We start from the raw sequence: 71,133 nt of genomic DNA on the forward strand, positions 1-71,133 counted from the left end.
GCTGGAGGAACAGGAAGGAGCCCGGTGTGGCTGGAGAGGAAGGGGTGACGTATGGTGTGGTGGAAATGGTGGTGGGGAAGTAAGGAATAACACAGACCTTTGTGGACTGGTTTGGATGGTGAGTGATATCACATGACCTGCTTTAAAGTTCTCTCCGTCTCCTGGGGTGGGGGAGGGCAGGGGAGCGGGCAGGAGGGGGGCAGGAAGACAGGCTAGTGCTGTGTCCCAGAGAAGGAGCCAGGAATATCCTTCGGAGCTGGATCCACAGGGCCTGCCCATGGCCTGGGAGTGAGGGCACAAGGCAAGAGGACAGCTGGAATCCTGTCCAGGTGCGGGGGTTCCATATCTGAACAGTGATGTCGGTTATGGAGGCAGGAAAACTGGGCCTGGGGAGAAGAGGTGTTTTCGAGAAAAGCACGAGGTCTGTTTTTCCCCACGGTCGAGTGTCCAGTGAGGGTTGAGTGTCCTCTGCAGAGTTTGGGCCCCCGATGTGGGTCTCTGGTACCAGAGGCGACTGCAGAACTCCTGGTGTCATCTGGGCCAGAGCGGAGCACATCACCTCCTCTGTGGCTGGAGCCCACGAACTTCCATTCACACAGCCCAACACTCCATATTTTCTTGGCCCCCAAAGTAGCATCTTCCGTTTATCCTGTTAGCTTTCTCTTGTGGCTGTAACAAAGTATCACAAATTTGGTGGCTTAGGATAACACAAATGTATTATCTGATAGTTCTAGAGATCAGAAGTTTAAAACAGGTCAACAGGGTTGCGTTCCTTCTGGATGTTTTAGGAGAAATACGTTTCCTGCCTTTTCTGGCTTCTGGAGGCGGCCTGCATTCCTTGTCCCGGGGCCCCCAACCACGCTGACCTTGGCTTCCGTTGTCATATCTTTTCTGACACTGCCCCGCCTGCCCCCCTCTTCTAAGGTCCCCTGTGATGACACTGGGGCCCACACAGATAATCCAGAATAACCTCATCTCAAAATCCTAAACTGAGTCACATCCGTATAGCCTCTTTCGCCATGTAAGGGAACGTAGTCACAAGCTCAGGGCTCGGCACTGGACATATTTGGCGCCTTTATTCTACCACACATTTCATCTTGCTTGATCTGGCCCGCTGCCTTTGTCAAGTCCTGTATGGGGGGATAGTAGAGCTTGATGGTCAAAGGGTATGGGCTTTTCGGTCATCTTGCCAAGTTTATACCCTCTTGTGACACGGGTGTTCTCAGGCACGCTAAGTCACTTCTCTGTGCCTTGGTTTCCCCATCCATAGAATGGGGGTAATCACAGTCGTTTCTTTGTAGGGCTACGGGAAAGATTTTACGGGTTAAGATGTGAAAAGTGCTGAGAACAGCTCTTGGTATATAGCAAGTGCTGTGTAAACGTAAGCTGTTAAGTACTTGTCTGCTAGGCATTGTGGGTACAGGATGAAGGTGAACCACTCACAGGGTTTTTCTTCCAGGGCAGAAGCGTGGGAAGAGGGACACAGGACAGGGTAACCAGCAGTGTGGAGAACTGTCTCAGGCCCGTAGGAGCCCACACACATGGGCCTGTCCTCACCTCCACCTGGGTCGGTGAGGGAGAAGGCACCCAGGCTCAGGCACTTGATGCCGCCCTAGGACTTTCATGAAGACTGTAATCTGAACAACTGGCTCACGAAGCCACACCAGAGCTTCTCTAGGGCTGGAAGGGCATCAGTGGGAAGTGGGGAGTAAGTAGTTGCAGGGTTTGGACTCAAGGCCAGACCTTGGTCACGTCGACTTATGTGCCTCCATCCCACCCAGCCCCTGTCTTAGGCTCTACAGCCATTTGTGGGTTCCCATCTCAAGGGCAACATTTTGCAAAGTCACTTCCAGGAAGTAGCAGTTCCATGAGGAAAGGGTTCTATGGCCAAATAAGTTTGGGAAACTTTTTGTCTGTCTGCCTCCCAACCTTTCCTCAGAGAATCAGACAGAGGGCAAGGAAACACATACAAGGATCTGAGAGGTCCTACGATTTAAAATGAAAACCTCTCAGATGGTTTTCATTTTAGATGGTGATTCTTTGTATTTTGCTTGTCGCCTGGTGATGTCCCGCAGAACCAGCCTTTGAAGGAACACTCTGTGGGAAATGACAATTAAGGGCAGACGGTCTGGCCCTGAGTCCTGGGCCCATCTCCTTCTGCTCCCACTGTCCAGCCCATCTGACTACTGAGTGACCCGGCAGCTCAGTTCTTTCCTGCCTCTGTCCCTGGCTGCTGTGGGGCCTGCTGTCTAGATGCTCTCCCCTCACTTCCTCCTGTCGAGATCTTAGCCATCCTGCAAGAATCAATGGAACTGCTCCTGCAGGAATCCATCACGAATCCCCCAAGTTCTTTGTCTCTGTGTATCTCATGACACTTACATTATTCTGCTTCGCGTTAGAGATTCGTGGGTTTTTCTGATCTCATCGCTGAGGTTCCCTTCCTGTGTCCATTCTGTGGATCGCTATTTAGTGTCTCCTATGTGTCTCTTCTGGGAGAAGACATCACCAAATGGAACTGTCTAGAGTCGGCCTCTTTGTCGCCACCAGCGACGGGTCCAGTGCCTGGGTCCTGCTGGGCCTCCAGTGAGTCCATGGTGGGTGGGGGGGGACTTGGGTTTATTCTTTGTCCTCTCAGTTGAGGCCCTGTTTTAGTTGCCTGGTGTGGCTGTCATTACCACACCTCAGTAGCTTAAAACAACACAAATTACAATCTTTCCGTTCATAAGTCCCAAATGCTTGTCACTAGGCTAGAGTCAAGGTGTGGCCAGGGCTGTGTTCCTCTCTGGAGGCTCTGGAGGGAAAATCCATTCCCTCCCTTTCCAGCTGCTAGTGGTCATCTGCATTCCTTAGCTCGTGACCCCTTCCTCTATCTTTATGCCAGGTGCTTCTGTCATCGTCACATGTCTTTCTCTGACTCTCTGACTCTTCTATCTCTTTCTTGCACTTTTAAGGACTTTTGTGATGACATGGGGACCACTCCAAATAATCCAGGATCACCTCCCCATCTCAAGGTCACTGATTAGCAACCTTAATTCCATCAACAACCTTAATTCCCCTTTGTCATGTAAGGTGACCCAGGTATAGGTCCTAGGGATGGGGACATCTTTGGAGGGGCACCATTCTGCTGACCACAGACTCCTTCTCATTTCCTTCTTCCCTCCCACATGGCAGATTCTCAGTGAGAATGGCTATTTTTCTTGTAAATTCCATCTCCAAGAAGGTGCTCACCTGTTGCTGGGGGTTCTTCCTGCCAGGGGTTCCAGGCTCCATCTTCTATGGCTGTTTTTGTGTCTATTGTCTTTGGGTTTTAGTTCCAGCTACAAGGAGCCATGAATAGTCCCCCTCAGCTTCCTGGAGACCAAAGGTGGGAACTGGGGGTAAGCTTGACCTGGCTCCTGCACACAGGTATGACAGCCGTGAAGAAGGCCACCTGTGTACAGGCAGGAACAGACTGTGTGCCTGTGGGTGTGTTTAAGGTCGGGAGGAAGATGACTCCAATTTTAGGGGGTCTCTTGGTCTGGAGCTCAGATGAGCCCTTGGGGTGGAGAGCAGGGTTCAGATCCCCCTAGGACTAGATGACAAAGCCCAGCCTAGTGGTTACTTAAGAGCTCGGCTGTGATTAGCAGAATAATGTCCCCTTAAAATATCCACATCCTAATGCCTGGAACCTGTGAATATGTCACGTTACACGGAAAAGGGTTCTTTGTAGATGCGATTAAGGGAACTTGAGATGCGGCGATGAGGCTGGACTGTCCTTATGGAATCCTTAAAAGTGGAAAACCTTTCCTGGCTGTGTTAGAGAAAGATGATATGGAAGAAGAGAGAGCTGTGACAGGACTCGACCCACTGGTGCAGGCTTGGCAGATGGAGGAAAAAGGCCACGCACCAAGCAATGGTACAGCCTCGAGAACCTGGGAATGGCCTCAGTTGACAGTCAGCAAAGAGGGGACCTCAGTCTTAACCACAAGGAAGTGGATTCTCCAGCAAGGACCCAACGCTGCCCACACCTTGATTTTAGCCCAATGAGACCTGAGCGGGTGGGGGTATTCAGGGACGGTTTCTCTAAGGAAGTGGCGTGCAAGAGTGGGGTGTACTGTGCGAGGGGCATGGGGGCTTGGAGGACCGCATGCACAAGGCTGCTGGGTGGGGGAGGGAGGGAGGGATGGGGGAAGGCCGGGGGGAGAGAAGGTGCCAGAGGATGCACAGGCCAGATGAGCCCGGCCAGCAGGCCAGGGCCTTTTGTGCCACTGTCAGGACTTTGAGCTTTATCCACAGCTGGGTTGAAGCCATCTGAGCGTCTTCAATAGGGTGCAGGGGAGGAGACCAGGTCTGTTTTGAAAAGATCCCTCTGGCGTCTGTACTGTGAGTGGGGTACAGGGGATGGAATGGCGTGGATGTGAGGAGACGCTTGGACGACCATTGTCAAGTCCAGATGGTGGGGAGGTGACGAAGAGCTGGTGGGTTTGAGGGTAGAACTGGAGGTTAAGCAAACAGGACTAGTAACACAGAGGCCTGTGGGTAAGAGCCTGTGCAAAATGGCTCAGGCCAAATCCCGGCTCTAACACTGTCCAGCAGTGTGACTTTAGGCAGGTTTCTTAACCGCCATGTGCCTCAGTTTCCCCATCTGTAAAATGGAATAGAGACTAAGTCTAGGATGGGCCTGGGATTCTGCATTTTGAGGAAGTTCCCAAGTGGTGACAGTGCCTCTGGCCTAGGCACCTCACCCTGAGTAATAGAGGTGGGGAACCCCTGGGGTGGAGTTGGGGTGTACCTCCTAGCTCTGCCCAGCTCTGGCCCCTTTGGGTATTTGATCTGACTCTTCCACCCCCATCCTTCCCCTTATGCCCCAGCTCTAGACTCCCAGCTCCTACAGGTGTGTCCCAGCTCCTGTTGTGCTACGCAGCTGACACCAGGAGGGACATTTTGAAAGTGAAATTTACCAGGTTTTACAGGGAAAACCAAACCAACCTGAAAACAGAGAGGCCTAGAAATGGGAAGGTTTCAGGTCACTCTCTCTTTATAGATTCATGCCACTGAGGTTGGGCCACAGACTTTTGGTTGCACAGCTCATCACGCTGTGGACACCTTGCTCTGCCTCAAACCCTACAGGGGGAACCCCACCCAAAAGCCCCCCTTCCAGTCCTTGGGCTTCCCCTTCCCATTCTCCCCTGCCTCCCCTCTTCCCTCCCAGGCCATGGCCAGGGCACAGCACAGCTGTGTCTCCCCTTCCCCAGCGGTAGCAGGAGCTGATGGGCTGTCCAGGCCCTGGGCCTATGGCCAGTGGGAATTGGTAGGACCTTCAAAATTCAGGAGGTCAGACATCCTGGGGCTACCTTCTCTGCCAGGAGCTGCGGTGGGTGAAGGGCCTGTGTGAATGGGTAGTGGGGGGCAAGAGGAGGGCAGTGGGAAAGGTGGGAGAGATGGCAAAGGGAAAGCGGTGCTTGGGCCAGGGGTGAGGGCTGTGCCTGGGCCACGAGACAGCTAGTTTTTGGGGGCCACAGGCAGTGTTGCAAGGGTGAAGCTCAGGTCCCCACATGCCCTCTCTTTCTATTTATGGGCTAAGGATACCCTGGGAAGGTGGGGTTGTCTACCCCACTGGAGTGACAGCTCCTGGAGGGCGTTCTGGGGCCCATTCAGCTCTCTGGCACACAGTAGGTGCTTGTGGGGACAGAGCCAGGAGTGCAGTTTCCAGGCTCTCGGCCTCATGTGGAAAGGTGCTGGCTCGGGTAGTAAATGGCCATCAACTGTGATCGGATGGCCATCAGCTGTTACCAGTTAGCCATTAACCACTGAAATAACTGCTGTGGCAAAGCTAGCAAGTGTGGATTGCAGAGAGGCATAGATTGCAGTTAGCACGGTGGATTGCAGTTGGCAAGTGAGGTTGGTTGGCAGAAAAACGGACGGCAGGTTGCGGATCGTGTGGCTCCTGCTTCCTGTGTCTCCAACCCAGCCGCCAGTGAGAATATAGTGGTCTGACTCCCCTATCTATGGCTCCGTGGGTGTTCCTTTTTGGCCTCACCATATCCTGCGTTCTTATGTGGGGAGCGGGACCAGAGACCCTGCGTGACACCCTGCATGACAGTGCTTAACGCACTCTTATAACGGTCAAGAGTCAGCTGACCTGGACTCAGATCCTGACCCTGCCACAAGGTGTGGTCGTGGGCAGGTCTTTCACTTTTCAGTTTCCATGGGAATAGGGTCTCACAGGCTGTGGGTTCAATAACAGCTGTTGTTACTTCTACAACATGTGTGCATTGCATTGACCCCATTTCCTGGGCTTGTAAAACGATGACATCATAGGTAAAAACAAACAAACAAACAAAAAAAACATTCCTTACTGTCTCCGTCAAAGAAGGCCAGCTATAGCGGCCCGGGGGGCATCTGGGGTGGATGTTGGGAGATGGGGCTGAGCTGGGCCCGGACCTGCACCCCATCTACATCTCTGGGAATAGCTGGGAGAGCTGCGGTCCAGCACCTCCACAGGAGTATGGGGGCTATCCCTTTACCCCAGAAGCCCCACATGGGAACGGAGGACCCCAGTCCTCTACCCTTCCTTCGTGGGGCTCTGATGGGCTACAGCTGGACATCCTGACCGAGAACCCACCGCCCCTCCCGACAGCAAGAAGACAGCGCCCCCTGGTGGCAAACCTTGGACTTACACAGATTTAGTTTTAAGCTGCTGTCTCCTTCCTGAGACACTGTTAGTTAGTACACATGTTGTTTTGTATAATAGCTTTATTTATCTCTCTGTGTATACACTTATTATTATTACTATTTTCTTTTGCTGTGCCATTTGCAAGTTAGTTGCAGACGTTTTGATCCTGGACCCCTAAATATTTCAGCATGTTTCTTCTACAACAAGGGTATCTGACATAAACAAGTTATCAAATTCAGACATTCAACGTCAGTAGACCATTGACCTATAAACGGGGTGGTGATCTGGCCCCAAAGGGCTGGGGGTGGCATAAAGGAGGAGATGTGTGACTCAGGGGTACGTGATACACAATACCAGGGATTCCCTCTTTTTCTCTGCACCTTCCACCCTCCATTGACGTAGGGTGTGGTGTCAGAAGGTGAAGGGTAAGCAGCCAAGCACCCCTCGTCTGTCCCCCAGGCCTTGGGGAGTCCATAGCTATCAATGAGATGAGCAGGCAGGTCAGGAGGGGAAAACCCAGACCAGGGACCCAGAATTTTCCCCACACTCAGCAGAACCAATAGGGCCGAACATTTACACCCTCAGCCCACCCCACTAGTAGGCTTCCGAGCTCACTTGGTGAGATGCTGTGGGTCAGGGAGAACCTTGGATTGTCCCGGCAGGCCTCTGCCCCTGGAGAGGCCCCCAGGAGACCCCTGATTTACTTGAGAACAATGAGCTCCTTCGGGGGGAGGGGGCGGGGTATATGTGGGTGAAGACAATGCCATGTGACTGGTGGTGTGCAGCTGTCAGGCTATACTTATTATCTCAGATTTATTCAGTGACACTTCAGATGTGCAAAAAAGATAAAAAGAAGAACGTAATCCACACTCCAAATATCTCCCTTTCAGCTACACTGGCCTCCTGGCTGCTCCCTGACCATAGCAGAAAATTTTATTAATTGTTACTGTTCCCTTGAGTGCAGAGAAGAGTAGAGAAGCCCCTTGGGTCAGCCAGGCCTCTCCCCTCGGGCAGTAAATGGGTTCTGCTTTCCCCTGCCAAACCAAGACCCTCCCCGTTCATCCCACAAGTGGCCACCATCTCAGAGGCTGCGATATAGAAGTGGGACACTGCTGCCTCCTTCCGTCTCTCCTCCCCTCCCTCCCACCCTCCCTTCCCTGGGGCCCCCAGTCATAGGTCTGCCCAGAAACCTGCTTCATGCTCACCTTTCATGGACCAGGAAGGACAAACACTCCTTCCTGAGGTTCTCAGCAGAGCCTTTCCTCTCTTGAACCCTCCGTAACAGACAGGCTTAACTTTCCCAGAGCCCTGGAAACATATGGGTGAGCTGTTAAAAATGCACATTCCTGAAGAAAGTGAGTCTTGACCCTGCTTCACACCATGTACCAAACTGAAACCCAGCAAACAAGTTTAGCACGAATTGGTATTACGGGCCTGTGCCAGAGGCCAAGTAGGAGGCAACTGAATTAATCCACGGGAGAGAGGATGGGGCTGGGACCAGGCACAGGAGCTGGAAATACTGGTCCAGAGAGGCTGGGAGAACTTGCTGATGGGTTGCATGTGAGCGGGACAGGGGTCTCCAAAGTTTTTGCCTGAGTTATGGGGGGCTGGGGCGGGTTCGAGGGAGATGTGAACTCAGGAGTTTTGTCCTGATTTCTCTTCTGTAAAATGAGGCTTGTTCTCAGACCTGGTCTTGGCGGTGAGTGGGGACCCGGCCTCCTGGGACCTGAGGGGCTGGAGGGAGGATGGGTGTCTGGGACCCACCCACCCTCACCAATTTGTCCCACTCTCCAGGGTCGAGCCCCCAGGGATGCCAGTCCTGGAGACCCTGGCTGCTACTATGACAAGGCTGCTGGGAAGTGCTATCACCGCTGCCCCCCAGGTGAGTCAGGGGCTGGGGGTGGGGACAAGGGGGGATTGGGCAGTGGGAAACACGGGAGCCAGCATCGTCATCATCACGTTGACTGTAGGTTATGAAGGCCATCCCTCTGTGACTTGTTGTTTTTAATCAGTAGCTGCCCTTTATCAAACACGTGCTATGTACCTTCAGTGCGTGTCGTCGTCTCGTCAGAGCCTCACAATTATCCTTTATTGTCCCCATTTTGCTGATGAGGCTTTTGGGATGCTGCAAGGTTAAGTCACTTGCCCAAGGTCACAGAGCTGGGAAACGGCAGAACTGGCTGAGGCAGGAGTTCAGGGTTCTGTGACCCCAGAGCCTGGGCTAGGGACACTCCTGACTGCCCCTCATTTCTGGGCCTGGACACCCTTTGCAGTGCTCATCTTCTCCAGCCCAGAATATGTGTTTGTTCCCGGGCTGCCTGGACTGTAGCTCTCTCGGGGACCAGTCTTGCCAGCCGGAGCTGGCTTCCGGGAAGTGTCACCCACCCCCTGCCCCGTGATGGGCTCTGACTAGGTTATCTGGAAGTCCTTCCGGAACAGCGGTGTGCCTTGTTCTTCCCACTTTGCAGGGATGCTCAGGCTGGAGGAGGTGAGCGACGGAAGGGGGCCACAAGGCATTGCCATCCTCGGTGGCTGTCATCCAAAGTCCAGCGGTGCGTGCAGTGGCCTTGCCTGGGTGCGGCCTGAGATAAAGCTGAACTCTGGTCTCTGACCTCCGGGAACAAAGACTGAAGGGGGAGGAAAGGTGTTAGTTAGGCCCCTGGAGGGTGTGAGGACTGGATGTGACCCGTTCATCATACCTGCCTCGTGCTTTGAGGACTGAAGGCCACGGGAAGTGGGCGGGGGTCTTCAGGACAGGGAGGGTACCCACCTATGGTCCTCTGAGGCTCCCAGCATTGCTGTCTGGAGGGTGGTGACAGGCTGTGATGCCCAGGATTACTAAGGGTATGTGGCTGGAGCAGGGCAGGAGCCCCAGTCGGTCTGTTCTTAGAACTGTGGCCTCTGCTTCACTCTGCGGGCTGAGCGAGGCCATGATCGGGCGACCAAAGGACCGAGAGAAACATTTGGGGAAAGAACTTGATATTTTCTATTCCTAAAAATGATTCATTAGTTATTCATTCAGTAGTCATTACAGGGAAAAAACTAGAACTTTGCTGGACTTTCTCGCCTTTGTTTTGGGGTTGAGTGTTGATTCTGAAGTGTCTATCAGGTGGGTCCCTGTGCTTATTTGGGACTTCAGGGCCGAACTGGCCAGCAATGCCCACCTGTGTACCTGCCTGTTCACCTGCCTGTCCTTTCACCCAGTCACTGACTCATCTGCCCTGCCCTCCTCCCAGCTCCTCAGGCCCCCCTCCTCCCCCTCCCATTCCCTTTCCGGTTCTTTCAGTCCTCCATCCCCCATCCATCTATCCATGTGTCTCTGTGGCTCAGGCTGCCACAGCAAAATACCTCAGACTGGGCAGCTTCAACAACAGACATTTATTTTCTCACAGTTCTGGAGGCTGCAAGCCCAAGATCAAGGTGCTGCCAGGGTTGGTTTCTGGTGAGAAATCTCTTTCTGGCTTTCAGACAGGCACCTTCTCATGGGAGAGAGAGAGAGGGAGGGAGGGAGGGAGGGGTGGTGGGAGGGAGAGAGAGAGAGAGAGAGAGAGAGAGAGATTTCTTTTCCTCTTCTTATAAGGCCGCCAACCCTGTCAGATCAGGGCTCCACTCTTATGACCTCATTTAACCTTAATTACTTCCTGAAAGCCCTGTCTCCAAACACAGTCACATTGAGTTAAGACTTCAAACATGAATTTGTGGGGGACACAGTTTAGTCCACAGCACCTTTCCCCCACCCAACCCTCTCCCATCTGTCTCCCCATCCATCCCCACCCATCTACGCACCACTCTGCAATCCCCCTTTCCGTCTATACTTCCACCCATCCATCCAACAATTTTTTATTCCTCCTTCTAATAGTGAGGTCACTTGTCACCTTTCCAGCTTTTCCTTCCTTGGTCTTTCTGCAGGACCGGCTGTGCTTGGTGTCCTCTGAACCTACTGTGTGCTTTCAAATCTCTGGGCCTCTGTACATGCCTGTTGGCACCTGGGACGCCCTCCGCCACCATCCCCGCCTGCTGCAGTCCTAACACTCCTTCCTCCATAAAGCCTTCCCACACCCGCCCAGTGCTATGCGGCTGGTGGCACACTGTTTCTCTCCAGGCCAAGTGCAGTCAGGGCTCCGGAGTGCAGTGGCCCTCATGTGACTTTCCATAAGAACCACAGTCCCAGCTGCAGGGAGAAAGACAGACACTTCCTTCCTCATCCCCCAGCCCCCTGGATCCCAGCTTGGTGGGGTCTTGAGAGACAGACTTCCTGGTGGCAGCCTCCCCTGCTTAGATGCTATGACTGGGAAGAGGGAACCCCCTTCCCCCCATGTGCCTTCCCCAAGGCCCGGTGACTAGGGGTGGCTGAGCACCTCATGCTGCTGTGGTGGGCGGGGCATTTTGGTGGAGTTTTATTGACCTTGTGCTTCTGGGCAGGCAAGAAAGGAAAAACGAAAAACCCACAAAAACCCCTTCCTCGGTTTGTTGGGGAAATTTCTGACATTTTGCCCGCCCTCTATCATCAGTGCTCAGCTGTGTGGCAGGGTTCACACGGGGGCGGGTTGGTAGAGGAAGGAAACGGGAAGACCTTTGAGACTGAGTTTAGATGTCTTGAATCCCTCCTCTCACCCAGGCCGGTAGGGCCCTTTCTAGCGTAGGGCCCTTTCTAGCATCGTTGACAGCTGATCCTCGGTCCTCTGCTTACACACCCTCAGTGACAGGAAGCTCGCTCACTGCTTCGTCACAATTACCAATGATGGAGCATTCTTCCTGTCAGCCACGGTGCTGAGCGCTTTACCTACACATCAGCTGCCTGAACCCAGATGGCAAACCCAGAGAGGAAACTTGAACATGCCAGGGTTCAGGGTTTGTCCATGGTCACGTGCTAGTAAGTGGCTCAGGGTGGGGGCGGGGGGATTTGAACGTGGCCGTCTAACTTGAAACCCCAGACGCTTCAGTCTTATTTGTATTGACCCCCAAGGCATTGCCTTTGGGCGGCCACAGAGCATATCAGACAAGAGCCCATGCGGGGACTACAAACCCCTCATTATTCTGCACCCTACTTCTTGGATACCCTCTCTCACTCCCCATAGGAAGGGGTCTCCCTGCAGATGTGTAAGGCCTACCCAGACCTGGTGTCAGGCGGAGACCATGGTTGGTTTGGGGTCTGGTGGGAGTGTCCCATGTAGTCCCAGGAACTGAGGGTTTCTCCAAGGGCTGTGAGCAGGAGGGAGGAAGAGGAGGCGGCCTTCCCTGCCCACCTGCCCTTGGCCAAGTTTGACTCCCTCCTCAGGCTGTGGTTCTCCTTCAGGCAACAGGAGGGACACTTGACAGACATCTTTCAGCCCCAATTCCAAAGCCGAAAAGAAAGCCTCTGACGGCTCAAATAAGTCCCAATGTCCACCTCTGCTCTGGTTCCCCAAGGCTAGGACTGTCCTGGACTACTGCTGGGGAAGGGGGTGGAATAATTCATCAAGAAGGGCAGCCTGTGGGCTGGGAAGCCCTTCAGCAAATGTGTCGGCTGCAACAGGCTGTTAGAACCTGGGGCGGTGCTGCTGGGAGCCGTGGGGACATATTCCTGGGGGGCCTAACCTAGTTGGAGCATTCAGGGGGTGTTTTCTTGAGCTGTTGGCATCTAAAGGAGTTCTAAGGATGAACAGGAGTGTCCCAGGCCAAGGTGGCGCGGGGGTTTGCTCTGGTTAGAATATGCCAAGGCCGGGGACAGGGCATGAAGGGGAGCAGGGAAGGGGAGGCTGGAGGGCTTGGGGCTCAGGCTCCGTGAGGGGAGTTTCTGGGCCAAAGCAGCTGTGGCCTGCCTGCCCCGATGCGGAGCCAGAGGTAAGAGGCAGTGACAGGAATGTTACGACAAATTTGAGAACATCTGGAGTGGGTAAGGCGCTGATCAGAGACTGGGAGTAGAGTATGGCTGGAGGCAGGGCAGGGCAGAGGGACACTTGGGAACCAGTTGTAAGAGCCCCACCACAACTTGGAAACCTTTCTTAAGGTTTGTGATTAAGAAAGTGATACTCAGGGAGCGAGATCTCTGTGGAAAATGGGAAAAGAAGAAAAGAGAAAAACACTCATAATTCTTCTGCTTCCTCTGCCCCAGCCCCCGTGGCCTCTCTGTTCTTTGCACAAGTCATGCTTCATCCCCCCTCGTGGCCTTTGCACTCGCAGCGCCCTCTGCCTGGAATGCTCTCCCCCAGGCCTCTGGGCAGCTGCCACCGCCTTCAGTCCCCTGGGACTCAGTGAGGCCATCAGCCCACACTCCCTAGAGCTCTCTCTCCATTCCGGGTGGACTTTCCTACTCGTAGCTGCTTTATTTTCTTCAGTTTGTACCCACATTGGGAACCAACTTACTAATTTCTTTCCTATTTTTATTTTTATTGGGGAATATTGGGGAACAGTGTGTTTTTCCAGGACCCATCAGCTCCACGTCAAGTCGTTGTTTCAATCTAGTTGTGGAGGACGCAGCTCACTGGCACATGTGGGAATTGAACCGGCGACCTTGGTGTGATGAGCTCCTCGCTCTAACCACTGATCCAACCGGCTGCCCGCTAATTTCTTTCTTGACTTGCTTGTCTCTCTTCCCCAGGCTAGTGTAAGCTCGATGGGAGTAGTTCTGGCATAAAGGTGGTGCTCAGTAACTGAGTTAAGTGAAAAAACAATCCCGCAACCAAATTAGTCACACTGAGCCCTTGAATGTATTTTCTGAAGAAGAGGGTTTCTGAAGTCCAGCCCAGGGCAGCCCCTGGCACTGAGAGGCAATTTTAAAGGGCCCAGAAAGGGGATCTGGATGGCGTCCGATGATCAGGAAAGTTCCATAAGGCTGACTTGGCTGGATGCGAAGGGCTCCCAGCGGGTACACATGGAGATGGAGGAGCATTTTAGTCTGGGCAAAGAACATGTGTATTAGTTTCCTAGGGTTGCCATTAACAAAGTACCACAAACTGAATGTCTTAAGCTACAGAAATTAATCGTCTCTTAGTTACAGAGGCTAGAAGTCCAAGACCAATGCGCTGGCAGGGACATGCTCCCTCTGAAGGCTCTAGGGAAGGTTCTGGCCTCTCTCCTACCTTCTGGTAGTTCCTTGGCTTGTGGCCGCCTGACTGCAATCTTCATGGGGCCATATCCCTGTATGCATGTCGGTCTCTGTGTCCAAATTTCCCCTTTTTTATAAAGACACCAGTCATATTGGATAAGGGCCCACCCTAATGACCTCATTTTAACTTGTACCTCTGTAAGGACCCTATCTCCAAATAAAATCACATTCTGACATACTAGGAGTTAAGACTTCAGCATATATTTTTGAGGGTGACATAATTCAACCCATAACAACATTCCAGGATACATGAGAGGTACCAGAGGAAAGACCAATGTGCCCAGGTTGACTGAAGCATAGAGTGTATGCAATGAGTGATACACAACAATACCAGACCAGGAGTCTGGAGACAAAGTGCGGCCTGGCAGTGCCAGGCTGAGGACTCTATTGATTAGGTTGGCAGAACATGTATTGATCAAATATGTGCCAGGCCCAGTGATAGGGTGAGCAGAAATGGAAAGATCCATCCTGGAAGAGCTGACATTCACGGGGAGAATTCAGACACTCAGACGATTTATCCCACAAATAATTGTGCAATTACAACAGGAGAGTGAGGTACAAGGTCTCTGACGGTTTATGACAGTGGTCCTGATCAAGTTGCTGAGGAAGTGATGTCTCCACTAGGGTGTGAAGACTGAGTGGGAGATTACTGGGGGAAAAGGGAAAGGAGCATTCCTGGCAGAGGCCCAGCTTGTGCAAAGGCCCTGGGGGCAGAAGGGAGCATGGCCCTTTGGGGAACAGGGAGCCCTCGTATGGTTAGGGATCAGAGAGCAAGGGGGATACGGGTGGGCAGAACCTCATTAGCCATGGTAAGGACCTAGGCCTCTATCAGTCACAAGAAGCCTTTGAAAGTTTTAGGCAAGGAGTAATGGCATCAGATGTATCCCTCTAAGACCACTGGGGAGCTATTGAAGTGTTCTGAACTAGAGGGTATCAGCCATCAAGCTAATATTTTTGAGAGGAACTTGCATGTGATTTTAGAGCAGGGGCTCACGGGCTCCCCAGGGTCCAAGGGTAGATTTCATGGGGGCGGTGTGCCTGAATGAGTGCACTTAGTTTCATCAGCCTCTAACTAAAATTGCCTTTATGAATTCCTTCCATTACGAATTAAGGCAAAAAAAGCACAGTAGTAATAGTAGTCCTTGCAGTTTCTCCATCGGTAGAAATCAGATAGTCTCATATTATATTACAGTTATATCACAATTGCTGCAGGTATTGTGAAACATTCTATCCTCATCACGACTTTTAAAGTATGGTAGTTATTAGATCGTGTTGAATGAGTTTACAAAAATCACACATATTACTGTTAAATTATTTTGTTTAATGCTTTAATATCTGTGTTCCAACATAACTGGGTTCCTTTGTAATCCTATGTATTTTATTTCATACTCTTTTTTTTATGTCTTTGCTCTGTACCTTTTATTTTATTTTATTTATTTTGATTTTTAATTTATTTTATTTTTTTTTAAATTTATTGGGGTGACAATTGTTAGTAAAATTACGTAGATTTCAGGTGTACAATTCTGCATTACATCATCTATAAATCCCATTGTGTGTTCACCACCCAGAGTCAGTTCTCCTTCCATCACCATATATTTGATCCCCTTTACCCTCATCTACCACCCTCCTCCCCCCTTACCCTCTGGTAACCACTAAACTATTGTCTGTGTTTATGAGTTTTGTTTCTCATTTGTTTGTCTTGTTTTCTTGTTGTTTTTGGTTTATATACCACATATCAGTGAAATCATATGGTTCTCTGCTTTTTCTGTCTGACTTATTTCGCTTAGCATCATACTCTCAAGATCCATCCATGTTGTCACAAATGTTCCTATATCATCTTTTCTTATCGCCGAATAGTATTCCATTGTGTATCTAGACCACAACTTATTTCATACTCTTAAAAACATGATTCTGAGCAGTAGTACCCACAGATTTCCCCCAGATGACTAAGGGGCACAAGAAATGTTGAGAATCCTTGGTCTAGATTCTTTTGGCTGTAACTCACAGAAGCCTAACTCACTTAGACCCAAACAAGACAAAAGAGAAATAATTGGCTCGATGACAGAGAATCCATGGCACCATCCATTCAGGTTTGAATGATGTCATCAGGAATCCATTTCTCTGCGTCTGTGGCCTCTGAGTTGCCTCCTTCTCAGGTGGGCCCTGCCCAAACAACAGCAGCCGTGATCCGGCAGCTCTGGGCTTAAACTGCCCTTTCAACCTGAAATCCAACATAAAAAGAGGGGCTCTTTCCTGGTAGCTTTTGTGAAACTCTCAGAGATGAGGCTCCTTGGCAGGCATGGGTCATGTGCCCATGAACCAATCACAGTGATGAGGAAGATGTACTCTGATTGGCCTGCCTGGGTCACATGCTCGTCCAGGAAGCAGGCTGTGAGAAGCATCCCAGCTAGAATATCAGACAGAGAGGCCATGCATCTCCCATCCCTGTGCACTGGGAGTCAGGGACTGCTGGGTGATTTGTGTGCCTCTCAGTCAGGCTGGATTAGGCTCCTCATGGTCTATGGACTATGGCTCAACAGTTCCTACCTGCCAGGAATGATAACAACCAGTGCTCAGCCAGTGCTTGCTGTGTGCCAAGGACTTTACACGTGTTTATCTTCACAATCCCTTTAATCCTTTCAACAAGCCTAGGAAGTGCATCCTATAATTAACTGAATAGTGCCCAGGAGGTCATTGTGACTTGCCCAAAACCACGCAGTTGGCATGTGGCAGCCCTGGAATCCCAGGCCCAGCTCTTCTCCCTGACCCATGCTGCTGCTTCTGCCTGCCTGCCAAGGTCTGTCCTCTTGGGCATCAATACCTCCAACTGTAACACAAGAGTTGCACCGCCATGTTTGGGGGTCTAGAGGTGCTGCTGGGAACGGCTTCAGAGATGAGAGGTGGAGGGTGGGGAGGTGAGGTCTTTGCTCACGTGGCCTGACCTGGAGCTTCTCTGCTTTTTTTCCCAGAGCTGTCCCTGAAGCAGCTGTGCCCGCAGGTCCCATCTGACTGCAGGAAGCAGTGTGGGCAGGACTACTACTTGGACCAGGAGTGCCGGTGCGTAGCCTGTGTGAGCTGTGAAGGTAAGAGACTTGTCCTCTGGACGGTGGGATCCTCAAGATTTGGTGACTACTCTGAATGGACCTCCTGGTGCCTCAGTTTACCCCCCGGATTTGTGAACTGTTATCAGCCATGATGTTTTGCATCTATACTTTTTGGAGAAACTTAGTTAACATGTTTCCTCAAGAGAGGGACTCACATTTATTGAGTTTAATCTTCCCAAAACCCCCAGGGGAAGGTTCAGTTCTTTTCTTATCCCTACTTTACAGTGAGGAAACTGAGGCTTAGGGAGATTAAGGGACTTTTCAAAGTTACAAAACTCTGGTAAGAGGCCCAAGTGGAGTTTGAGCTAACGGTCTGACATCAAGAGCTGGGTTTTTTCCCTGAGACCACTGTGTTTCCAGGAGAACTCTTTCAATAGTGCTTTTGTTGTTAATTTCTTATGACCGGTAATAAATGTGGTTTGTGTGCTCTCTGGTGTTCGTTTTGCTTTTGTGTGGGTTTTTGGGAAATGGGGTGGGAAAATTTGTTGAGATTTCTTGGCTTAATAAACATTCATGTTTTTTAGCACGTTCAGTGTGTTTCGAAAAAAAATGTGTATTCTGTTTGTGGCATACACAATTCTACATATACCTATTAGATCAAGTTAGTTAATTGTATTATTTAAATAATATACATTCTTACTTATTTTTGTCACCTTCACAGGGGTTGATTTCTGAGATGGATGTATTAAAAATCTAGCTCCCTTTATGCTTGTATTTTATCAGATTTTCATTGTGTTCTAGTTTTGCTTTATATATATATGTCAAAGCTATGTTATTAGGTATAATGTTCATGAATATTATGTTTTCTTGGTGAGTTGGACTTTTTATCATCATGAAATATAGTTCTTTGTTCCTTATAGTGTGTTTGCCTTAATTCCATTTTTGTTGGATATTAGTATTGCCGTTCTTTATGTCAGCATTTCGCTGGTATAGCTTTAAAATTTTAAAATCAATGACTGCATTTTATTAAGTGAAAGTTACATGTGTTCACTATCAAAAAATAAAAAAATTCAAGCAATACAGAAGTGTAAGGAAGAAAGCCAACTCTGTCCCTCCCCCATCACTGGATGACTGACATTTCTCTGTGTATCTATATATAGAGAAAAAATGGATCGTTTGTAGCCAGACTATACAACCATAGAAAGAAGGAATTTTAAGAGGATGGCATCATACTATTTATGGCATCAAAATGATTACATTGAATGTTATGCAAATGTATCAGGAAGAAGAAGCTAAAGTGAAGAAACTAAACTATCACAAGAGACAGTATTTCCTAAAAAAAAGCCAACCCTCTAAAGTTAAGAAAAGAGGTTATGAAAATCAATAAGCAGACAGGAATCAGTTAAGAAACCAATACTCTTGTGTTAAAGTCATATTCTACTTGTTAAAAATGTTGGGACAGTATAGAGTAGATTGGCTCCTTGTCATGAAAAATGAAGTAATTAAGCTTACCGGCCTCCCTGCTTTCTTCCTGATTTTCATTGCTTACATAGTTGTACTTCATCATAGTCAATGATGTTTATAGCCTTTTCTGTGACCCTAAGTCCTTGGCACGTTAGCTTTACTTTGCTCTTTACATTTATTCATTGTGCACTTTGAGTACGTTTACCACAGCTTCTCTATTCCTGAATTTCTCATTTAGATTTATTGCTTGATTTCACAGTCATGTGGATTTTTCAGGAAGGACTCACCTTTGCACATTGCTTGACTTTTTTTCATGTTGGAGAATGGTTTACTGCCTTTATACTTGAATGACAACTTGGGCAGGTATGATGTTATTCCTGGGACATGTTTTCCCTAGAATTTTGTAAGCACTGGTGCATTGTCTTCTTGTGATTAGTGTTGCTGTGGCGGCGTCTGCAATCAGCCTTCTTTTTTCCTCTTTGTAGGTGACTGCAAGAATAATTCTGTCTTTATCCTTAAGGACCAAAAATGTCGCCAGAATATGCCTTGTTCGGAAACAAGGCATATTAATTGTTGGGAAACACAATTCTTCCTGGTATCTGGTTTGTCTTTTCTATCTGCAGATCTAGTTCTTCCTTCATTCCAGGGAAATTGACATGGATTTTTCTCTCTGTTAAATACATATATTTCAATGTCAATTTTATGGACTGCCGTTATCCTTATGTTTGATTATCTTTCCTCCTTGTCTACCTGCATTAACATCTTTGTCTTTTTACTTTGCATTCACTGGTATTTTCTCAAAATCTTTTCTTTATGCCATTAACTCAGTTTTCTGTTTAATCTCCTGCTTCTTGCCTCCCAGGATCCCCAGCGCCCCCAGGACGTTGATATTTTATTGATCGGATTTCTAATGATGGTGCTGTACATCTCAGTTTTTTCTTTTGTTTTTTTTTTGTTTGTTTGTTTTTAGCTCTTTCTTCTTATCTCATCCTTTAAAAAAAAGTCATCTCTTCTTTGCGCTCTTCCTTTACTGAACTTACATTCTTAGTAAGTTCCTTTAGGGTGGTTGTTTCTATTTGTTTTAGACTGGGTTCTTAGTCTTTGTAAACTGTATAGTCCTATCTTTTTTAGATCTTTCTCTTGTTTACCTTCCCTCTTTCTTCCCTTGCTTCTTTCCTGCTATAGCATGTTTGCAGAGTTGCCTTGTATAGCTTGCCTTCTTGCTCAGGCTTAACCTTTATGCCCTGATACAGGTGTGTGTGGGGGGGTGATTTCCCCTTTATTCCTGCCCCACCGCACTGGGCTCTAGTTTGTCTTCTCAGCTCAGAGTTTCAGCTGGGGACTGAGTATTACTTTTAAAAAATTGTAGCGGGGCGACCAGTTAGCTCAGTTGGTTAAGCGTGGTGCTCTTAACAACAAGGTTGCTGGCTTGATCCCCGCATGGGCCACTGTGAGCTGCGCCCTCCACAACTAGATTGCAACAACTACTGGACTTAGAGCTGATGGGTCCTGGAAAAACGCACTTAAAATAAATAAAAGTTTTTTAAAAATTGTAGTAAAACATGCATAACATAAAATTTCTCATTTTAGCCATTTTTCAGTGTACTGTTCAGTGGCATTAAGTACATTCACATCTGGGGGCACCCATCACCATCATTCAGAGCCGCAGCTTTTGTTTCTCTTTCTCAACTGAAACTCTGTTCCCCTTAAACATGAGCTCCCCGTCCATCCAGCCCCACCCCCCAGCCTTTGGCAACCACCACTTTAGTCTCCGTGAATTTGACTGCATGATTTACCATATTTTGTGTATCCTTTCATGCCGATGGACACTTGGGTTGTCCCACCTTTACGCTTTTGTGACTAATGCTGCTGAGAACATGGTTGTACAAATGTCTGTTCAACTCCCTGCTTTCAATTCTTTTGCGTGTTTATTCAGCAGTGGAATTGCTGATCGTGTGGTAATTCTACGTGTAATTTCGTAAAGAATCTTGAGTATTCCTTGTGAAACTCATTTGAGGAGTCTGGAGGAGTCTGCGGGCCGGGGTGGAGGCAGCATGCAGCCAGACATGGGATTTTCGAGAGGATCTGCTTTCCCTTCTGTCAGATAGTCTTTATCACTGTTCCTACTGCTTAGAAAGGGGTGTATCCCACTCCTGGGGATTCTGCTCATTTCCGCCACTTGGCCCGGCTTCCCGGCAGTGGACAAGTCCAGGCAGTCTAGGCAGTCTTTTCCACCTCTGGCCAGGCCAGTGACATTATGTGCGGCTGTTATTCTGAGGGTTTTTCCTTTAGTTTTTCAGGGATGTTGACTTACTACCCTCAGAATGCTTCTCTCCAGATTTTTCAGAATTCTCAGGATTTATTCTCTCCTCAGTACAGCTTCTGGGTGCAGGTGAGAATTAGGGACTACACCAGGGTCCCTATGGCAAGGAAGAGAAAGTTGAGAGTCTCAGAGATGGTTTTAAGGGCGAGGCTTGGGAGAGGAATTTTATCACTGCTGCCCACATGTCATTGGTCAGAACCTAGTCAAATGACCTCAACACAACTGCAAGGGAGGCTGGGAAATGTAGTCTTTTTCTGAGCCTAGGTGAAAGAGGAATCAGTGAACACAGCGTTATGCTCCAGGGAGTCTTTTATAGCTGCAATTTCCGTTTTCATCTTTGAGAATAGTAATTATACTGATTCTGAAGACTTGTTCTGTTTTCTATCTGCTTCCTCAAGCGTTAGTTCTCATTGAGTTTGGGGCTCTTTTTTCCTTGGTGCTGGTTTTCCCCCATGTTTGGTGACTTCAAGTTCTGTACATTGTGTCTCATGATTGTGAAACCCAGCTCCGATGGCTGGCAAGCCGGTGGTGTGGGGTGCCAGGCAGGGTCTGCCAGTGGCTGGTCTTCTGGGTCTTAGGGTCCTTTCCTCCCAGGTTGACCAGCCCCAGAGCACTGCCCAGCTCACCTCACCCAGGAGCCTCTTTGGGGAGATGCTCGGCTTCTAGTTCTGTGGCATAAGCGGATGAGCAGTCTGGTGACGTTGACCCACCTGGATGCTCCTGCTGCACTCCCTGTCAGATTCCCTAGGGCTGGCCCCTGCCATGCCCCTCTCTGGAGAGGCACCCACTCCAGAGCCTCTCCCAGCACAATCCTCTTCGTCGTGTTTGGGGCTGTGGTCTCCTTCTTCCACCCAAGCCCATCTGCCTTCCATGTTTCAGGAAGTCTTCAGTTCTGGTTAACCAAGGAGGCCCCTTGTTGGTTTCCAGGGATGATTGCTTTAATTAATTAATTAATTACCAGTGACCTTTTTCTATTGAGATAAAACTCATCTCAATAGATGAGTGGTTTTATTATATTCACAATACACAACCACTACCACGGTCTAATTCCAGAACTTCCACTTCCCCAAAAAGAAACTCCTTACCTCCCCGAATCTTTCCTCCTCCCATCTACGAATTTCTGTCTCTATGAATTTGCCTACTTTGGGCGTTTCATATAAATGGAACCGTGCAGTATGTGGCTTTTAGTGTCCAGCTTCCTTTCCTTTGCATAATGTCTTCAAGATTCATCCATGTTGTCGCGTGTGTCAGGATGTCGTTCCTTTTTATGGCTGAATAATACTGCACTGCCTGGACAGACCACATTTTGTGTATGATGATGGACCTTTGGGTTACTTCTACTTTTTGGCTATTATGGATAATGCTGCTCTGGAACATTCATGTACAATTGCTTGTGTGGACATATGTTTTCTGGCCATTTATATATCTTCTCTGGAGAAAAATTTTCTTAAATCCTTGGCTCACTACAAAAATACTTAATAGACTTTTTAAAAAAGAACAATTTTAGATTTATAGAAAAATTAAGCAAAAATACAGAGAGTTCCCATATGCCCCCTCTCCTTCACCCGGTCCCCCTGGTTCCCCTGTTATCAGCATCTTGCATTAGTGTGGTACAGTGTTATAGGTTGATGCACTGGTATATTAACTAAAGTTCATAGTTTAAGGTTTACTCTTGGTATTGTACGTTCTATGGTTTTTGACAAATGTATAATGTCATTTACCCACTATTGCTGTATCATACAGAGTAGTTTCATTGCCCTAAAAATCCTCTGCTCTGTCCATTCATCCTCTCCCACCCTTTCCCATTGAACCTTGGCAACCGCTGACCTTCTTACTGTCTCTATAGTTTTGTCTTTTCCAGAATGTCATGTAATTGGAAACACAGTGTGTAACCGTTTCAAATTGGCTTCTTTTACTTAGAAATATTCATTCAATGTCCCTTCTTTTTTGACTATTTTAAAATTGGGACATTAATTTATGTTTAATACCATTTTAGTGATCTCCAGGGATGTGGGTTGAGAGGTGGAGGCTGCCTAAGGGACCCCACCTGCCCTCTTGTTCTCATCTAAAGAACACTCTGGAAAGAAAGGCTGAGCCTGCCGGCTGCCCTGCCCAGCTGAAAGCCACAGCAACATGCTCTCTCACGTGCTGGACTGTCCCTGGGGGAAGGGGTCCCCTGGACCCCTTCCCTCGTCCTCCTCTGTCCTCCTGACCTTCTCTATGTCCCTTAGACGACCTCGTGGAGAAGAAGCCATGTTCATGGAACTCCTCCCGTGTCTGCGAGTGCCGGGCTGGCATGTACTGTGCCACAACCGCCATCAACTCCTGTGCCCGCTGCTTCCCCCACTCCATCTGCCCCACAGGGATGATTGTCAAGTTCCCAGGTAAGTACCCCACCCTCGGCCCAGGACCAAGACTTGTGCTGATGCCGCCTCCCCCACCCTGACCTCCAGGTGACTTCCCACCTCCCACTTCCTCCTGCCTGTGGGACAGATCACATCTCCTTTCAGGATGATACACCAGGCACCCAGAACCCCCTGCTGCCCCTTTCCCTCATCTGGGTCCGGGGCTCAGAGACCCTGGTGGCCCAAGGCACAGGCCTGGCTGGAAGAGGTCTTGGGTTGGTTTGAGCCTTGGGGCAAAATTCTCTGAATCTTGATAAACAAGAAAGAAACCTCAAGTCTGTGTCCTGGGAGTTTCCCAGATTAGGTCTGGTTTCCCTGTTTCACAATCGAGGCTGTGGGGACAGAGTCCCAGAGAGCGGTTTCCAGGCTCTCGGCCTCACGTGGAAAGGTGCTGACTCGGGTAGTAGATGGTCATCAGCTGTGGCTAATTGGCCAGCAGCTGTAACCAGTTAGCCAATTAGCCACAGATATAACTGCTGTGGCTGCCTTGGTTTGTTAGTTGGTTGGCAGGCAGAGAAGTGGACTGCAGGTTGCAGGTTGTGTGGATCCTCCAGTGAGACTATAGTGGTATGACTCCCCTATCTATGGCTCCGTGGGTGTTCCTTTTTGGCCTAGCCATACCTTGCGTTCTTATGTGGGGAGCGGGACCAGAGACCCCACAGGCCGCACCGCGCGACAGAGGCCTTGGGAGTTAGTCGGAGGAGCCAAGAGATTGGGCACCAGGATCAAGCCGGAGAAACTTAGGTTTCTTTTCCAATGTGCTATGTGACCTCAGGCAAGTTCCTTATCTTCTCCGGGCTTCTAATTTTCTGACAGTACAAGGAGGGTCAGTGGCCAGAGAGGTGATCAGGGTCACAGAGTCTGTGTGGGTGGCATCGAGAGTACTTTTCAAAAGGGAGGCATGGGGAGTGGGTGGGCTTTGGACCACAGCCCAGAAGAGATGCCACAGCCACATAGGGGACACGGGAGGGAGCAAGATGGGATCAGAGGGAGCCATGTCCACTGGGGAGAAAAGTGCCAACACTGAGCCCGTGATCTCTTCACCCAATCTGGTTCTTTTCTGAAGCCCCCTCCCATTCCCTTCTCCCCCACCCTCCTTCCTTCCTCCTTTCCTTCACTCATACCCCTTCACAGCCAGCCTAACTCACGGTCCCGTAGATTTTGCCTCCAATTCTTTCTCCAGTTCCCCACCCCGCAATTCCTCCCTTATGGCAGACAGCCAGAGCCTCCCTTGCAAAAACCAAATCAGATTGTGTTGTATATGTTTCTTTTCTTCACACACACACTTGCCTGAAACATTTAGTATCTTCCCATTACGCTAACGATAAGGGCACGATCCTTTGGTAAAAGAGAACAGGTTTTCTTTTGTTTGTTTGTTTTTAAAATCTTTCTTTTTCCCCTTCTCCCGCCTCCCCCCCCCCCCCCCCCACTCTGGTTCAAGCCATTGTTTCTCTGTCTAGTTGTGTAGGACACAGCTCCCTGGCCCATGCTGGTATTATGAGCCTTGCGCTCCCCCTGGCTGAGGCAGTTGGTCACCGGTCGTCAGTCGGCCGCTTACAGCAGCTCATGGCAGCTCTCACCGGCTGCTGGCCACCAGCCGCTCCTGGCAGCCTGCAGCAGCACACAGCGGATCACACCGACCTCCAGCTGCCCGCGGCAGCACAGCTCCAGTGAGAGCCGTTGTTCACAATCTTAGCTGTAGAGGGCGCAGCGCACTGGCCCATGTGGGAATTGAACCAGCGACCTCAGTGCTCCAGTGTTAGGAGCACCGTGCTCCAACCACCTGAGCCACCAGGCCGGCCCGAGAACAGGTTTTTTAGGGGACTTTTTTTTTTTTTTTTTAAGTCTGCCGTTTCTCATTTCTGGGTTTGCTCGCTTAGTGGGCTGCAAGTCTGGGATATATGAAGCAAAGAGAAAACCCAAGGGACTCAGCACTGTGTCGTTCCTCCTGGGGTCCCCAGGCCCTTCCGGATCTGCCCTTTTCTCTCCACCTCTCAGTTGTTGTTTTATGCATAAGGTCCAGGGCTTTTAGCTGTGCCTACTAGGAGGCAGAGGGTAAAGTGCATCCTCCAGGACGGGACTTAACACGACCCTACCTACGTGATGTGACCTCTCCTTCCTCCAGCCTCAGCTTTCAGCACCAGCCCCTCACTCTCTGGGTGCCACCTGGTCTGTCTTATTTTAGTATGGACGGGCAGTGCTTTTCCCTCTATCAGGCCTTTGCACATGCTGTTCCCTCTGTCTGGGACAACCTTCCCTCCCCATTCACTTAGTTAACGCCTACTCAGCCTTGAGCTGGGTCATGCAAAACGTTTTGCTAAGGGACACGCAGCAGCTGGTCACCTGCAAGCAGGGGCAGGATAGTGGAGTGGAAAGCACTCTGGACCAGGCATCTGATAACTGGGGTTTTGTGTAGCCATCTATGGTGCATATTCCCACCCCTTTCTGGACCTCAGTCTCCCCGTCTGTCAAATGCGGAGGCGTGACTAGAAGGCCCTGGGGACCCCTTTCCAGCTCAGAAATTCTTGTATCTCTGTGAAAAGTAGCCCTGAGTTCAGTTGTTCCAACCTGGGCCGGTGAATCAGCGCAGGCCGGCGAGGCTCTCTAAGTGTTGTTCCTGTGACTGCCACACGGTGGCGCCATAGGCCTCTCTTTACTGACCCCAGACACGCGCAGCCTCAGGCGGTCCAGCTGGTTGGCCACTTGACCATTGAAGCACTTAAAATGTGTCCAGTCACAGTGAGACATGCTTCAGTATAGAGTATGCCCTGGATTTCAAATACTTAGTATAGAAAATGTAAAACATCTTGTTAATTATTTTTTATATTGATTACCTGCTGACATAATATTTTAGATCTACTGAGTTAAATACATTATTTAAATTAATCTCACGTGTTTCTTTTTACTTTTTTTAATGTGGCTACTAGGAAATTTAAAGTGACCTGTATGATTCACCTCATATTTCTATACAGTGCCGCTTTGGCTGCCAAACCCTGGCTAACTTCTAGATCCCCCCTGTGGACTCCCCCACGGGGCAACACCCAGAGCCTCCATCTCTCCAGCTATGAAAAGGAAAGTAGTAGTTTCTGCTTCAGACTCAGCTCTTCGCTAAGCTCCATGCTAAGAGCTTGCCTAGGCTCTCTCTCCTGAAATCCTCAAAGCTCCATAGGGCAGACTGGATTAGCCCCATTTTACAAGTGAGAACATTGAGGGCCAGAGACAAGTTCCTTATCTTCTCTGGGCTTCTAATTTTCTAACAGTGCAAGGAGCATCAGTGGCCAGAGAGGTGATCAGGGCCAGAGTCTGTGTGGGTGGCATCGAGAGTACTTTTCAAAAGGGAGGCATGGGGAGTGGGTGGGCTTTGGACCACAGCCCAGAAGAGATGCCACAGCCATACAGGGGACACGGGAGGGAGCAAGATGGGATCAGAGGGAGCCATGTCCACTGGGGAGAAAAGTGCCAACACTGAGCCCGTGATCTCTTCACCCAACCTGGTTCTTTTCCGAAGCCCCCTCCCACTCCCTTCTCCCCCACCCTCCTTCCTTCCTCCTTTCCCTCACTCATGCCCCTCCACAGCCAGCCCAACCCACGGTCCCGTAGATTTTGCCTCCAATTCTTTCTCCAGTTCCCCACCCCGCAATTGAGGCAGGTTGCTCCGGACCACAGAGCAGAGCCTCTCCCAGCCAGGGTTTGAACCTCACCCCCAGACCTTGTCACCCCACCACACTGCAGACACACAAGGTATGTCAGTGTTGCTCACACCTACCTCCACTGCAAACATCAGATCATATCGCACACGTGGGGGTCACTGTCGAAGTGCTGGGGCAAGGGTCCAGAAGAGGAAAAGGGATTCACTGGCATTGATTTGTTGGCATTTACTGTATGTCACACCGTGTGACAGGCACATGAGGTCCACTGACTGTTTATCCTTGTGAAGAGTGTAGTATTATAATCATTTGACTTGCCTGGCTCAGCTGGGACGTGACAGCGGTGACAGGCGAACTCAGGTCCACTTGATAGGAAGTGTTGTGTGTTTTCCTCTCCACTCTGCCTCTACCCAGTCATCTTCAGGACTCTCTGGGTTTCAAGTAACAAAGTCTGAAATATTTTTGGCTCATGTAACTGAAAAGTCTGGGGATAGCTTCAGGAATGGCTGGATCCAGGAGCTCTGCCTTTTCCTACCTCTCGTCTGTACTCCCCTATGTTTAGGTATCTGTAAGCTGTCTACCCACAGCCCCAGACTTGCTTCCTTTCCAACCCCAGTGGAAAGATAACTTCTCCTTCCTACATTTTCAACAACCAAAAACAAAACCTTGAAACTGCATCTCATAGACATGGCTTGGGTCGTGAGCCCATTCCTGAGCCAGTCCACCATGGCCAGAGGAATGGAATGGATTGATTGGTCCAGCCTGGTCCCATGGTTACTCCAGAAAGGGAAGGGGCCGGGAATCAGTCAGTCCCAGCCCCTAAACACAGATACTGAGATTGGGAAGAATAATTCTCTGGGGAAAAACCGGGCTGCTTTATCCCAAGGTGGAACGGATGCGAGGCAGACACAAACAGCCGATAGCCACTGTGTTTCCTAAGCGCCCCATCCTGGACTACGGTTTGTGGTGGTCAAAGTCAATTCCTGGAGTCTTCAGACTCGTCAGTACCAAGTCTGGAGGCATTGTGTCCCCCCTGCAGGTACAGCGGAGAGGGACACTGTCTGTGAGCTGCCTTCCCCAGGAGCCAGCCCTGACTGCAGCACCAGCCCAGAGGACTGCAAGGCCCCCGCCAGGTGACTCCCCGCCCTCTCCCATCCAGCTAACCTTCGTGTGGGGCTGTCTTACCCCCCAGGATGCCCAGGACTCAGCTGGGCTGGGGGTGAGGGTGGAGTTCAGCTGGGTTGGTGTCAGGGCTCCAGGGTGCCTCTCTGCCAAGCCCACAAGTCATTTGAGGCCCTACTGTGTGTCCAGCCTGCTCTGAGGACACAGAAGACCCAGCAGCCTAGAAAATAGCCTTTGTTCCTAGGAGCTGACAGTGGACCTGCTAGAGACTGTGGGCAGAGGATCTGGGCACCCCTTCTCTGTAGAAACGGTTATCCCTGAGCACAGACCTCCCCTGCCCCATCAGAAGAATTGTCAGTCCCCTCTCCGGCTTCTTTTCCAGTGGCACCACCCTCCAGGCCAAATCCATCCGGACCTCGGCAAGCTCCGATGCCAGGACCACACTTCTCGGAGGGGGCCCTCCCTTCACCCCGGAAAATTATTCCAAAATGACGAGGGATCCCAGCTCTCCCCCCTCCATGGGGAAGCCCAGCCTGGATCCAGGTAATTTCTTCAGAGAAGCTGTGGGCTGTTTCCCAGAGCAACGGTGTCTGATTGGTGGGTGGGCGGCCTGTGTGTGGTGGTCTGGGCCACTGAGCTGTGGTCTTCCCCAGTGGGGCAAGAAGAGGTCTGAAGGTCTCGTGTGGGGCTGAGGCCTCGAGGGCCAGAGTAGGTAATGGAAGGACTTGCTCATTTAATGCCACTTTTAAGCACCTTCTGTTTGCCAGACTCTGAGGTGGATGCTGGTGCTTCTAACAGCACAGGTGAGCCTCTGCGAGTATCGATTTGATGCCCTCCTGGTTCCCATGGTGACAGATGGTGGGGGGACCAGTTTGCTCCTGTTTATTACTGAATAGCCAGCCTTCCACTGACATCACACATTGCTTATCCAAATTGTTTTTGGATATTTGAGTTGTTTCTGCCTGCTGGCTATAATGAACAACGAAAATCAAGTCTTTGTATGAATGTATGTTTTCATGTCTCTTGTTGTTGTACTTTTTAAAATTGATTTGTAGGACTTTTTACAATTCTGGGTTTTGAGCCCTTTGTTCTATAGTTATGTCTCCATATCCTCGGCCACGCTGGGCTTGCCTTCTCCTTCTCTTATGGTGTCTTTCCATGCAGAGATGTAGAACTTAATGTGGTCAAAGTGATCCATCTTTCTTTCATGACGAATGCTTTGTAAGTCCTCCACTGAATTCTCAAAGGCACCCGATATTTATTTTCTAGGCTTACTACTGTTTTTCCTTTCATGTTGAGCTCTGCCGTCCACCCTGGCTTTTGGGTGTGGCGTGAGGCAGTGGTCACGTTAAAAGTGCCCACGAGGATATGCAGTCGAACCAGCACCACGTATCCAATGAACGTCCTTTTCCCATGGATCTGCATGCTGGCTTTGTTGTAAATCAGAGATGTGCGGCTGTGATTCTGGCTGCTATTCTAGTCCATGGGTCTTTTTGTCTATGCTGTGTAAATACCATACTATCTTAATCACTGTCGTTTTTTTCAATAAGTCTCCATGGATGGTTGAGTAACTTCTCTAACTTTGTTCTTCAAAAGCGTATTGGCTATTCTTGGTAATTTGCATTTCCACATACCTTTTAGAAGCAGCTTTTCAGATTCCAGAAAACGTCTTGTTGGGATTTTGATTGGATTGCACTGAGTCTGTAGGGCAGTTTGGAGAGAATCCACCTTGTTGCAGTGTTGAGTAGATGGCATAGCCCTACCCTTACTCAGACCTTCTTTAAATTCTCCCAGTAATGCTTTATTACCTTCTGTGTAGAGATAGTCACGTCTTTTTCTTAGATTTCTAGGTAGTTGATATTTCTGATGACGATGCAAATGGCATCTTTTTCAAAATGCCATGTTCTGACCCTTTATTGTCAGTGTGATCATGAACCGTGTGAAATTGCTGATGTTTGACAGCTGGCTGGCCTCTCAAAGTGGCAATTTCATGTAGTTCAAACCAATAGACAGACATTCGGTTGATGTTGCTGTCGTAACATTATATCCAACTATACTGTTAAATTCACTTATTCGTTTTATTAATGTACCTGCAGATTCTGTGGGATTATCTGTGCCCTCGGCGACGTCATCTGCCCAGAACAGATTGACAGCTTCCTTTCTAAACATTACCACTTTTCTTTCTGCTTCTTGCCTCATTGCGTTGCCTGGGATCCCCGTATCATGCCACATAGTTGTGAGAGTAGGACATCATTGGCTTGCTGCTCATCTCAAAGGGAAAGTGGGTACCAAAGCTTGAGGAGGGCGGTGACACAGCAGTGAGCGTGGGGAGAGGGTGCTGGCAGAGTGTTAATGGTGGATCATTGGTTGGGGGACTGGAAACCCTGGGGAGCCGGGGGGGTGGAGGGAGGAGGAGGCTCAGGGTCTCTCCTCCTGTGTGGCCTTAGACACATTTTTTGCCTCTCGGGAGCCTCACGACACCCTCTGAAGGACTGATTTGACATGTGGAGTCTGGGAGCTGGCTGTGGAGCTGGGAGGCTTCAGTGATTGGGGGGGAGGTGAGGCCTCTGCCCAGGTGGCCCGGCCTGGAGCTTCTCTGCTTCTTTTCCCAGGGCCGGCCCCGCAGCTGTGCCTGCAGGGGTCATCTGACTGCAGGAAGCAGTGTGATCAGGACTATTTCCTGGATAGGGACGGTCGCTGCAAGGCCTGTGTGAGCTGTTCAGGAGGTAAGAGCCTTGTCTTTCCTCCAGAGGTTCCTTCCAGGGAGCAGGGAGTTGGGGGTCTCACAGGAGAGGCTGAGAGTCTGGGGGTGGGGAGCCCGCGTTTGGTCTTGGACTGCTCAGCCCTTGGGAACCTGGTTTACCTCTGGTGTTTTGAGCAGTCAGCTTCTAGTGACTCCCACTCACCACTGTGGGTTTTTGACGGCAGTGACCCCTTTTCAGAGAGCTTCCATTTGCTCACTCTTTCCTGCAAGGAAACATTTGTTCATCACCTCCCTGTTCTAAACTTGTCTCATGATTTTTCATAACTATCATGTGATGCATGGATTGCTATTGTCCCCATTTTATAGAAGAAGAAACTGAGGCTCTGGGAAGTCAAGAGACTTCCAAAGGCCACAAGCCCTCGAGGCTGGCAGGGCTGGAGTTTGAACATAAGGCATCTGCCACCAGGTTGTGGGCTCTGGTCACTCCACTGTGTGCCTCTTAGAGCGCACCCTGGACAAGCACTTACTGAGTGACTGCTGTGTGCACAGTTGGATGGCATCCTGCCGGTGTTTTCCCTGCGGCCAGCTCACCGCAGCCTCATGGCACCCCCAACTGCCCCATGACTTCCATGACGGCCACACAGAGCGGGGCGGTGACCTTGGACCCAGGCTGCCATTGTTGTTAGCTGCCCAGCGCACTCACAGAAGTCACTGGGGTAACGCATGATTCTGTCTCCTTGTCCGGGGTTTCTTTCATGCAGCCACCCAGACCAGAGTCAAGGGAGGCCAGAGAGAGGAAAGAACACTCTCAATCTGTCATCCCTGGGGGCCACTGTTCCAGTTACTAAGGCCACGTAGCAAATTTTCTTAAAACTTAGTGATGAGAAACAAACCATTCATTGTGCTCATGGATTCTGTGGGTCAGAGTTCAGACAGGGCAGTGAGAGGACAACTGGTCTCTGCTCCCCGTCGTCGTCTGGGGTCTCAGCTGGAAAATACAAAGGCTGGAGGCTAGAATCATCTGAAGCTTATTCACTGATGTGTCTGGGGCTTCAGTTCCTCTCCATATTGGCCTCTGTGTGGCTTACTTTGGGCTGGAGACTGGATTATCTCAAGGCCTGGAGACTGGATTATCTCAAGGCCTGGAGACTGGATTCCAAGGATGGGGTGGGCGGTGGGGGTGTGTGATGGAGAAGCCACATCCCTTTTTATGACCTAGCCTCGGAAGTCCCGCAGTGTAACTTCCCCCACATTCTACCTGTTGAGTCAAGGGAAGGAAAAACTCAAGCTTCTTGGTGGGTAAGTGGAGAGCTCTGGAAGAGTAGGTAGGGCCAGAAATACTGCTGTGGCCATTGTTGGAAAAATATAATCTAGCACAGCCACTACTTCAGATGGAGAAATGAAATGGCTCTGGGCCCACAAATTCCTTTAACCCTCATAGTGGAAGCCCCGTGAGGCAATGGAGTGGATAGAGCACAGGGGCTAAGAGCATAGGCTCTGGAGCTCAAGGGTGTGGGTTCAAATCTTGGGTCAACCACTTGGTAGCTTAAAAACTCCAACTCCAGCAAGTTTCTTAACCTCCCTGTGCTTTGGTTTCCTCATCTGTAAAATGGGTATAATAACACTCCTACCGTGTTTCCCTGAAAGTAAGACCTAACCGGAAAATAAGCCCTAGCGTGATTTTTCAGGATGACATTCCCTGAACATAAGCCCTAATGCGTCTTTTGGAGCAAAACTTAATATAAGACCCGGTCTTATTTTTGGGGAACACGGCATCGCAGAGAGTTGTTGTGGGAATTAAATAGGTTAAATTAGATTAATCTGCGAAGAGTGCTTAAGAATACTGCCACATGCACTTGCTTGTATTAATAGCTATGGTAATGATAATAGCTGTCATTGTCCCAAGTCATCTCACTGATTGCTCAGCGCCCACTCTTGCCCTGCTCTGTACAAATTTCCCAAATCCTCTCCAGTTTCCGCCCTCTCTGGAGGTTGCAGGAAGAGACTGTGCGGTCCCTTATCTTTTTCATGTGAGGTCTCTAAGTATCCCACCCAGGAGAAGTATTTTTACTGAACAAGTCACATTTGTCTAATCTACTGATGCAATGACTTTATTTTTTTACCCACAAACAGAGCCTGCAAAATATTCCTAAGCTTATATAAGTGCATTATTATACCTCTTCTTTTACAAAACCTCTACCATTGTATTTCTTGCTTTTGAAAACAACAACAACAACACTTTTTATCGATTGAAAAATTCAAACCTCTTCAGAGGTAGAGGGAATCAGAGATGGTTACGGGCTATCCCCGTTTTAAAGAATCATTCAGTCGCGGCCAGTTATGGTTCAACTATGTCCATGCCCACGCACCCCCGTTCCTCTGGGTTATTTTAACAGCTTCATTGAGATGTAGTTGATGTACAATAAAATGCACTTGTTTAAAGTGTGCAATTTGGAAAGTTGTGACGTGATATGGATGCCGCTGTGAAATCATCACCACAATCAAGACAATGAACTATCAGTCACCTCCAGTTCTCCTGTTCCTTGTCGCCCCTCCCGCCATTCCCCACCTCTGCTCCCATTCCTAGCCAGTCATTCTGCTTTCTGTCCCTGTGGACTAGTTTGCATTTTCTAGCATTTTTGATGAACGGAACCATATAGTATATACTTCTTTCTCGTCTGCCTTCTTTCACTCAGCTTAATTATTTGGAGCATGGCAGAAGAGCTGCTCAAAGGAACAAATGAGCATTTGCTCCTGGGCCAATGCTTCTCTGCCCTCCTGGGGGTTCTCTGCGCCCCCTGCCCTTGCCATCCCTGGTCGTTCCCCATGAGCCTTCTTTGTGTCCCTTAGGTGACCTCGTGGAGAAGACACCTTGCACGTGGAACTCCTCCCGCGTCTGTGAATGTCGACCGGGCATGGTCTGTGTCACATCAGCCACCAACTCCTGTGCCCGCTGCGTCGCTTGTCCCATCTTCCCACCAGGTATGGTCACCAAATGCCAGCGTGAGCAGTCCACACCCCCAACCAAGGGGCAGAGGTCTGTGCCCCTACAGCTATGCCTCTCGCCAGCCCCAACTGGGCAAATGACCTTCAACCCCAGCTGTTCACTAGGACAAATTTGGGCTTTGTTTTTTCTTTGAATAGTTAGATCCAGTGAGTGGAATAAAATCCAAATTTGTCATTTTGGTAAGATGATTTTGAAAAAAAAACCCAAAAACTTTGTATCATCGATGATTTTTTGAATTATTTTTCCTAAAATCGTTGGGCTGGTAAAATCTTGAGTTGTTTGCTCGGCTGTTTTATTGACTCAAGATAGATGAATATAAGTTTATGGAGAAGCTTCCAACTCAAGACGGTGGACATTTGCTAGAGCACAGGAAAGTATAACCCCTGGACAGTGCGGGGAGAAAAGGGGTCATCAGCAGCTGAGAGATTTCACCACATTTCTAGGAGGTAGAAAACAGAGGGAAGGGTAGTGACAAATGGAACCGAGTGGAGGAAGGATCACCCCGGAGTTCGCTCCACGAGCGCTGCAGGAAAAGCGAGGGGTAACTTGCTCGTAAGATCCCCAGAGAGGTTCTGGACTCAGAGCAGGCAAGTCAAACAACAGATGCAAGTGAAATGGAGAACTGCAAGAGGCAACTTCATTTTGAACATAAAATTAAAAAATTTCTAGCAATGATACACCATGGGCACTGGCCAGTCTGAACAGATGGTGCCTGGGTTTTTACCCCTGATGACAAAAATCGACGTTTTGGCTAAAGACACTGAGGGAATGTCTATGGAAAGCTAGGGCTACCAGTGTGGTGCTGTCCTGTGGCCTTTACCCTACTGTATATTCTGCAGTAAAGCCCTCTTTGTGTATTTGGGAGTACGCCCCGTCAATAGGCTATCTCTGCTCAGTCACTGAAGTGACGACTGCCAGCTCACACTCCCCACCTGGAGGCACAGAGTTCCCAGGTGGACCTCCTACTCAGGGAAGAGACCCATTTTGAAAAGGACATATTAACAACACAGCAGAAGGAACCCCACTAGCTGCTGGAATATTCAGCGCAATCCTTTTTCTCATAATATAAATGAACAGTAACGACCTTCAGACTTCGAGAGAAACCAGAGAATAACAACATAGACAAACAGGAAAACTTACCACAGATGAAGCAATGATCAATCTAGGAATACAAGAAAACTGAATAGAATTGAATTAGTCCACAGAGAAATTCCAGACGTTGTTAACATCCAAAAGTGAGAAGAGAATGCTATGAAAAAGGAACAATGAAGGAATAGAGGACAAGAGATAGCTTTTAGAAAGTGTGCTTCTTACCCACCTATTGCCTCTCAGCGCCCAATTCACCCTTCAGGAAGGACCCTGTCAGCTGCGAAGGATTGGACTCTTCAAGAATTTCTCCTTGTGAGCACGATGTGAGGCTTTGCCAGTAGAGGGCGCTGGGGGCCATTGCAGGAAGAAAGAGGCTTCTCTGGGCTTCCTTTGGTTTTTGTTGCTCCTGTGACGTAGTCTGTCAGCAGGGCATGTGGACATCAAGTGGTGCCCTACCTAAGTTGTGCTCCCAGAGTAGACAGTCCCTTGGCAACCTCACAGCCCGAGCGTAGGCCTGCTGACCACCTTAGTGTGCCCTCCCAGTTGTCACATGTCAGGCCTCATGCCATAATTCCCTCTGGGTACCCCCTACCAGCCTTGGGTCTTCCAAACCTCATTTCTTGCAGCTCTTCCCAACATGGTCACTGTGTGCTCGAGGCCTTGTACCCACAGTGGTGCCCCAACTTTCCCTGTGTACCTGACCTGAAAAATAGGAGGTTCAGGAGGAAAGGACCTACCAAGAGCAAAGCAGGATGAATGAAAATTACTCATGCCTAGACGTAAAAATCTACTACCATTTATTTATTTAAAAATTTTTTCAATTACGGTTGACATACAATATTATATTAGCTTCAGGTGTACAACATAGTGGTTAGACATTTATATACCTGATGAAGTAATCTCCCCAGTAAGTCTAGTACCCATCTGGCACCATACATAGTTATTAAAATATTATTGACTGTATTCCCTATGCTGTACTTTACATTCCATGCTAGTTTTTATCAGTGGCAATTTATACTTCTTAAATTCTTAACCTTTTTCACCCATCCCTCAACCCCTCTCTCATCTGGCAACTATCAATTTGTTCTCTGTATCTGTTTTGTTTGTTCACTTCTTTTGTTTTTTAGATTCCACATGTAAGTGAAATCATATGGTATTTGTCTTTCTCTGATTTATTTCATTTAGCATAATACCCTCTAGGTTCACCCAAGCTGTCCCACATGGCAAGATTTCATTCTTTTTTATGGCCGAGTAATATTCCATTCTATAAATGTACCACACTTTCTGTATCCATTTGTCTATTGCTGGACACTTAGGTTACTTCCATATCTTGGCTATTGTAAATAACGCTGTAATGAACATAGAGGTGCATATATCTTTTATAATTAGTGTTTTGGGTTTTTTTTTTCAGGTAAATACCCAGAAGTGGAATTGCTGGGTCATAAGGTAGTTCCATTTTTAATTTTTAAAGGAATCCCTTACTGTTTTCTGTAGTGGCTGCACCAATTTGCAATCCCACCAGAAGTGCACAAGGGTTCCCTTTTCTCCATATCCTCTCCAACACTTGTTGTTTGTTGATGTATTGATGATGGCCATTCTGATAGGTTATGAGGTAATATCTCATTGTGGTTTTAATTTGCATGTCCCTGATGATTACTGATGTTGAGCCCCTCATATGTCTATTGGCCATGCATTTTCCTCTTTGGAGAAATGTCCTTTCTGACCATTTTTTAATTGGATTTTTTTTTTTTTTTGGTGTTAAGTTGTATGAGTTCCTTATATGTTTTGCATATTAACCCCTTGCAGGATGTATCATTGGCATATATCTTCTCCCATTCAGTAGGTTGTCTTTTTGTTTTGTTGATGGTTTTCTTTGCTGTGTGAAAAATTTTTTCGATGTAGTCCCACTTATTTATTTATTTTTTTCTTTTGTTTCCCTTGCCTGAGGGAGACATATCTGAAAAAAAAAATACTACTAAGAGTGGTGTCAAAGAGTTTACTGCCTACATTGTCTTCTAGAAGTTTTATGGTTTTGGGCCTAACATTTAAGTCTTGAATCCATTTTGAGTTTATTCTTGTATATGGTGTAAGAAGCTGGTCCAGTTTCATTTTTTGCATGTATCTGTCCAGTTTTCCCAGTGCTATTTATTAAATAGGCTGTCTTTACCCTCTTGTATATTCTTGCCTCCTTTGTCATACGTTAAATGACCATATAGGCATAGGTTTATTTCTGGGCTGTCTGTTCTGTTCCATTGATCTATAAGTCTGTTTTTATGCCACTACCATGCTGTTTTGACTACTATAGCCTTGTAGTATAGTTTAATATCTGGTAGCATGATAACTCCAATTTTGTTCTTCTTTCTCAAGATTACTTTGGCTATTCGGGGCCTTTTGCAGTTCCACATAAATTTTAGGATTATTTGTTCTAGTTCTGTAAAAATGCCATTGGTATTTTGATAGGAATTACACTGAAGCTGTACTGATTGCTTTGGGTAGTATGGACATTTTAATGATGTTATTTCTGCCTATCCATGAACATGGTATAGCCTTCCATTTATTCGTATTTCTTTCAATTTCTTTCTTCAGTGTCTTATAGTTTTCTGAGTACAGGTCTTTAACCTCCTTGGTTAAATTTATTCCTAGGTATTTTATTCTTTTTGATGCAGTTGTAAGCGGATTGTTTTCTTAATTTATCTTTCTGATAGTTTGTTATTGGTGTATAAAATGCAACTGATTTCTGAGTGTTAATTTTGTATCCTGGTACTTTACTAAATTCATTTATCAGTTCTAATAGTTTTTTTGGTGGAATCTTCAGGGTTCTCTCTTTATAATATTATGTCATCTGCAAATAATGACAGTTTTACTTCTTCCTTTTCAATTTGGATGCCATTTATTTCTTTTCTTATCTGATTGCTGTGGTTGGGACTTCCAATACAATGTTGAATAAAAGGGATGACAGTGGACATCCTTGTGTTTTTCCTGATATTAAAGAAAAAGCTTTCAGCTTTTCACTATTGGGTATGATGTTAGCTGTGGGTTTATCATATATGGCTATTATGTTGAGGTATGTTCCTTATATCCCACTTTGCTGAGAGTTTTTATCAAAAATAGATGTTGGATTTTGTCAAATGCTTTTTCATCTATTGATATGACCATACAATTTTTATCCTTCATCTTGGTTATGTGGTGGATCAAGTTAATTGTTCCGGATCTTGAATGGAATTATAGTTACAGGGAAGTATACATTCTTCAAAATTCATCACTGTACACTTAGGAGACGTTTTCTTCTATATAAATTATGCCTCAATAAAGTTGATTTCAAAAGAAAAGAACTTTAAAAATGGATACTACCTTTAAATATCTGGAGCTATTTAAATTTATTTATTTATATTATTTATCAGGTTTCTCTTAAATAAAATTAGAAGGTTTTTAGTCACCAGGCCACCTTCCTGCATGAGCACAGTTGGCTGGAGATGAGGACCACCTTTTTTCCATTTTGGTTTTTTGAAACACAAATCTGATTGTCTCAGCCAGCTATCGCTGCAGGAACAGCGCATTACAAACAACCTTGATATTCATTTCAGCGTTCATCTCTCATTCTGTAGGTCAGTGAGTGGCTCTGCTGTCTTGCCTGGGCTCCTAGGTTTGGTTTGGGTTTGCTCTGTGTGTTTCTCATTCATACTTTTGGGACCCAACAGGGGCTGACTACCCTCCTGGGGCACAGTTTCCTCATGGAAGTACAGAAAGGGGGGTGGAGGGAGTGGAAGAACAGCCTGGAAACAGGCACACTGTCACTTCCATCCTGTTCTGACAAGACAAGTCACACAGCCAAATTCAGGCATCAGTGAGTCCTGGACATAGACAGACACTTGCTTCGACCTGGAGGAACTGCAGAGTCACCTGGCAAAGGGTGTTGATGAGACAGGGTAAGGAGCTGGGCCCATAATGCAACCTACCACACTGATCTCATCCCATCGCTAACTAAAATCATCACTTTGGGAAGAAAGACCCGACTTTTAAAAACAGTTTTATTGAGGTATAATTTCTATGCCATAAAATCTATTCATTTTAATGTACAATTCCATGATTTTAAGGAAATTTACAGAGTTGTGAAACTATCACCATGGTAAAAAAATAATAAAAATGGGGCCAGACTCTTAGAAACAATAAACAAATACAGCAAAGTTGGAAGATACAAAATCAAGGTACAAAAATCTATTGCGTTCCTATATACTAACAATGAAATTTCAGAAAAAGAAATGAAGAAGACAATCCCATTTGCAATTGCAACAAGAAGGATAAAATAACTAGGAGTAAACTTAACAAAGAAAGTGAAGGACCTGTACACTGAAAACTATAAGACATTGTAGACAGAAATTGAAGAACACACAAAGAAGTGGGAAGATATTCCATATTCATGGATTGGAAGAATCAACATAGTTAAAATGGCTACATTACCTAAAGCAATACACAGATTTAATGCAATCCCCATCAAAATCCCAATGGCATTTTTCAAAGAAATAGAACCAAAAAATCATCAAATTTGTATAGAACCACAAAAGACCCTGAATAGCCAAAGGAATCCTGAGAAAAAATAACAAAGCCAGAGGTATCACGCTCCCTGACTTCAGCTTGTACTACAAATTAACAATAATCAAAACACTATGGTATTGGCAGAAAAACAGACACATAGACCAATGAAACAGAATTGAGAGCCCAGAAATAAACCCATACATATATGGGTAACTAATTTTTGGTGAAGGAGCCAAAAACACACAATGGAGAAAGGAAAGCCTCTTCAATAAATGGTGTTGGGCAAATTAGAAAGCCACATGAAAAAGAATGAAACTAGACTGCTATCTGACACCATATACAAACATTAACTCAAAATGGATTAAAGACTTGAATATAAGACCTGAAACAATAAACTACATAGAAGAAAACATAGGTTCTGAACTTAAGGATCTTGGTCCCAGAGAGGTTTTTGACCCCAAAGACGAGGGAAGTAAAAGCAAAAAAAAATGAATAGGACTACATCAAACTTAAAAGCTTCTGCACAGTGAAAGAAACCATCAACAAAACAAAAAGACCAACTGAATGGGAGAAGATACTTGCAAACGATACCGCTTATAAGGCGCTACTATACAAAATATATAAAGGACTTATACAACTCAACAACAAAAAAACCAAACAATCCAATTAAAAAATAGGCAGAGGACCTGAACAAACACTTCTCCCAAGAAGACATACAGACGGCCGACAAGTATATGAAAAGATGCTCAACCTCACTAGCTATAGGGGAAATGCAAATTAAAACTACAATGAGATACCACCTCACACCTGTTAGAATGGCTATTAGAATACCTGTTAGAATTACTTGTCAACAAGACAAGTAATAACAAGTGTTGGAGAGGCTGTGGATAAAAAGGAACCCTCTTACACTGCTGGTGGAAATAGAAATAGGTTCAGCCACTATGGGAAACAATATGGAGTTTCCTCAAAAAATTAAAAATAGAGCTACTATATGATCCAGCAATCCCTTTTCTAGGGGTCTACCCCCCAAAATTGAAAACATTTATTTGTAAAGATATATGCACCCCTATGTTCATTGCAGCATTATTCAGAGTGGCTAAGACATGGAAACAACCTAAGTGTCCTTCGATAGATGATTGGATAGAGAAGATGTGGTATATATACACAATGGAATATTACTCAGCCATAAGAAAAGATGAAATACTGCCATTTGTGACAACATGGGTGGGTCTTGAAAATATCATACTGTGACGTATGTCAGATGGAAAAGGACAAGAACCATATGATTTCACTCATATGTGGGATATAAAACAGAAAGCAACAAGCCAACCAAACCAAACCAACCAACCAACCAACTAACCAACCAACCAACCAAACAAACAAACAAACTCATATAGACACAGGCAACAGTATGGTGGTTAATGGAGAGGAAAGGGGGTGGGGGAGGATGAAGGGTAAAGGAAGTCAAATATATGGTGACGGAAGGAGACTAGACTTGGGGTGGTGAGCACACACTACAACATATAGATGTTGTATTATAGAATAGTACACCTGAAACTTATATAATGTTATTAACCAATGTTACCCCAATAGATTTAATAAAACAAAAATGGGGTCAGAGCTGCCATCCAAGAGGAATTGCCTTGCATGTCTTATGCCTCAAACCTTTGGAATGTTAAAACCAGGCAAAATAACCTTTGGACTGGACTTAAAGCAACATTGTATCCCAGAGAGCTGTTTGCAAAGATAACAGGAAAGCCGATATTATGACTACTGGACAGAAATTTGAAACATTCTTTAGAATTAACATCACTGTGTTATCTGCACTTATAGAAATGCCTTCCTTCTGTTGATGTAATTAATATTCTATTGATGTAATTTCTTTCTATTGATATAATTGTCCTCCTTCCCTTTATCATAAATACTCCTTGTCTTTGCCTCCTAATTTGAACACTATTTGCGTTTCCACCTGAATCAGCGCTTCCCAAATAGCTTCTTTTGGACCTTGTTGCCTCTCACTTTGGCCTTTTGTTTTTTAAATAAAAGGTTAATAACAAGATCTAAGAAACCTTGTGCCTTTTAGTAGTCAAACCCCTGCCCATCTCCAGCCCAGGCAACCACTAATCTACTTTCTGTCCCTCTAGATTCGCATTTTGGGGACATTTTCAGAATATGTGTTCTTCTGTGTCAGGCTTCTTTCACTGAGCATAGCACTTTTGACCTTCATCCATGCTGTAACATGTATCCTTAATACTTTGTTTCTTTTATTGCCAAATGATATTCCAGTGTACAGATACACTACATTTTGTTTATCCGTTTACCAATTGATGGCCATGTAGGCTATTTCTACTTCTTTGACTACTATGAAGAATGTGCTATGAAAAAGTGTGTACAAGAGACCTGACTGTTTTAATGTGGTCGCACCCCAGCCTCTTTGGCCTTCCCCCAGCCTCTCCAAAGCTCTCTCTTCTCTCCCCACCACTGGGCCTCTCCACCGTCTATTTCCTCTGCTTAGACACCTCCGCCTTTGCCCACATCCCAGCAATCCCTTCCTCAGAGAAGCTTCCAGTTCAGGCAAGGACGAGTCCCCTGTTTCAGGGATCCAAGTACCCTAGTGTGACACCTGAGTCACATCTGTGAAACCCACCAGCCTGTGAGCCCCTGAAGGTGGGGATCTTGTGTATTTTACTTGCTAGTCCCAGCTCCCAACACAGTCCCCGGTGCATAGTAGGTACTCAATAAAGAGTTGTTGCACGGAGGAAGGGATGGAGAGAGGAAGGGAGGAGACAGACCCAGGACACAAACCTGGGTCTGCCCAGCTGCAGTGTCCTTCTGGCCCTGCTGTGCTGCCTCCCTGGAAGTCACCAGTCTCTTCCGGGAAAGGCTCCTTGCATTGACTCTTAAGACCACTCTCTATAGGTACAGCTGAGAAGGACACCACCCAGGAGCCGCCTTCCCCGGGGACCCACCTTAACTGCAGCACCAAGCCAGAGGACCGTGAGGCACCTTCCAGGTGACTCCCTGGCCCCTTGTGGGGGCAGCTGGGCTGGGGTGGAGGTGGGGCCTGGGTTGGATCTCTGTGCCAAGCTTCCAAATCATTTTGGAGGATGTGTGCCCAGCTCTGTGCTGGCACCACTGGAACGCCAGAAAGCCTAGAGTGCCTGGCAGAGGCTGTGGGCAGATCTAGGGACTCAGGCCTCGTGGATTCCATCTCTAGAGAAAAAGAATTATTCCCGCGCACACAATTCCTTTCTCCCATCTCCATTGTCAGTCTCACCTCTTGCTTGTCTCCCTGTAGCACCACCCTCTATCTGGCAGAGTCCCAGACCAGTGAGGGACGTGGAGAGGGCATTACCCACGCCCGGGGGGATGCGTCCATCTCAACAAGTGCTCCCATCTCTTTCTCCTCCATGGGAAGGCCCCTTCTGGTTTCAGGTAATGATTCCCTCCCTCCCCAGGGCCTTCCTCCTGGGGGCGGGCCAGAAGGAGGGAGGCTCCTCCCTGGGTGATGGCATCCATTGGGTGGGGGGACTAAGGTGGACCCCAGGTTTCTGGCTTGTTGAGCAGGGGCTGTGGCTCTTTCACTTGCTGGCGATTATTCGTGAATTCTTGTGAGTAGGGATTTCATTCACAGCTTCCTGCCCCATGGCCCGTAATTGCTACCCAGAAAGTACTTGGTGAATAATTTTGTGACCTTGACTAGTTGCTTAATGCCTTTGAGCCCCACATTTCTCGCGTGTAAAACTGAACCAGCATGTACCACGCAGGGCGGTATGTAGCGGGCAGCAATCCCTGCTCCCTGTAGCCATCCGCTCGAAGTGCTCCTCATTTTAGAACCTGCAGGTCTAGCATTGGGCGCTAGGTGGCGGCAGTTCTGAGGCCCGCGGTTCTCAAAAGTGTGGTCCCGGAGTTGCAGCATCAGCAACTTGTTAGAAAAACACATTATGGGCCCCACCCCAGCCCCACGGAATCAGAATCTGCATTTCAACACGGTCCCCAGGAGACTCATTTGAACATTAAGTTTGAGAAGTACTTATCTGGCACATACAACTTTTAAACATCTGAAAATGCACTAAAAACAGTAACTAGGGACACAATCTCCATAAGCCACCAAAGAAAAAAGGAGGCAAATTAAGTACTAAGATGTAAAGAAACTACCCAGATAGCGGTTCAGTGCGTGGGCGCTGGAGTCTCCCTGGCCTGGCCCGAGACTCGATTCTGCCATTTACCCTCAGGGTGATTTTGACTGAGTCACTTAACCTTTAGGAGCCTCAGTTTCCCTCGCTTGTGAAACGGAGATGGTAATGGCCCCCGTGGCATAGGGCTGTCGATTCCCTCACTCAGGGAACACCTGCTGAATGTGTTTGTGTGGGGAGTACACCCCATGCCTGTCTTCACGGAGCTTCCGGTCTAGACGGGAGGCTGGGAGCTTTAGCAGACTCGCCACTTCACCCTCTGCCTGCCAGCTGCCCAGGGCTGCACGTCACATGTGTCCTGCTCCATCGTCCCCCAGACTGTGTCCCTTTGGACCTCAATTCCTTCATTCTGGCTCCTTGACTCCCCAATTCCTCACCCTCTAGAAATGGTTTGCTCTTTTCTTCCCTATTAAGCCACCCTGGTGCTTCCTGGAGCCAGGTGAGGGAGGGCAAGTGGGTAAAGACTGGACCAGATAGGTACAGGGTCTGGGGTTTCAGTCCTGGCTTGGAAAAGGCCCGGCTCCTGGCGGTCACATGGAGGCGAGCGCTGTCCTGCGTGGTTGCACAGGGCCCCGGCTCCCTATCCCCTAACGTAGACTTTGGGGGCCACCGGTGTCAAGGCAGAGAGTGAAGGGCCACCTGTGTGTTCCAGAACCCGTGCTCTGGTTGATCGTGCTGCTGCTGGTGGTGATTGGCTCCAGCTCCTTCCTCCTGTGCCACCGGAGGGCGTGCCGGAAGTGGATTCGGCAGAGTGAGTGGATGTGTCCTTGGGTCCCTGGGGAGACTGGGTGCACTGCGCTAGCCTGGCCGGGGTCCCTGCCCTGCCCTCTGACGCTCTCTGAAGCTGGCACCTCCAGTTCTCTTCCTGATGTCATTCCTGATGCCGTTTCAGAGCTCCACCTCTGCTACCCAGTCCAGACCTTCCGGCCCAAGCCGGACCCCGTGGGTAAGTGTCCAGATGTCCAGACGAGCCACACAGACACACAGCAGCTGTGGGCCCTGGGCCGAGGGCTCCCTCGGGGTCCCTCTGCGTGGTTTCTCACAAGCTGCTCCTTCTCTCTCTGCAACCTCACGTGTAATGGACATCTAATGTGGGTGGAAGCCATGACATGCCCTGGACAGCGTGTGGAAGGAGTGCTGGCATGAAGGTTTAAAACTCCGCTGAGCCTTTCATTCCTTCCTCTCTTCTCTCTCTCTCTCTCCTTCCCAGCCTCCCTACTCCTTCCCTCCCCATTCTCCCCACTCCCTCTCTCCAGTCCTGAGGGGCTGGGGTTCAGTAGGGTAAGCTGATAGGGCTGGTTCTACCACTTACGAGCTACCTGACTTTCAGTGAGTTACTTAATTCCTGTGTCTTAGTTTCCTCATCTGTCACATGGGGATAGTGGGACCTACTTCAGAGGGTGGGCGTGTGCATCAGTCGAGGTGGGGCCTGTTAAGCGCTGTGCAGAGTGCCTGCTTGCGACAGGTGCTCAGTGAGCTGTGGCCGCTGTGTTTGCTGACTGGCCAGTGTCTGGGGCCTTGTTCCTCACCAGGGATCCCAGGCCCTCCTGAGTTCTGGCTTGTTCTGAACCCCTCCCTGGTCCCGTCCTTGCTTTCTGATCCCTGCCCAGCCTCCAGGGCAACTCCTCCAGGCGCCTTCTGGAACCCCTGGCCCTCCCCACCAATCCAGGCAGCAGATCTCTTCCACCTGTCACCTGGGGGTGGGGGTGGGGTCCCAGCCATCTTGTGCCAAGTGTCTCCTCTCTCCTGTGCAGCTCCTGTCAAGGGAGGGCAAGGCCTTCCTCGGCACTGTGTATGCTGGGCCCTGACCACAGGGGAAGAATCGAACGCGAAAGAGCTTCCCTTTCTGGTTTCAAGGCAGGCTCCCCCAGAGGGTCTCTTTGAGCCAGGAGCCCCAGGGGAAATTGGTGGTGCTCTTCATTCTGTAAGGAGGTGGATAACTGGCCCAGGGCCACACCGCCCAGTAAGTGCCTCTGCTAGACTCAGGTGCTGGTCCTTGAGATTTCGGTTTTGTCTGAAGAAGGCTCAGTCCTGCCCCCTCTTCCGTCCTCCCACCCAGCTTTGTCCACCACCCCATGCCCACCCAGTAGCCCAGGGGTCAGCCCCAGGCCAGGCCATGGCCCCTTGCCCCCCTCTCCTCAGGACCCCCGGAGAGCCTTGCCGTGGCCTGACTTTTGACTTGGGCACAAAAACACAGTCCACTGAGGCATGTTTTGAATTTGATGGGTTTCACAAGCAGGTGCTAGTGTTCCCTTTGCAAGGGGGGTTTTTGTGTTTTGATAGTTTCAAGCCTTTTTCCATGAGCTGTCAGGCTCAACGTCTCATTGAAACCCGTGTTTGCTTTCTTGACATTTTTCTAGTATTAAAATTTCCATTGCCGTCAGTTTATTTTTTTCTTCGAATCTTTGTGATAGCAGTTTTGTGACACGCACAAAAGGAGAGAGAGAGAGAGAGAAAGAAAAAAGCACCTTCCCTTGAGAAGCCAGGTCTCCAGGGAACCCTGAGCCCTGAGACTCAGTCATGGCTATCCTGTTTAGGGTCAGTTCTGGCCCTCTGGTTTCCAGTGGGTCCCTGGGGGTTTGGGTCTGCAGGCCCGAGAGGAAGGAAGGTGAGGCCAGGATCAGCACGCAGAGCACAGGATGAAAACAGACTGAGCAGGGTGGACACCCATCTCTCTAGAGCTATGGGTGCTGCAGGGGTGAAGGAGTATTCATTCATTTGTTCGCTCATTCATGTATTCAGATCATGTCATTGATCGCTTCCTCGCGGCTCTGTGCTGGGCACAGAAACTCCTCGCTCTCCTGAGCTTTTAGACCCGTGTCAGTTGCTTAAAGGGACTAAAGGCTGGCAGGATGGAAGCCTGCAGCCCAGCCCTCCCCGCCCTGGAACTGCGTGGCTGTTGGGGGCATTTGGATTGTTTGACAGCACAATGGGGCACCCACTGTGTTACTGCCCCATTTCACAGACGAGGAACCAGAGGCCCAGGGAGATGAGGGAACTTGTTGAAGGCCACGTGTTTACTAAGCAGTACAACCAGGATTTTGCTGGTGGTGAGATTTTTGTACAAAGGGTCTCTCGCCCTCATACTATTGACATTTGGGAACAGATAATTCTTTGCTGTGGGGGGTTGTGCTGTGCACTGCAGGGTGTTAGGCAGTTTCCCTGGTCTCTTCCCACCAGATTACTAGTAGTACCTCCCCGTTGTGACAACTAAAACTGTCTCCAGCCATTGCCAAAGGTCCCCTGGGGGGAAAGTCACTCCTGGTTGAGAAACACTGATTAAAATTCTTTTAATCCTTCATTTTAATGGGCGCTAAAGTCATGACTATCTGTTACGTCAGGCAGCTTTATATTGAAAAAAAAAATTGTTGTTGTTTTGAAACACTTTCCAACTTGCAGAAAAGTCTCAAGTACAGTACCAGGAACTTACTTTTCCTGAACCATTTGAGAGTAAGTTACTGACTGAATGCGTTATCATCTAGATACTTTAGTGTGTATTTCATACATTATAAGGGCGAATTTTTACACAACCAGAGGAGAACTACCAAAATCAGAGAATTCACCTTGATGCATTCTCCCCAACGAATTCTCAGACCCCATTCAAATTTCTTCTTTTATCCCAATTATGTCCTTTTATAGCAAGAGAATCCAGTCCAGAATCTTGTGCTGCATTTGGTTGTCATGTCTCTAAGAGTCTCCTTGATTTGGGGTCAGTTCCTGTCTCTTCCTTCACGTTCATGACCTTGCCACTTTTGAAGGTTCCACCAGCGATTCTGTAGATGTCCTTCACCTTGGATTTTCCTGATGTTCCCTCACTACTGGACTCAGGTGGAACATCTTTAGTGGGGAGAGTCCAGGAGTGACGCTGGGCTCTTCTCTGTGGCATCCATGCCACCAGGCCTCATATTGTCCCTTTCCTGGGGTGGTTCACCTTGAGCACTAGATTGAGGTGTTTCTGCCATGAGGTGCTTCTCCACCGTGAAGTTGCTCCCTTCTCCTTGGTAATTGCTGAGTATTTTGAGGGGAGGTACTCGGAGGCTGTGTGAATAACCCGTTCTTCATCAGACTTTCCTTTTCTTCATTTATATATTTATATCTGACTCATGGATTCCTACTTTAGTCTGCTGCCGTCATTATTTAGTTTGGTGTTCACATGGACCCAGGTTAGGTGGGGGCTACTTCAAGTTGGCTGCTGTGTCCTTCTGTCCCCATCCTTTTGTGTGTGGAGCACTTCTTTACTCTAAGATGTTCCCAGTTTCGCGTGTACTTTCCTGCCCCACAAGCTTTGGGGTCGGCCATCTCTCCAGGGAGCAGGATTTGAATCGAGGAGTGCCGGTTGCCAAACCCTGGCTGAACTTCTGCCAAATTCCTTCCTTATGTCTGTTCCACTTCCCATAGCAACTGGGACCCCAGGACAGAGAGGGGATAGGACTGAAAGGGGAGAGCGATGGCGATGGAAGGGACCGATAATTCGTGAGTCAGAACCCACGAGCTCAGCCACAGTGGCCCTCAAGGCAGTTCTGGGGTACCATGCACTTGTCCCAGGGGGCGTGCATCCTGGATGGGTTGGACATGTTTATGAGAAGATCATAGTTATTCCCAAAGCCATAAAACCAATACGTGAAGACAGTAGACTGAAGCAACACTTTTAGGGGAAAAGCACTTACAAAATCTGATCTTTGTACTTGGCACAATTTGTTCTGCGTCTTTATCAAAGTACACACGTGGGTTATAACTCAGCTGGAGGGAGATGTTGGTACCTTCTGGATTCTGTCTTTTCACCTTTATGTTATTTTGGGCTTGTTTGTGAAAGTCACTATTGAAAGCTGATTTTCTCTTCAATGTGATCGAGTGTCAAGCCACATTAACATCCTGGGACCCACTACGTGCTAGGCAGCGTCCTGGGCACCTTCTCTTTGTAATGTTTAAAAATTGGAAATAGCCTTTGTTTTTCAGAATGGTTTTAGATTTACAGAAAATTTGAGAAGATGACACAGAGAGTCCCCATATACCCCATACCCACTTTCCTCTACTATTTGCATCTAACATTAGTATGGTAGGTACAGTTCTCACAATAAAGGAACCAATATTGCATTACTACTAACTAAAGCACATACTCTATTCATATTTACTTAGTTTTTACCTAATGTCCTTTCCCTGTCCCAGGATCCCACTCAGGACACCACATTGTGCTTAGTCCAGAATCTCATGTTGCCTTTGTCTCTAGAGTCTCCTTGATTTGGGGTCAGTTCCTGTCTCTTCCTTCACGTTCATGAGCTTGCCACTTTTAAAGATTCCACCAGTAATTCTGTAGCTGTCCCTCATCTTGGGACATCATGTCTTCTTAGGCTCCTCTGGGCTGTGACAGTTTCTGACTGTCTTTGTTTTTGATGACTTTGGCAGCTTTGAGAAGAACTGCTCAGTTATGCCGTAGGATGCCCCTCTATTGGAATGTTTTTCTCCTGATTAGACTGGGGATTATATAGGTTTAGGGTAGGAGACCACACAGGCACACGGTCATTTTTATCACCTCATGTAAGGGGACATGATCTCAACGTGATTGATCATTGGGCACCCTTACTTTCAAGATCTCATTTTACTCTTCATAAAAACCTTCCAAAGTTGGTGCGATCCATCCCATTTTCCAGATAAGAGGACTGAGGCTGGGAGAGGTAGAGCAATGTGCTGGGAGAAGTTTCAACACTCCAGGGTTGCTAGGTTGCCTCATTGTTTGGCATCTGGCTTGCTTTCAGCTTTTTGGTCATTATAAACACCACCACTGTGCGAGGCCTTGTTTTCTTTTGGGTTATTTCCTGAGGGTGTGTCCCTGAGGAAGGATTACTGGGGCAAAGGCTATGAGATTTTTATTGCCAGATGGCTCTTGAGAAAGATGGAACCAGTTTACGGGCCGTGAGCAGCTGTGTTCCTGTTTACCCATGTCCTCTCCAAGACTGAGTTTTATCATTTTTATTTATTTTGTCTCGTTACTTTGTCACACACTCTCCCTCTCTCCACCTCCCACCATCCCAGTGACTTGGTGCCAAATCACAGTTGGCTGTTTGCAGAACTCAAAATCACTCTCAGAAGACGAAGATTCGGCTTCACTGACCTTGTTTCAAAGAATGTGCCTCACTCAGGCCAGGCAGTGTTTCTCAAAGTGGTCACTTGGGCAGTGGACAGTGGCCGCCTGGTGGGAGTGAGCCACGCCCCCACCCCTATAGGTGACCACTATGCCGGGAATAGCCGTTATCAGATTTAGTAATCTCAGGACAATTTGTTCAATCAAGAATCAAGAATCGTGTCATTTTACACATGCACTTCTTTTCGTCATCATTCTGGTCTATTTCCCCATTAGACACTTTTCTACCTGCTGATGGGCATTTAAAAGGGACCCATAAGAGTGTTTCCCAGACTGACCCAGAGTCCACACAGCAAGTTCAGTCTGCCCATCTTATTTGCGTTATCGTGGTTGGTCGGCCTCCAGTGAGTTTTCAGCTAGGATTCAGGGCTGGTGGTTCCCCAACAGCTGCTGAAACCAGAGAGGAGGTTGTGGAGGTGACTTAGCTGGCATACTGGCATCTCTAGCAGATTTCTCTGGTTGGGTGTGCCCACCTAACAGCAAGGTATTCTGAGTAGGTGGCCTCCTTGAGAGTCATAAAAGGCTGTGCGTCCCTAGGGGATCATCTGCGCGTGGGAGTTGGTTTGCTCTAGGACAGGCCAGATGCCTGGACACCACTGTCAGCTTTCTCAGAGGCCTCTTTGATGGTTAAATGTCAACATACACTTGGCCATGACCTGGCACCCTACTTAATGTGAGAAAAAAATTGGAGTGGAGGGTGGGGGTTTGGGAGGAGAAGATAAAGGTGGTGCCCTAAGAATCATTGCGTCAGCACCTCCGGAGCCTACCGAAGAGTTGCAGGGAGTGAGGTGACTGGTGAACAGTTGTCCTCCTCCAAGGTGGTCACATGGGCTCTTCTAGGCATGGCTAATGGAACACCGCACTCAGACTGGCCTGAGCCAACAGGGCTCCAGGGTTGACTGGCTTCAAGAATGTCTGACTCAGACTTCAAAGACATCCTCAGGGCTGTCATCCACTCTCCATCACCCTGCCTTGAGGTCCTCTGTGTGTTTTGTATGGGATCTGGGGAGTTCTGGGCTCTCCAGACCCCAAGGGGCTACGAGGTAGTGGCAGCAGCCACAGACCAACGTGGGAGCCAGCAGAAGCCTCTGGCTCCAGCTGGAGTGCGTGCCTCTCCCAAACCATTCCTTCTGTATGGGGCTTGGGGAAGCTGGGCTGGGGAGGGGTCCAGTGTGCTGAGTGGTTTAGTGGCTGGAGAACAGGTGGTTCCCCAGTTCTCTGTCTCTGGGCAAGTGAGCCCCTGTGATCCCAGCCTGGACAGTGGGCACTGACCCCAAAACCCGCCCACTATTTTCCAGACCGAGGGCCTGACTGAGTACCGGCTATCACTGGGGAACAAGGCGGTAGGGGGGGCATTTGCCCACATGAGGGGTGGAGCAGGACCCTGCAGCTACCAGACCCTCCTTGGTGAAAGCACTGCTCTTTTTCTTTTCGCAGATTCCATGCCTCAGAGGAACACGATAGTAAGTAGTGCCCCTCCCTCTGCTCCCAGATTGGTGCCCCTAAATCTGACTCCTTTCCTAAACAGATCTGCGGGGTCATTCCCCTCCCACAGTGCTCAGGGTGTGGGCTCCCCCTGCGAGTTCAGGCTGGGTCTGCCCCACGCAGGGGCTCTGAGCAGAGTGGGGCCTCAGCCAGGCCCTGGCCGACACTGCAGCCCCACCCCCACAGCAGCCTTCAGCCTCTGGCTCTTCCAACAGGGGACTTCCAGAAGGGCCCGCCAGACCATGGACTTGGTTTAGGCCAGTTTGGGTGCCAGGTGTGATCAGGAGGAAGGCTATGTTTATTTCCCCTTTTTTCCTGCATTCCTTCCTGAGTCTTATCCTCGCAGCTGGAATGACAAATCGGTAGCGCGGATTTTTAAAAACTTAACTATCTTGTACCGAGCACTTACCACGAGCTAGGCACCTCGCTTTGTGCTTTCTTGAAGTTATCTCGGGTAGTCCCTACAGCATGCGGACGTTGGTACTGTTGTCCTGTTTGATAGAAGAGGCAACAGCGGCCCAGACGGGAACGGTGGTTCCCCAGTTGGAAAGCAGATCAACTAGGATTTGAGCCCCGGTTGGTTTGTGTGATTCCAAAGCCCAGCTGACTCCTAGTAAGACCACCTCTGTCTGCCTTTTATTAAGTGCTTACCACATGCAGGCCGGGGGCCGGGGAGGGGGCTTTGCAAATGCTGATCCTAGGACCACCCGGGACAGGGCCCACACACCTGGTACTCAGCAGGCCTGTCCAGGCACCCTGCTCTGTGCCCAGCCTCCCAAGGGCAGCTTGGAGTGGGGTGGGAGCGGGGGCACTGAAGGATGCTGGAGCTGAAGGATGGGGCGGGACCAAGCCCTCTATATGGTTGGGTCTCAGGTATGTATGGTTCACCTACGTTTTTTTTTTTTTTCACTTATCAATTCTTCCATTTCTTTTAACACAAACATTCATACATGGAGAAAAGTTTCCATTCTTCAATTTTTAAACATAATAGAACCACAGTACGAGTTCAAATTTCAGATTATGGGAGATCACATTCAAATATGCTTGGGTCTAGGGAGACCACCTCAGGGATGGTGTAGATGCCTGATCACTGCACTGTACACCTGAAGCTGAAGCTGAACAATAATGACTGTCAACTATAATTTAATATATATATAGTCAGGGGTGTGGAGTACAGCGTAGGGAATAGAGTCAGTGAAATTGTAACAGCTGTATACGATGTCAGAGGGGTAGTAGCTTGGGGGACGGAGGGCACCACTTTGTGAGGCATGTAAATGTCTAATTATTACATTGTTTTGTACACCTGAAACTGAACAAAAGAAAAAGAAAAAGAAAAAGAAAGAAATAGGATAACTTAAAAAACACACACAAATATGCTTGGGTCAGACAAGTTCTGTTACAATACCGAGAAATTTCATGAAAAAGGTATTTAACTATTTGTAAGATAATCAAATGCCTTTAGCTACGTGGGCCAACTCATTATAGAAAATTATTTAATAATGCCATCTTTTAGACTTCTAATTATTATTAAAGAATACTCAGGATTATGTAGCTATGTTTTCTGAATTATTCAAACATTCCATTTTGAGGGCTGCCGGTAAATGTTGTATACTACAACATTCCATGACACCATTTCTCCTTTGCACTTCCTAAACCAACATTTTCCTGAAGACGTAGCTATTTTTAGAATATATTATTGTAGACTGTCCAGCTGGTCAGGGCTGCGGTAGCCTGGAGCCGGTGCTTCTAGACTGGCCCTTACAAGTGTGAATTCCGGAGCGAGATGTCAGGGTTCAAGTACTGACCCGGACACTTACTAACCTTGAGCAAGTTACTTGACTCCTCTGTGCCTCAGTTTCCTTATCTGTAAAATGGGGAGCATGCTAATATTAGCCGCCTCACAGGGTGGCTGTGAGAATGAACATATATCAAGGGCCATACACACGGTAACACCGTATGAGATGTTGGCCATGATCTTTATTATTTAGTACAAGTCAAAAGCTGGAACTCTGCACACCGGTGCAGCAGGCTGTCAAGGCGGAGAAGCCTGGGTGGGGTGGGGGTGTGACAGCTTTCAGGCAGAGAGGGAGACTCACTGGAGTCTATAGAGATAAAGAAATGGGGGCTTCACAGTTCAGAGAACGGAGGAGGTCGGGGCACCCTGTATCAGTGCCTCTTTCTTCTGTGCCCACAGCTGATGAAAAGCACTGTGACAGAACCCTGCACAAAGGAGCTGGGGTTAATGAGCCCCCCGGCTGTGGAGACCTGCCCCAATGTGGGGGCAACCTCCCTGGAGAGCCTGCGGCTGCTGGATGCCAGCCCAGATGACAGCCCCTTGTCCCCCAGGGACCTTCCTGAGCCCCGAGTGACCACGGAGCATACCAATAACAAGATCGGTGAGTTGGCCTGTTTAGGGGGCTCCTGGTGTGGTCAGGGTTAAGAGGGCAGTGGGGAGATGGGTCTGGGTCCTGGACCCCCAACTGGAACACTGGAACCGGAAACCCTGGGTCCAGAAGGACCAGCCAAGAAGAGGCGTGGATTCTCCCACAGGCCCTTGTAAGTAGGAGATGGTTTTGGAGAAAGTGTTAAACTGTTTGTAGATATATCAGCAGGTTGTGAAATAGCAATAGTGGTGGTACTGATCTCATAGCGCCACTGTGAGAATTTATGAAATAATCACACAAAGCTGTCTTGGTGGGGTGGAGATAGGGGGAACGGGCTCCCCTTGCCTGGTGCCTCTTACTATTAAAGAGAAAAGTCAATGGCACCCCAAGATCCCAACAAAGAGCCCCTGAGGGGGACAGGAGGAAGATACACAGTGACATAAGACCAGCCATTTGTCTGACGCTTTCTGGACATTGTGCAAATGTCACTTCTCATTCTGAGGACATCTTCTTCCTCTTTTCACAACTGGGGAAACTGCAACTCAGGCGGGTGAAATGATTTTCCTTGACACACAGCTATGAAGTGGTAGAGCTGGGACTCAGTCTCACATCTGTGGGATTCTGAAACCCCTGGTTTGTCCACACCTTCACCTGGCCTCTGCGGGCACAGAGGCCAGCACTTCCCATCCTGCAGCCGCCCTCCAACTCCAACCAACCTTCCGCTACGGCCTACCCCTGGTCTCCTTGCCTCCTCTCCTACTTCTCTCTATCCCGATATGACCAGAATGTTTCTCCCAAATTGTTTACCTGTCCATATGACACCCTCCATATCAGAAACCTCCAGGGAGGGGTCCCTGTTACCTTTAGGATGAATTGTAGGATTCTTATTCTGGCATTCAGTGCTTGTCGCAAGCTGCGTTCTCCCCACCAGACTCACCTGCCTCCTGGCTCCACATGCCCTCCCACTCAGTGACGCTTTCCTGAGTTTACCCAGCCCTCTCTCTCTCATCTAAGCTTCTCTGTGGGAGCTGCTTCCTCACCTGGAACAGCCAACTCCACCTCCTCAAATCTAGTTAAATCCTGATGTCCTGAGTAACCTGCTTGTTTGCCTCCTCCTCCAGGAAGCCTTCCCTGTCCTTTCCACTCTGCTGTATAGACTACATGCACCTCTGCGGTGCTCCACCAGATCCCGGGCCATCCCACCCAGTGTCCTTAGCAACGAACAATGTGACTGTGTTTGTGGCCTCCCCTTTGCCCCCTCACCTGTCTGTGACTCTCCTGGGGCAGGGCCTCAGTGGGCTCCATCTCTGTCTTCTCTGGAAGGTTAACCATCACTCGGATAATACTAAAGAGGCATTTCTAATTGTCCCACATATTTCTATGGCAAGCGCTGGTGGATAGAACTCTTTGGGGCAGAGTCTTCTGTACCAAATGGAAACTTCTGGAATTGTAGTTTTCAGCAAGTTTTATTTGAAAAAAAAATGTATTTTGGGAAATACCACCAAAGGCATCTCTTTCAAATTTCCTATGAAGTCCTGATTTGGTTGTTTGAGTCAATGCTGAGTGCACTGCCTGGAATTGCAGGGGTGGGGCTCCGGGAGTGTTTGAGGGGGTGGAGGAGGCAGGTACCAGGCTCTGGGGACAGCTGGGGCATGGGGCTGGGGCGTGGGCAGCCTGCCTGGAGCCAAGCCAGCCTGCAAGACTTGCTGGTGAGTGGGATGGTGGGAGGGAAGGCCTTGGAAGTTCTCTTGGGACACTCAAGGGACAGTGAGCCCTCTGTCTTCCTGATACCACCCCAGAGGAGTACCCCCCGTCCATTTCCCAAGGGGCACCAAACTCTGGCCTGAGCTTCATCACCCCACCCCTGGCACTAGACCCCCCTTCACCCCCATCCCCCTAAAACAACTTCCCTGGATTCTGGAGCCCTGGGAGAGGCCAGAAGTCAAGCAGCTCCTGGAAGACCCTCCCCCTCCTAACTCAGGGGTAGGCAGCCCTGTGATGGGGGACAGAGCCAGTGGAATCAGACCCAGGAAATGTGAGGCGGGTGATAGCCTGGCCCCCAACTTTGGCTTCTTCTACCAGAACAAAACTACCCTCATCTCTCTCAACCCCCTACTGCTCTATGTCTCTCGTGCTCTCTCTCTCTCTCTCTCTCTCACTTTCTCTCTCTCCTCTGTTCCATCTCTCACCTCCCAGGGCAAGGGGCCTGCAGGTCTTGATGAAGGGTGTGTGGCTGGGGAACTTGAGGTCCTGCTCTCCCTTCTGAGATAGAGGGGTGCCCAAGCCCACAACTTGTCGCACTCTCTTACCCTTCTCTTTAGTTCTTGCTGCTATTTTGAACACTTCTCTCTTTTCTGGGAGTGTTAAAACTGAAATGGAAGAGCCAGTATTATGCAATTGGGTTTGAGGGTACATGGGGCCCCAAGAGTGTTTGGGGGCTCCTGAATCAGAGGAGTGTGACTGAGTTAGCCAGAGAAGCAGGGATCCCTAGGCCCCTACCTGCCCCCGGCTCTCACGCTCCCTCCTGGCTTCCCCATTCAGCCTCCAGAGTCCATGGGCTAAGCAGCTGGAAGCTGGGGCCCTGACCTGAGCTTGAGGCCAACAGAAGCTGGGCGGATGGTGCTTGAAGTCAGCTGACCTAGGTGACAGGCCAGGCTCCCCACTTCCTAGCTTCTTAGGCCGCTTACTTAACTCCCCTGAGCCTCCCAAGCTCCATGGGGGATCACAGCTCCAATGGGCTGGCATGCCATTCATCCATGCGATATATACAAGCAGCCCTACTGTGTGCTAGGCAGGCATAGTCATGAGGGCCTCCGGTGGGAGAAAGACAATAAGCAATAACCAGCCCCGTGCAAAGCTGTCCAAATCACAGACTGCTGGTGACGGTGAGCAGGGCTGAGGTTCCTGCTGGGTTTGCTTGGACCGAAGAGGTTCCTGGGACGGGGACTGCCACTGCTAAAATCAGGAGCAGCCCGTGCAAACCGGGACAAGTTGGTCACCCCAGGTTTCTGTTTTAGGCATGTGGAGAGGAACAGAACGGGAGTTTCTTTTGGGATCTCTACTAATTACCTGGGGACCTTGGGCAGGCCACTTAACCTCTCTGGGCTTCAGGTTCTTTATCTGTAATTGGAGACAATAATAGACTATTTACCTGGTAGGAGGGAGGTGAGGATTCAGGAACTGAAGGGCAGAAAACGTCTGGAACAGCATCCAGCATAGGCAGACCTCTACACAAGTTCCCTGGTGCGATGGATGTCCTTACCTGCCTTCTCCCCACGACCTGCTTTCTCTCCTACCCCTGTTCTCTCCTTCCCTACCAGTGCCCGGGACTCACCGGCATCTCCTGTAAGTAGTAAGAGGGCCAGTTTTTAACTTCTCAGCATACAGTTCCTAGCTGTTTTCCCTACAAGGACACCTGCAAGTTTGGCAAGGGCTTACTGTGCATCAGAGAGGTTGTGCCACCTACCTGAGGACACACAGCAGGAGTGGCAGAGCTGGGACTTGGATCCTCCTCTGCCTCCTTGCTTTCCTTCTCTGGGGCTCTGGTCTCCTGACCTTACGTATCCTTTTGCTTTGTAGAGAAAATCTATATCATGAAGGCGGACACGGTGATTGTGGGGACTGTGAAGACTGAGGTGCCTGAGGGCCGGAGCCTGGCGGCACCGGCAGCACCTGAGCTTGAGGACGATCTGGAAATGGACCATGCCCCCCACTACCCGGAGCAGGAGACAGAACCACCTCTGGGCAGCGGTAGGGACGTCATGTTCTCGGTGGAGGAGGAAGGAAAGGAGGACCCCTCGCCCACAACTGCCTCTGGGAAATGAGGCCTGGCCGGAGTTGGGGCTGAGAGGGCAGCTGGGTGCTCCCTGGGAGGCCAGGCTTGCACTGGTGACACCGAGATGCTGCCAACGTCCCATCTGGCCTGAACTGAGTTTCTCGCATCCAGTGGTAGAAGAGCCTGACAATGCAGGAGGGGGTTCTGTATCCCCACGCAGCTGCCCCCCAACCCCAAACCTAGGGAAGTGGGTTGTGAGGCAACCTAGGGGCTGGATCTGAATGGTATTTGTTGGGGCAAGAGACTGCTGGCAAGGAGTGGACACCATGCCTCCTGCTCCTGCTAAGAAGATGCCCCAGAGCCCTGGGCCTCAGATACACTCTACCAGGGCCAGAACCCACCTGAGGCAGAGGCTGGGAGACCCGTACCTCACCCTGGGCCTCAGGAGTGATACCTGCCAGGCCTCACTGTTATGCCAACAGCCCCCGGTTACTGTAAATGTGGCCCCCCTAGGGCACTAAGACACTGTGGTTTCTCCTGAGTCAGAAGGGAAGTAGAGGGATTGGGCGTTGTCATCTGGCCCCATTTCAACTGCAGACATCGTGTTGTGTTCTGTGCCCTATGCCGCTTGGGTGGAGTGGGACCCTCCTGATGCTACCTCCTTTCCCTGGTCTGTAGCCCTCACAGTGGGCCCAGGGCCTAGAATCAACCCTCTCGTCTCAGAATGTCCCCACCAGTCCCCTCAGCCTGGAGGCATCTCAGGAAACAGATGTCTGCAGACCCTCAGCAGATGAAGTGCCCCGTCCCGGTCAGGGACCCTACCCACCCAGCTGCCGCCTGGAGAAAGGCCTGCTTGGCCTTGCCCAGGGGCTTCCTCCACACACAGAGAAGGGGAACCGAGGGCCCTTCCTGGGTCCTTGCTTGCTGGCTGGGCACCACCTGCTCTGTGCTGGGAAGTGAATCGCCCCTCAGAGCTGCCACAAGCACCAGGTCCTGCCCTCTGGCTACAGCTGCTCAGCCCCGCAGTTGGGATGTGGTGGTCAAAAGCCCCATTTGGCCTTATCCTGGACTGCCAGAAAGAAAGAGCCTCGGGTACTTCAGTCTGGAGTTCAGGATTTTTGCATCTCACTAAGGAATAAAGCTGCCCAGGCTTCCTCTGCAGGACTGTGCTCCCTGGGGCTGTCAGGCTCGTGTAAACAAACAAGTGGCCTTGGAAAGGAACATGTGGGCAGATGACAAGTCTGTGGCAGCCTGGGGAATTGAGTCTCAGGCTGCTTGGAGACTCCTGGAATTACCCGCTGGAAGCCAGGCCTGAAAGCTACTGTTTACACACCAGCCGGCTCATCTCTGCAGGAAGTTGGGGCTGGCTCAGGAATGACAAGGGTAGTTTCTGAAACTGCTCAGACGTTTTGGGGAAAGTTGGAGTGGCCGGGACGCTGTGAGAGGCGGTTACACCAGAACCTGAAGAAGTTTACATGGGATGGACCATATGTACCAGAATGCCTCATGCAAAACCAGTGTGGACAGCTCCGTGTTCATGAGCCTATGGTGCCTGACGACGCCCCACACCCCGTGGGCAGGGGCTCAGACAGCCTTGACGTGAGGGTACTGACACATGTTTAATGAAATGGTCCACGCCCTTGCTCAGGGGCCCTTCACAAAACTTTCGATCTTTTAAAAATCCATCAAGTCCCTTAAAAACTAGCATAAGGTGAAGGAAACGCTCACTGCGATTGAGAGTGTTTGAGAATCTCTGAGGACGGGCTCCCTCTTCGCCACGGCCCCAGCCTCCGTGGACAGGGAGCTCCCTGCTGGCTGGGGCAGACCTCCCCCACCTCCCCACTCTGGGCGTTCTTCCTTATCCTTTCTCCATGTAACCCCCACTCCCTGGCCCAAGGCTTGCCTTTGACTATATTCAGAATAAAGTTCCTCTACCCGAGACTTCCTTTGGGTATCCTCAGAAAGGGGTCCTGGGCCTCTCCTGGGCCTGCCTCTCCCTGGGCTGGGCCTGACCAGCCCCATACATGGCAAAAGGGAGTCACAGAAGCAGCGGGAATGGCCCAGCCTGGGAGGGCGGGGAGGGGGCTGAGGGGTAAATGTGAGCCTGGGGCTTCATGCCTGAGTTAGGAAGGGCCTAGCCTGCTCCTCACACCCCAACTCAGTCAGTTTGGGGCTTGCTCCCCACCATAGGCAGCTGGCCTAGGCCCCTCTGACTGTGGCTGCCCTGCAGGGTGAAGGAAGGAGACCTAGGGCCAGGGTCAGACCTGGCCCACCCCATCCCCAGGACTCCAGTCCCCACTCGGACCTCAAAATTGAACCAACCACTGCCTTCCACATGGTCGGTCGGAGAGACAGCAAATATCCCCACCCTACCAGCGACGAAGGGCCCTTCTTAATCTCTGGCTGTTCTGACATTCAGGTGGGCAGACAGACAAGGCCCCTTGCTACCCAGGGTAGCAGTCCCCAGGCTGTAAGGCACCTTCTCACACATGTGCACACCCCCCTTCCTGAACAATTGAAGTCAGGGAGTGACAGTGAGTGACAAGTGTTCTGCGGAAGCTATTGCATTCAAAGAAAACCCAGTTTCCTAAGGCAGTCTCACAGGTGGGGAACGAATCTAGGTTCTTAGAGTCTCTAAGGGCAGGTCCTGTCCCACACATGGAGCAAGAGACTGAATCTGCAGAGCGTCTCTCTCCTCCTCCCATCCCTCCCAGGACGGTGTCTCGTCACCTCTGTCCCATAGTCACCAGGTGGGGCTTTGTTGGGCTGAATAGAAGTGACGACTATGTAGAGACAGACAGGCAGCTGTTACTTGGGCCTGAGGAGAAGCTGGCCCAGCCCACCTGGGGCTCCTGCACACCCCCAGTCCCCTTGCCCTGGGCTAGCAGCACATGCTGGGTGCACACCCCTGGACCCTGCTGGGCTAACCCAGAAGACCAGGTGTCCAGTGGGTGTGAGGGAGGGAGGTGCAAGACAGAGAGGTGTGCCTGCCGCTCTCTGAGGCGCAGACATTGTGTGGGTGGGGATGGGTGCTGGGTCAGACTGGGGTCAGAATCCCAGCCCTGCCACTCGCCAGCTGGGCAACCTTGGTTATGTGTCTCCATCTCCCTACAGTTGTTTCCTGGTCTGTGAAATAGTTCAGTTTCCTGGTCAGTCTCTATCTGACAGGGTTGTGGGGCTCCGTTAGATACCGTCTGACACGCGACTTGTGTTTGCCACGTGGCAACTTCTGTCCTTGGTATAACCTAGCAGCCACTTACTAAGAGTGAGCCCTTTCTAGGCCTGTAGAATTCAGCCCCCTCTGACTCCCAAACTGTTAACCTTCAAAAGGGCATTGTGCTCAGAACACTTTTCTCCCAGAAAAACATTAGAATTGGTGGGTGGTTCTGGAACTGGCCCCCCAAAGCCTGCGCTAGTTCCAGTAGGGTTACCCAGGGCTTTCAGGCTCTCCTGGGACCTGGCCTTCCTTCTTGCTCTGTGGGGGACCTGGAGAACCCCTCAAGTCACAGTCATAGGGCTGGCAGTTTGCTAGTCAGATGTCTGTGACTGGGCATTTATGAAGTGCTGCCGGTCCCTCTGCAGGGGACATCCTGCTCATGGTGCCAGGGCATTCCAGGTTGCACTGCATTGCTGCTCCTGATTTTTCCTGAGTGGCTTCCTTCCTCCCTCCCTCTCACCTTCCTCTCTCTCTCTCTGCTTCCTTTCCTTTCTTCCTCTCTCCTTCTGTTCCCTCTTCCTAACACCTGTGGTGAGCCAGGCCCAAGTCTAGCTGCAGAGAAGGCACTGTACTCGGACTGGCTCTGTCCAGTGGATGGGACCGATGATGGCGTAATCGAACACGTGAACAAGGCCATTCCAGAGGTGATCCGCTATGTGCAACGAGAAGCCCCAGTCAGGGGACTGTGGCACAGTGTCTGGAGGGCAGGGTGGTCCAGGAAGGCTTCCCTGAGGACATACCCTTTGAGCTCCACCTGAGTGACATGACACGTGAGAGAGGTGGAGACCTGAGGGTAGAGCGTTAAGGGAAGTTGAGAACCACAGCTGTAAAGACCCTGAGGTGGGAATGCACCTGGCTTTGGGATGTAAGAAGCACACCTGGTGGAAGCATAGTGAGCAGGGCAGAGAGAAGAAGGGGCTGAGCGAACAGGCCAGCGGGGCCAGGTTATCCAGGGCCTGGTGGGCTGTCGTAAAGTCCTCTGATTGTATCGTGAGAACATCAGACTTCATTTTTCTGTTTTCCTCCCATTAGAACAATAAACATCCTGGTATTCTCTCAGTAATGGGCGTGAAAGGCCAAACCAGGGGCAGCAAAGGTTGTTTTAATCTATTTCAGAGGGTAGCCAGAGAGAGAGAGGCAGCGGTTGCTGATAATCAGGAAGCAATTGGATGTGTTTTCTCAGAAAGGGCAGAGCTAAGGCTACATTCCTGGTGAACAATCGCAGCTCTGGGTGCAGGCTTATGTCACTGAAGGAGGCTGGGACTCAAGCAGTCTAGTTCCTCTTTCTTTGGGTGTCTTCCAGGAGAGTGAAAACCAAACCAAGATCCTGGGGAGGCTGGAGGCCGTTGTTTTGGTGTGGGGCGTGGGTTATCTTAACATCATGGCCTTCATTTTCCTCCGAGTCCTCCAGCACTGGCCTCTGTCCCATTTTATTACTGTGGCTTCTGATGTAGGGGCAGGGATGGACCATCAGTGTTCAACCTCCAGCAGTTGCTGGTTACCTGGCCTCCAGCAAAGCCCTTCAGCGCTCTCCGGATCTGCCAGAGGTAATGATTACCTTGTAAGGTAGTTGTGAGGCCAGTAGTCCTGTGGGGACAGTGGTTGGCCTGGTGCCAGGCATGTTCCCTGTTCAGCGAATGACAGTCACCATAAACTGCCTTTTAAGAGCTTTCGAGCTTGCCCAAGCCTTTCTACACTCTTCATGCATTTGAGTTTCCTAATCATAACTGAAAAGTAAATAGGCTGAGCATCGGCACCCCCTTTTACAAATTGAGGCTCAGAGAGGCAAAGCAACTGACCCACTGTCACACAGCCAGGGAGTGCCAGAACTAGAGTTCAACCCCTCAACTCTGATTCTAAATGCCCCCTCTGTCAATACGGCCAGACTGCCTCTGTGGTCTGGGCTTCATATCACGGTTACCGTCCGGCATTATGCCCTCTGGGAACGCTTCCTTTCACCTCCAAGTCACCAGAGCTGGGAGACAGGAAGGAGGTTGATTTTATTCCTCCTTTTATGGGGATGCAGGGACAGTTCCAAGAGGCTGGGTAATCTACCTGTGCTCAAGCAGCAGCCCAGGTGTGGCTTTTTGATCCCTCTGAAGCAGAGTTAACCCAGCCAGAGCCTCACTCCATGATGGTCGTTTGATTCTGAGGTCAGGCGGACTCAGGCCTGGAGGACAGGCAGTGCAGAGAACCTGTGCTGGAAAATTCCCTGACAATAGGATTTCCTTCGACATTCTCAGTCACTCCTTGTATCCTGCTCTCCACCCCATCCCAGGATCCAAGGAAGCCAGGTTGAGAACAAGCCTCCCATTTTACAGATGGGAAAACTGAGCCCCAGAGAGGTAAATCGGTTTGCTTAAGGTCCCAGCTTGGTAAGTTTGGTGCCTTGCTGTGTAAGTTGGGACTGGAGTGGGAGAAGCACAATCTCGTCTAAGTAAACAGTAAAGATTACTTGCTGGTTTTCAATCTTCTTTATTATTATTATTATTATTATTATTATTATTTAATTTGGTGTGAAAGTAAAAATAGCTGCAGTAAGAGCATTGATTTCGTATTTATAAGGCAGCTTTGCAAGAGCCAAAGTGGTCCCCATATCCAGACAGGTAAGGATGGCCCGTGCAGTCATATAGGGTCTCTGCTTAGAAGGGCCTGAGCTTGGTTTAATGACCTGTTGTTGCTGTCTGGGAAATTATTAACACATTTTGAACAAGGGGCCCTGCATTTTCATTTTTCACTGGGTCCCACAAATTATGTAGCTGATCCTGCATAAGAGGGCAGGGAAATCGTCTGTTAGGAATTTAATGCCAAAGCACTTTCCATTCATTGCCACTTAACCTCATAGTGGCCATAATTATAAATGAGCAGGCTGATGCCCATTTATCAGAGTGTTGAATTGTTAGTAACTGACTTAAAGTGTCCTGGTTATCTCTTTCTGCGCCATAAACCACCTCAAAACTTAGTGGCTTAAAACAACACCAGTGGTTTGTTTTGCTCCCGAATCTGCAGTTTGGCCTGGGCTTGCTGGGGAAAGCCTAGCTGTACTCGCACAGCGTCCGCTGGCTCTGGAGCGCTTCTGATTGGTGGCAAGTGGGTGCTGGCTGTGGGGTTCTCCCCATGGCCTGTCATGGAGCGGTAAGGGCCTCCTCAGGGGATGATGGCTGGGTTCCTAGAGCAAACAGCCTCGGGGAGGAAGTGGAAACCACCAGGTTCTCAAAATCTGGCCCAGAAACGGGCACGGCATCACTTTTGCCACATTCTATTGGTCAAGCAGTCACAGAGCCCCAATTTATGGGGAGGGGATGTAGACCCCACCCCTCGAGAGGAGAGCCAAGGAATTGTGAGATCTTCCTGTGTGTCAGGCACTGCGCTGAACACTTCCCATTTGGCCTCATTTCATTCTCCCAATGATTTCACCCTTATTGTTCCTCGAGTTGCCTCAAGGAAGCAAACTAACCTGTCCAAGTTCACCTGGCTGGAATCTGAATCCAAGTTTGTCTGTCTCCACAGTGTGAACTGTGGACCCTGGGGCTGACCTGTGCATTCAGGGACCAATGTAGTCAGAATGTGGCAGGCAGGAATTCATGCTCACATCTATCTGATTCGAGAACATCCAACGCTTTAGAAATGATCAACTCCAATGGCCTAGTTTTCCAGGTGGGGAAACTGAGCCTCCAAGAGGTCTTGTTGGGCCTCCTCTGAGATGGGGGCAGGGTCCAGCACCATCCAAGGCAGGATGGGGCCCTGGGGCTGCACAGAGCCTGGTCAGGAAGCCACAGAGAGCTGTGGGCAGATTATGCAAGAACAGGCTGTCGCGGGGACGTTGTTTTTCACTGTGATTGCACTTCACTCAGGAAATACCCACAGCCTCGGCAGGTGTAGAACGGAGGGTGCCTCACCTCAGGCAAAAGACCCCAGTGAACACTGGAGTACTCTCAAGGTGGGCCAGGGTCCCCTGGGCCCGGTTCATTCATCGAAAGTTCCCTGAGAGCCACTCTGTGCCCATCTGAGCTGGGTTCTGACAAAGAGATATAAGAGGCTCCCTCCCTGTCACCCAGGAAGTCACATGTTAGGTAGACCGACAAAAAGAACGCTTAGTCCATGAGGCTTTTTGTGCTATCTCATGTAGACCTCACAGTGCCCTAGGAAGTGCTTGTTATTATTATCCCTATGTTACCAGTGAGGAAACTGAGGCTCAGAGTAGTTCAGTCACTTGCCCAAGGTCCCACAGCAGTTAAGAGGTGCAGCCAGGATTTAAACCCAAACCAGCTCTCTGGCTGGAGTCTGGGTTCTCAACCACTTGGCTATGTTGCTCTATTGTGGCTCAGGTTGGGTCACCACTGTGCTGTAGCCCCACCTCTGAGTTTTGGTCTGTGCAGGCATCCACAGGGCTCAGTAAACATACAGAGAATGGAGTTTGCCTCCTGACTTCCTTCCACTTTTCCTTTCCAAAGCTGTGCTATAACCAGACCACTCTTTCACAGAACATTTGATAGTTCCCCAGTACTTACAGGCCAAAGTCTGGCAGGCCAGCCACTCAGGGCATGTCCTGATACCTCCCAGGTATCCTGTATCCCAAGCCCCTCTGAAACTCAACTGTGTCCCTCACCCCCTAGTTACTAAACACAGAGGGCACATCCCTACCATGAAATCTCTGCTCAGTGCCCCAACTCCCAAACCTCCATCCTCACCTTTCTCTTATGCCTCCAGAAAGCCTTCTAGGGCCACCTGGGACTAGGACTTTTGTGTTCTCTGAGTTTCCACAGCACTGACTGTGGTTGGAGGCCCAATTCCAGAAGCCTTACAAAAAATACCTCTGTATTAATTTTTTCATTCATTCAGCCTCTCAGTCACTCAAGCAACAGATCGGTATAGAGCACCTACTATGTGTCAGGAACTGTGCTGGGGAACATGATAGGGCTGGATAGGGACAGGGCCTGGAGTCAGGCAGTGGCTGAGGGCATGATCATTGCTGTGACTGAGGTAAACATGGGCGGTAGCACTCACTGCGTGGCATCAAACCCACATAACGGGCCTCTACTTCCTCCTCTGTGAAATGGGTTTAGTAAGAGCACCTATCCCAAAGAGAGGTGCGAGGTTTAAGTTCATTCATTAATTTGTTAGATAAATCTTTTTGAGCTCAAACTATGTGCGCTGCTGGGTGCTGAGGACATAGCCCTGTCCTCCTGGAAAGGGACAATAAGGAGTTTATGAGATAACCTTAGCCAGTGGTAACTGCTCTAAAGACAAAGACTGCAGTGGCATGTAGGACCCTCAGTGGGGATCAGGTGTGCAGCCAGGCCTTGGGGATTTGGTACGTGCTGTACAAAGGTCTGGGAGGATGGAGAAATTCGGGGCATGCCTGGGGAAGTGAACAATTGTGATTGGGGTGTCAAAAACGAGAGTGTTTGAGTCTGGGGTGGAGGTTGCCCCACCCCTGCATTCGCGTCTCTGGGTCTCTAGGCAATTTCAAGGCGGAAATTATTCTGCAGGAGCTGGAAGGAAGATTGGAAGGGCTGGGCTAGGTGGTGAGTGGGAAGTTGCAACAGTCTCAAGAGGGTTGGGGAACTGCAGGGGAATTGGGGCCCGAGGGGGGTTTCCTTTGAGTGTGAAGAGGAAGAGAGAGGGTGAACACTTAGGGAACTCCAAAGGTAAACCTTCCCCTACACATCTGGGAATGAAGAGCTCCATCTGGGGGTGGGGCAGAATATATGGCTACATTTATGGCCTACCATATGCCAGGCGCTGTAGACTCCCAAACTCTGATCCTTACAGCATCCCTGCAAAGCGGACTTATTTCTCCCCATTCTATAGATGAGGAGATGGAGGCAGGGATATGAAGTGATTTGTCCAAGGTCAAAGTCACATGCTGATAAACAGCCTGACCTAGGACTTAAACCCAAGTCTAAGTGGTGGCAAAATTGATTCTTGGTGCTTAAAATTCCACCATTTATTTCTTGGAGCTAAAGTTTCCTGGAATCCTCGTTTGGGCACATGGCTGGGGCAGGGTCTCAATGATCTGTGGGTGAAGGAGAGTTCTGCCTGGCACATAGTAGATGCTCAATAAGTATGTGTGGAGTCTGCAAGACAGACAGGACAGGCCTGGGGGGAAGGGAGGGGAGAGGAGGATCTGGTTCCCTGGGAGTGAGGTCCTGCAGAAGAACTTCAACTAGGAGATGAACTAGAGGTGGCCAAGTCACTGTCACCTACTCAAGGAGTCCCCGGGCTCCTTCGTCGGGGTCCCTCTGTCCCTCCTGCAAGTTCTGTGCCTCCCTGTTCCGAGCTCCTGCAGGGAGTGTGCTCTCACTGAGTCACTGCTGTCCAGCCCTGCCAGCTCTGGCCGGTAGAGATGCACTCATAAATATCCGAATGTGTGAAGATTGGGAAACTGTATGGGGAAAAATGACTTACTTTTTCCTCCTTTTGAATTGGGGAAGAGACAACCTACTATGGAAATGAGGTCAGTGACTTCAGCATTGCGTGCTCCTAACGGATGAGCGGGGGTTGGTTCCGTGTGCTGTATTTCCCAAAGGGTAGGCTGGGTGTCATGTCAGGGAAATAAGCCCAGAGCCACCCCACATCCAGCCTGGAAGGCAACTGCCCCTCCCCGCCCCCACCCAGGCCCTGTCAGTCCCTCCTCCCTCCCTGGCTGCTCCCACTCTGAGCCTTGAGTAGAAGCGTCACTAAGGAGAAAAAATGTGTGCTGATTCACGCTGCTGTAGGCCACCTGGGCTGGTGGCCGGGCGAAAACAGGGTGCATGGGGGTGCTGGCGTGCACGAGGGATGCCTGACTCCCGGACCTCATAGCTTCATCAGCCCCTCCCGCTCAGAGTACAGATGGGGAAACTGAGGCTTGGCGAGGAAAGAGTTGTGTCCGAGGTTACACAGGGAATCAGTGCCTGTCGGGACTAGAATCCAGGTTGCTGGTGCTTTAAAAATTTGAACAAAAACCAAAACCCTTATAAATAGAGAGTTAGCCATAATTTTAAAAAACACTGAAAAAAAAAAAAGCCAAGAAAAAATACAGAGAAAATAATAAAAATTATATATGATCTCATCATTCATTATAACCACTCACACATTTTGGTTTCTTTCCTGTCTTCTAAATAATACTTTAAATTATCTTCAGTGATTTATTAACAAAAGAAAACCTCCCCACTTTTGGTTATAATTATTACGGGTATTAGTTCACCCTCCTCATACTGTTAAAATCAGTTCCATCCTATAATTACGAATTGTTAGAAATCCATGACTTGGGCTATCAGCATGACCCTCACCTCCACGGAGCCTCCGAAGGGTAACTTCTAGAGGACTCCTGCTGTTAGTTCTTGTTTATTTTATTTTATTTTGTTTTATTTTATTTTGCGTACAAGACCTGCTCCTTCCCAACATCTGTGCTGTATAACGGTGTCACCTTGCCTACTTCCGATTTGCGATTCTGCACATTATTCCACAGAGTTGGGATCCCTGATCCAGACCATAAGATTTAAGGGTTCTTGGGATGTCCCCCAAGAGTGAGCCAACTTAGCAACCGGAAGCAGGCCTTCCCCAGTCCCTTCAGTTGAAGCAGCAACCCTTGGATCTGTTTCACAAACTGGGTTCCCCTCCTAATAGTTGTCATTATTGAATGCTTACCATCTGCCAGGTACTTTTCATGTATCATCACATTTACTCTTTTTTTGGTGTAAATTTTTTTTTTCCACATTTACTCTTTATAACAATGTTGGGAGGCAGCTATAGTTATTATTGCCATTCTACAGATAAAGAAACTGAGGCTCAGAGAGGTGTAGTTATTTGTCCAAAATGAGTGGTAGAGTTAGGATCCAAACTCAAACAATGTGAGAAAACGAAGTTATTTCTCTCTCCATCTAAGTAAGAGTCTATTGAAACAAAGAGTTTTTATTGCCGATAAAAATCTTTAAGAATCTTTGGTTTAGTTCCTTCTAGTGCTTTTTCTCCAATGCCAGACCTCTTGTAAAGAGGGCAGGAAACTCCTGTGGGCTGGGGAGATCCTGGAGGGCTTCAGGAAGGTGGGGTTAGAGCAAAGCCATTGAAGGATGGTCTAGCATCAGGAGCAGGAGGTGAGCTTGTTCATGCCCAAATTGCCTGGAGATCCAGGTGGGAGCCCTCTGAGGAGGTACTTTGCAGGAAGCCTTTGCAACGGGTGAGGTGAGGACAGGTTCAAGAAGGCTGTTTTCCCTAGGAAAGTCCGAAGAAGATGTGACAGGTATGGCCTTTGCCTCCTGGCTGGGCTTGTCTGAAGAGCTGGGGCCACTGACTCCGAGTCAGTATGGGCTACTGGCGTTGGGGTGAGATGGGCCCAGTAATTCCACCTCTCCCCGAGGGCTGGCCCTGGAGAAAGCCTTGTGTTCACAGCACGCGAAGAATCCCAAGTTCTCCATCTATGTAGTGGAACCTCTTTTTGATGAATGGTACAACTAAACGCATGAGGTCACTGCCTTGGGGTCTGGGAAATCCTTCATGAAACAGACTTTCTAGATTTTAATGAGATTTGCTGTGGAGAGATTTATTTTGTGTTATGTGTCCGCACTCTGCTGGACGAGCTGCTTAGAATCATCTGTAAAATAGGACTATAGGCCCTGCCATTTGACTCACCTGGAGTTATTGCAAATATCAAATGGGAGCCCAGATATAGAAGTGGTGAGTTAGGGAGGGGGGTTGACATCTTTCACCTCAGCCTCACCAAAATGCCCAGAATAAAATTCAAACTAGTAAAAGACTTAGAAGAAGCTCTGAACAAATGACGGGTATACCATGATGATTAATGCTGCAATAATGCCAGTTCTCTCCTGCCCCCCAATCACCTCTAAATTCAGTGCAATCTCAATTAAAACCACAGCTGGAATTTGAGGAACTTAACACATATATTCTAAAATGTGTAGGGGAGAATAAAGAACTGTATAGAATTAAGTCAATTTTGAAAAAGAAGGGAATCCCTTTATAAGGCACTAAACATTCTACAAAGCTCTACTAATAAAAACCACATGGGGGCGGCCGGATGGCTCAGTTGGTTAGAGCGCGAGCTCTGAACAACAAGGTTGCCGGTTCAATTCTCGCATGGGATGGTGGGCTGCGCCCCCTGCAACTAAGATTGAAAACGGGGACTGGACTTGGAGCTGAGCTGCGCCCTCCACAGCTAGATTGAAGGACATGACTTGGAGCTGATGGGCCCTGGAGAAACACACTGTTCCTCCCAAAACAAACAAACAAACAAACAAACAAACAAACAAACCCATATGGGACTAGTCTAGGAACAAGACCAATGGAACAGATGGAATAGATCGGATCAGTCAGCAACACACCCATGCAATTATAATTAATGAGGAAAGGATGGACTGTTTGGCCAATGGTGTGGGAAAGGGCTGGCCCACTCTGGAGAAAATGAAGTGTTTGGTTTTTTTGTCCTAGCTCTTCCACACCACACGTAATCTGGTTGTATTAAAGACCTAAATGTGAGATGTAAAATCATAAAGCTAATGAAAGAAAGTAAAGGAAAATATCTTTATACTCCACTGGTAGGGAAGGACCTTTTGACTAAGATTTAAATGGCAAAGAAATTGATGGGTTTGATTACATTAAGGTGTTTTGTTTTTTTCAACAAAGAACACCGTAAAGAAGGATACCAGACAGACGACATATCTAAAATGACGAGATATTAATATCTAGACTATACAAGGAATTATTGCAAAGCTACAAGAAAAAGACAGGAAATAATAGAAATACGGTCAAAGGATGTGAATAGCAGTTCACAGAAGGGGAAACCCAAATGACTAACCAGCATGAAGAGGTACGCAAACCTAAGAGTATTCGGAGAAATGAAATGAAATAACAGTGGATTCCACTTTACACCCATTAAACTGGCCCAATCAGAATGTCGGCTAATAGTGAGTTTGAGGAAGAGTGTGAAAAAAATGGGAACCTCCTGACTTTGCTGATGGGAGGAAGCGTGGCCGGTGTGGTCATCCCGGAGAAACTGCTGGCGGTATTAGTGAAATAGGTACACAAATACTCCAAGATCCAACGGTCCCATCCAGAGAAATTCAGACACCCACAGACACCACCACACGCGTTACATGGATTGAGCTCATGGTGGGAGAGCAACAGGAGCAGGGGTTGGGGAGAAAAGAAAGCATGGCAAGATCTGAGGAGTAAGGTTCACTGAATCTGCTGTAAGTGAGGTACAAACAGCTGAGAGCGAGAGAGAAATTATGCAAAACAGGTTCCATTCCCACCAGCTACCAAATTATTAAATATCCAGGAATTACTTACAAATAAGGGAATGGGTTGGAGGCGGGGCTAGTGGAGGGGAGTCCAGTTGCTGCCCAGACCAGAGTGGCCCAGTTCGTCATAGGGTGGAGAACTCAGAGGGGGCCCCAGGGAAGGCGGGGAAACTGAGGCCCAGGGTAAGGTGGGGAGAGCTGGGTGGAAGACAGCTACTGCTTGTCTTTGTGTCTTTAACTAGAAAGTGGGGACCAGCTGCTTCTTGGCTCCAGCAGGACCCAAAGGGGAGACTGTGAAATGGACTGTGAGGAGAGGTGTTTGGAGAGTGGAGTGGATGATGAATGGCAGCGGGGGAGGGGAAGGGGCGGGAGAATAAGGGTAGGGTGTGGCAGGGTTAGAGATTGGGGTTGGGAGTTCGAGGAGTGGGGCGCTCATCCTTCAGATGAGAGGAAAATGAGGCCTGACAATGAAGTTCGCAAACTTGTTTGCTGTTGCTAAACTTTTTTGATATCAGAGGGATTAGTCATTGTGAATTTGTACCAACCAAACAGTTAACCAAATTTACTAATTGGAAGTGCTGAAAAGGCTGCATGAAAAAATTAGACGACCTGAACT

General features: G+C 49.0%; 1 protein-coding gene across 1 annotated transcript; it reads left to right on the forward strand.

The window, feature by feature from the left end:
• The first annotated feature begins 8,487 nt into the window (after window positions 1-8,487).
• Window positions 8,488-58,993, forward strand: TNFRSF8 (TNF receptor superfamily member 8). Its single transcript, XM_033113766.1, has 14 exons — window positions 8,488-8,537; window positions 16,712-16,825; window positions 22,805-22,957; window positions 27,665-27,758; window positions 28,130-28,290; window positions 30,360-30,473; window positions 33,302-33,433; window positions 42,000-42,093; window positions 42,352-42,515; window positions 43,929-44,027; window positions 44,169-44,222; window positions 50,853-50,878; window positions 53,095-53,296; window positions 56,864-58,993. Exons 3-14 carry the CDS (start codon window positions 22,870-22,872, stop codon window positions 57,106-57,108), a joined length of 1,473 nt encoding a protein of 490 aa, XP_032969657.1. The 5' UTR covers window positions 8,488-8,537; window positions 16,712-16,825; window positions 22,805-22,869; the 3' UTR covers window positions 57,109-58,993.
• Window positions 58,994-71,133: the final 12,140 nt, after the last annotated feature.

Source organism: Rhinolophus ferrumequinum, chromosome 9 (assembly GCF_004115265.2).
Source record: "Rhinolophus ferrumequinum isolate MPI-CBG mRhiFer1 chromosome 9, mRhiFer1_v1.p, whole genome shotgun sequence".
NCBI lineage: Eukaryota > Metazoa > Chordata > Mammalia > Chiroptera > Rhinolophidae > Rhinolophus > Rhinolophus ferrumequinum.

Excerpts from the sequence above, each read along its gene's own strand:
- TNFRSF8 (XM_033113766.1), top strand. The coding sequence starts at position 22,870 with ATGTACTGTGCCACAACCGCCATCAACTCCTGTGCCCGCTGCTTCCCC. Across the intron at positions 27,759-28,129 it reads GACTGCAAGGCCCCCGCCAG|TGGCACCACCCTCCAGGCCA; the intron begins GTGACTCCCCGC and ends CTTCTTTTCCAG. Across the intron at positions 42,516-43,928 it reads AAGGCCCCTTCTGGTTTCAG|AACCCGTGCTCTGGTTGATC; the intron begins GTAATGATTCCC and ends TGTGTGTTCCAG.